Source organism: Enhydra lutris, unplaced genomic scaffold (assembly GCF_002288905.1).
Source record: "Enhydra lutris kenyoni isolate GAN:26980312 unplaced genomic scaffold, ASM228890v2 scaffoldscaffold21, whole genome shotgun sequence".
Lineage (NCBI taxonomy): Eukaryota > Metazoa > Chordata > Mammalia > Carnivora > Mustelidae > Enhydra > Enhydra lutris.
Window position 1 is genome coordinate 17,934,099 of NW_019154105.1, and position 72,089 is coordinate 18,006,187.

Here is a 72,089-nt window from a genome sequence, read left to right on the forward strand (position 1 = left end):
ATCTTTTAACCATATTGACCTTAATTCTATTTACTCAAACTTTCCAAACCTTTGTAGACCTTGGGACCTTTGCACTTTCTGAAATACTCTGATGCCAGATTTTCATGCAGTCTTCTTGTTATTATAAATGAGTCTCAAATATTACCTTTGCAAAGAGGTCTCAGTTTTCAGGTCATATCCTCCAGGTGGTTTTCCCTAAAGTATTCTACATACACCTTCATAAATACACACACACACACTCACACACTCACACACTTCAGTCTCCAGGCACTTTGCTCATTGTTGCATTTGTCAAAGTCTGAAGTGTATTTTCATTTATTTGTTCTCTGGTTTATCAACTGTTTTCTCTTTCACTAAAGAACAAGCTCTAGAAGAGCAGGAACCTTTTCTATTTTATTCACCATTTGTTTCTAGAGCCTGAAAGAACATCTGAGACACGGAGGAGGCATTTAGTGATTACTGAAAGAACAAATGAACCTTGCATTCAGCCCAAATTTTAGTGCATTAGGACATTTATCTCAATCTTCTAGGTAGATCCCATTTACACATGTAAGACCTATAGTGTAGTTCTGGTTCTTTGAAAATCCTCTGGGCCTCAATTTTGAGTTTAAACTAGTTTATGATGACCCTTCGACTTCTCAATTTCTATAATTCAGTGGCAAATGAACTATCAAATGTCATTTCTATTAGATACATTTAAAGTCTTAGCTATGCTGTAATGTTTGTGCAGTTCAATTTTCTACACTTAACTTTAAAGGAGAACGAAGTAATAGCAATGTATCTTATAGCCATGGCTAAAAAAAATTGTTGTTGCTGAGCAAAGCTTTTAAGCTCTACTGCTGACAGCCATATCCTAAGAAAAGAATAAAATGAGTCAAATGAATATTCTATAGCAAAGGCAGTTGTAACCATCCCTCAGAACAACGTACTGCTTAAAATATAACTTATGAGGAATTATACTGGTTACCAAGCATGCTTAGATATAGCCTTAAGAAAAACATGTACTGGCAACAGGCCTCTGGGGGAGAGGACGATATATGTCCTTGAAGCCCAGCAGCTGGGGATGCCCGGCCCGCTCAGGACTGAACACTGCCTGCTTCATTTTTCTGTTATCTCCTTTCCCAGGAGAGCACCTGCAGTGGGTCAGACAATCCTTTCATTTGGGCTTGCTCGCTATAGGTCATGGACTATATGATCAGACATGTTTTGACTTTCTTATGTATGTACAAGATTCATGATCAGTGTGTAATCTCCTCTGACTTTGTTGATTGTTACCCACTTTCTAACAAATATGAGACTGAGGAGTTGTTTGGGGCAACGGTCTTTTCTACTGTGACCCCCTGTGCCCTTTCTCTTGCAGCTGATTGTTTCTGTCTCACTCTTCTCCCATGCTCTGTCAGGAGGCAGCAGCAGCAGTACAGAATAGATGAAATAATAGTTAGTCCTAGTTAAACTTTCCAAATGCAGGTAAACTAGTTCTAGGCTTAGATGTCTATCCATATCAATTGGCTAGTTGAGCCAACCTCAAAGAAAGATGATGAAAATGTTTCTAGAAAAATCAGGAAAGCAGAAGTCAGACACACTTGTATTCAGTTCATAGTTTGGTCACTTTGGACAAATTACCTAACCTCCTCGCTTCCCATCTTTATCATATCAAAAATTAGGATAATATTTGTGTTGTAAGGGTTATAAATAATGTGGTTATTATACAAGAGCACAGCATTTGCAATGTAGGAGGCACTAAATAAACTATTTACTTCATTCAGATAGTGATTAATCATGATAATGGGAAAATCTCCTATTTATCTTTCTTCAATAATCAGGATTGTCCATGTTAGAAACATAAAATAATGAGGATGGAAATATCTTTTGATGGAAATAAAGTTCTGTGGAGTTTTCCTGGAAAGATAGTAAAATCTGTGTCATACAGTTGCTACCAATATCTGCACATATTAGACTTGCACATGAAGGCCAAAGCTCATGTAATTAGTAATCATTGATTAAAAAAAATATTTTTGCAAAATAGAGTGATTTTTTTCCGACAAGAAATGCTATAAATTTATAGATTAATGCAATAACAACAACATAATTTATTGAGTCCTTGCAATTCCACCAAGAACTCTCTAAGAGAGGATGTGTCAGCATGATTTAACAGATGAAGAACCTGGAGGTCTCATTCTGCAATATAACATATGCTGTCCAAACATAACTATAAAACTAATATAAAAAGATCACCAAACCAAAATAGCTTACATGGATTTTTCCCTGATAAATATAAAAAGCAAATAGATGCACACCTCTAATTATATGTGGGATTTCATAACTATTTCCAATTTATGAACAGTTTCAATATGGTACCTGAAATTGTGCTATTTAGTGAATTTTAAGTGATTTGTTTATGATAGAGTGTTTGTATTGAAAAGTAATTGGCAACACTTAATATGTAAGTTGGGCTGTGCTCTGTAATTTCTTGGGTTAATTTCAAGAGAGTAATCTATGGGACTCATTGACTTCTTCCTTGATTCTCTTTAAGAGATTATGTTCTAAATCTCTGATTATAACCCAGAAGTTCTAAATACTCAAGGACAAGAAGATCAGATGCCTGCTTGATTTAGAAATACAAGGACCCCAAGGAACTAACCTAAACTCTAAGTACCTAGACTAAGGAGATTTGAAAGCTTATCACATCCACAAAAAATATATCAAGAAAATATATGTGTCAGGAGTTAGGCAAAGAAAAAAATAGGTATTCTCATTCCTTCTGTGATTACAGGGTCCTTATAGCAAGAAATGCTATATCACTAAAGAGATGAATATCACTAAATAACCGTTAAAGGAAAAAAATTTGCAAATGAAATGTTAAGTATGAAAAATGTATATACATACCTGAGGGAACATTTCAGGTTCTAGAATATAAAATCATATACATCTTATGTATAAGCATATGATCTGCACTGTGACAAAATTTCTTTTTTTTTTAACAAAAATGTCTTCACTAAATATATCTTAATACTTCTCATATTGTAGATTACTAAAAGTAAAATAATATGAACTATAGAGTAAAGCCTTTTTATTTTTAATTAAAATATGTAACAAAGAAGTTCTTCGTTAGGGCATTAATGGATATCATTTTCCTTAAATTCCATAAATAATGAAGCAGATGTAATATTCTTCAAGGCAGAAACAAGCTTTTATAGGTTTTAGCATTTTTATGACATCATATGTGGTCTCAACTGTAAATAGAGGTGGAACCAAATGTTTCCCATTTAAAGCTGGCCACAGCAAAGATTTCAGCTTGATCCATGTCATATAAACATGCTATGGGCAAGAGCTCAACAAAAGCTTATAAAAGAGGCACCTGTGGTTTTCAAATTAAGCCCATTTGCTGTCATTAGCCAGCTTTATTTTTCATAAGTCAACTTTTTTCATTGTTTTTTAAACCATCCCTGTGGTGGTCATAAACACCATGCAGTTTTAATGGGGGAGGATTTTGTTTCTTAAAACCCCAGGCAACTTGAAATCAAATCAGTCCAACCACTACTAAAGGGGGGCAGGGGGAATAAAGAAATTGAGAGCTCTGGTTAACTCAGTTCTAGTTGTAGGCAATTCAGTCCAAATAAAATGACTGGCATTAGTTCCATTCCGTCTTGTACAGTCTCAGGAGATTTTACTTTCCCTTAGAGGTTAATTCCCAGCGTGGTTATTCTTTTTTTTTTTTTAAAGATTTTTATTTATTTATTTGACAGACCGATCACAAGTACGCAGAGAGGCAGGCAGAGAGAGAGAGGAGGAAGCAGGCTCCCCACTGAACAGAGAGCCCGACGTGGGGCTCGATCCCAGGACCCTGGGATCATGACCTGAGCCGAAGGCAGAGGCTTTAAACCACTGACCCACCCAGGTGCCCCCCAGCGTGGTTATTCTTGATTCACAACTTACTTTTCTGCATGGTTAACCCTTGAAAAATAACTGTTCATCCAAAAGGAAATATATTTTTAAATAAAATCTGAGGGAATGTCATAGAAAATGTATGTGGCTATAAAAAAAACTTTTAAAAGAGTAACCATTGCAGTTTTGATATATATATATTGGAGGACTTTTTTTTTTAAGAATTATTTAAACTTGCATTTTTTTCCAGGTATACTTGTTTTCACAACCCTAAAAGTTCACTTAAAAATGTTGTGATTATTTATATAAACATGTTTTACCTTTATTGCTTTGCTTAGCTGTAGGCATAAAAGCAGAACACTTGACTCTTCTTTACATTAGAACAGGATTCTTGGAAGTTTTAATATGATCCTTTTTTCTTGAATAAAAGATAGTCCCAGAAATCATGTCCATTTATAAAAGTGTTTTCAGACTAACATAATTTCAATGTCCTAAAGAAAAGAATTTGAGTAGAAAAAGCATTTCTACTATTCTGGGAAACTGGGAAACACCCCAGTTTATAAGAAATGGCTGATATACAAAAGAAAAAAATATATACATGGTATATACATGGTATATTTGATTTGATTCTGCCAAATCAATTTCTTCTCTGAAGTTATTGTATAATTGACAATGGCAGCACTATGCTTCATTAGATGGATGAGGAATACGGATACATATTAAGACCCACAAAACCGGTCAAACTCTTGATCAAAATAATATAAAATCTAAGAATTGATTATAGGGAAAAATAGAAATTTTGGCACAGTGTATAAATTGCAAAGAAATTCACTGCAGCATAATATGTAATCATAAATAAAGGGAAAAAAACAATATTCCCAGCTAAAGAAATAGAAACACAAAGGACAAAGTATCTATTAAAGTAAAAAGGTTTCAAAAACTACTAAGCATGATGTGGTTGGTCTAATTTATTTGAAAAATATTTTGCCATTCCTAATAAAGTAGAAAATAGGCATGCCCTATGTTATAGCAATTTGGCCCATATTATACACCCTAGAAAAACCCACACTGTTTTATCCAGGATATAGACATATAAGAATGATTAGAGCAGTTCGGTTTATGATAGCAAAGGACTGAAAATTCATGTTATCCATAATAGGATGAATAAAAACTTGTCACATAGTCAAATGATATTATACTATGTACCTGAAATTTCATTGATAATTACACTTATTATAATATCATTAAATAAAGAACAAAAAGCAAAATATACCATATTGTTTAGGCAAATGCATATAAGTGATAAAGTATACATAAAAATAAGAGAATATTTTTATAAAGGTATGCTACTGAATACTTCTTGGAGTAGAGAAATGATTATGACTGAGAAGGAATCTATAGTAGGCTTCTGAGGTGTGAATTTATTCCATAAAGATATGTTTTATAATTATTTATAAATTATATTCCACAATAGAAAGAATGCTTTTAAACATATGACTTCAAACTTAATTTTTGAAAGGAGAAAATAACTATGTTATATAGTATTAGAATAGCAGGATTTCCTTAGCATGTGTGTGGATGTGTATCTGTGTGTGGATTCACATACATAGTTGACCCTTGACCGATGAGAGTTTGGGGCAGCTATACCCTCTTCTGCCCCCACAGTTGAAAATTCACCTGTGAGTTGACTTCCTAAAAACTTAACCACTAATTGTCTACTGTTGACCAGAAGCTTTTGTGATAACATAAACAGTAAAGGAAACATATTTTGTATGTTATATGCATTATATACTATAGTCTAACAATAAAGTAAGCTAGAGAAAAGAAAATGTTATTAGGAAAATTATAAGAAAGTTAAAACGCATTAACAATTCTATATTTATTGACAAAAAAATTCCAATTATAAGTGGACCCACGCATTGCAAACCTGTTTTGTTCAAGGGTCAACTGTATACTTATATAATATTTCAATAGATGCATAAATATTCATGTGTATATTTTAATCTTTGCAATGTAAGGGTTTTAAAAGTCACTTACGCTAAAATGTGGATAATCTTTAATAACTAATGTGGCCTTCCTCCCAAGTATCTCCCCTTTCGGTAGCAGGAAAACTGCATTTACCGATTTCAACCTTAGTCAAAAAATTTTTTAAAAATATAATGAATCAATCTTTTTGGATAATGATTCGACTTCCTCTTATTTTTGTTTCTCATTAAATTACTGCTCCTCTTCAAGATGATGTCCAGATGAATGTGGGCAGAAAAGCTCATGTCACCTTGTTGAACAGAAGAAGCAGATCACTGCATTGTCAAGATCCTCAGTGGCTATGGTGGGCTCAACAGCAATTCCCCTTGTCTGCCTGACTCTTGTGTTGCTATGTGAAGCTGGTGTCAACAGACAACAAAACTCATGCCCTGTTTACCCCTTCAGCCTTTTCTCAGTAGTCCTTCCTGTTGACATGACTTCCACATAACCCTCACTGGTTAAAATCATTTTTGAAGATTTACTGTATTTTCCATTTAACTACTGACCCATTTGTAGCCTTTGCTATGAGTCCAGTCTCTACAATGGCATGGCCCTTTTGGTATACTGGCCCTCCTTTCAACACAGCCTCATACAGCAAGCAAATGAATCTTGCATATATACTACATACACACTCTTTCCTCCTCTCTGCTGAAGCTCACAGCTCTGTCTCCTGGAGCGACCATTTCATTTTAGTTCAATTCCTTTCTGCCTTCAGTGCTTTCTTGAACCTGATTTTTAAATCATTCCCCTCACCCTCCTCCCTACTCTCATCTATTTTGAGTTTAATTTGGATTAGATCCTTGGTTTGGATTAAATACAGGGAAGTAAGGGGATACAAATAGCTCTAGAACTTCTTTTTCCCTTATGTTTTCACATTTCCTTGGTCACATTTCAACATCTTCCCAATTCTAGCATCTTAAGTCTCAATGGAAGACAGGATATCTTCTTTAAATTATTAAAAACTCTGGGGGTCCCTGGGTGACTCATTCATTTAAGCATCTGCCTTTGCCTCAGGTCATGATCCTGGGTTCTTGGGATAGGCCTGCATTGGACTCTCTGCTTAGTGGGGAGTCTACTTCTCCTTATCCATCTAACACTAAGCCTGCTCAGTTTCTGTCTTTCTCTCTGTCTCTCTCTCTCTCAAATAAATAAATAAATCTTTAAAAAAAAAAAAAAAAAAAAAAAAAAAAACCTCTGACTGCCTGTTGATAGGTTAAATGTAAGCTAAAATAAATTTAGAAAAATTATTCTATTTTATGAAGACTGCGTTTGAAAACTTTCTGGACAATCTTATTTTGAATGTCAAAAGTTTATTCAAATTCTTTCATTTTATATATCTTATGGAATAATGTCCTCTAGGTAAAAGAATGCCTTCGCTCAAGTAAGTGGGAGATATTGTGATAAGAAAGGTATAAAAAATCATATTAATTTTCTTTCAAAATGTTATCCTATTACATATACATAAAACAAGTCTTAATAGTAATATTAACACTATTTTGATGGTGTAGTTATAGTTGATTTTTATTGCTTTCTTCATAAAATTTTCCCAAACTTCTTAGAATGATAATATATTATATTTAAATCATAAAATATTAAGAAATGCTTTATAAAAATGAAAAATCTAAATCATAACTATTTATTATATCTGTGTGGAGCAAGTGCTTGCTTTCTATTAGCCTGAACCACGGAGTCACATCAAGTGTTAGCTCCAGTTATCATGGGGAGATATTAAATAATTTTTCTTGAGAATAGAAAAATTGAACAGAAAAATAAATATATTTAAACTATTTTTTTTTCTAAACACTGATGTAATCAATGGTCTAGATTCTGGAATCAACATGAAATAAATCACACTTATTAAAACATGAGTGCTAGTCTCAAAAGAGATTAAAGAAACATAACCCAAATCATTAGAAATCAGCTCTATCAATATCTATAATTCTATTTTTACTTCAAGTTAATCATGTAGCACTTTAGATCCTACATTCCTCTTAGTGTCACTTCATTTTAGAAAATTGGTTGCACACAAAAAAGACATTTCTATTCAATATAGCTTTAGTGATTTCAATGACAACACCAAAATAACTAATCAACAAAAAGTATCTAGTTTAAGTTCAATCAAGGAAAGAAAATAAAGCCTCTGCCTTAAGCTCAGGAGGTTTGGTGGCCATTTTCCTAAATTTTTGATGAAAACTTGGCTGGGATAGTATAATTCTTTCAGATATACTTTGTATCTTTGATGTTGAAAAGTAACTATTCAAAAATTGTTAGTATCCTCATAAATACTAAAATCAATGGTTGAAAGGAAAAAAAAGGTGAAGTTTTTAACTTTGGTATTATCATTAATTAGCAGTTGTTTTTAATCCTCTCAAACAGATCCACATGAGGGCAATAGACCATGGTAAAACCTGGAATATGAAAAGTAACGCAAAGATACACCAAGAGGAAAATCATATTCAATTCTGGAATTCTTTCCTTTGTCAAAAGGCATAAACATTTTGGAAATTACAACTAATCCGAGTTACCGGTGGTATCTTTCTCATGACTAATCTTTTCTTTTTATATTCCAAATACTAGCAGGGAAAACTGTTTCCTCTCCCTTCCCTCCATATAAAAATCCATAAAGAATCTAATCTCATAGAACGTTCGATAAACAAAACCCTTATTCTAAAGTTTTCCCTTAAGTATTGACTCAGATAAAAACATCCCAATTAAGTAAAAACTTCTGCTGTGCAGAGAGGAAAAATCGAGAAGAGTATCTATTCAGTTTACTATTTTTAAAGTACTTTAAGGAGGGCACCTGTGTGTCTCAGATGGTTAAGCATCTGCCTTTAGCACAGGTCATGATCCCAGGGTCCTGGGGTTGAGTACCACATCGGGCTCCCCACTCAGTGGAAAGCCTCTTCTCCTTCTGCACCTCTCACTGTCTCTCATGAATAAATAAATAAAATCTTTTAAAAAAATAAATAAACACTTTATGTAATGATGATTTCTTTAGTTAAAAGTCTGGACAGAAAAATAGTAGAAATGGACAGTTTTTAATTCCAGGCCTGCTGAGTGATTTGAGAAAAAGGATTGGGGACAGTATGTATTTGTGTGTGTATATGTACATATAAACATACATGCACACATGTACATATCCCCATTATTATCAAGATTTGAAGTAAGGATCAAAAAAAATGATAGGAATTTTACATTACTTTCCCCTGCCTCCCTGTAGTCCAAATCTAATCTTCTGTACATCATCTGTATTGGTATTCCATTACTGCTACAACAGATTACAACAAAGTTTGGTGCATTATAACAATACACAATTATTTCACAGTTTCCACAAGTCAGAAACCTGAGAAAGGTCCCAGTGGATGAAAAGCAAGGGGTCAGCAGGGTTCGGTGCCTTACTGGAGGCTCTGGGAATAATCCAGCCTCAGCTCTTACACATCGTTGGCAGATCCAGTTTCATAAAGTCGTGGATCGGTTCCCCTCTTTCCTTGTTGTCATCCCGGGACACCTTCACTTCTCGAAGCCCTTCTCCAGAAGACTCACATGGGACTCTTACATCTCAGACCAAGATACACCAGACTGAGACCCCTCAGGCTTGGGATCACTCTGATTTCCTTTCTGTGGCATTTCAAAGGGCTTCTGCTATTGCTGTGTCTTCCGGATCTCAGCCAGAGAAAGTTTTCTGCCTCTAAGGGCTCACAGGAGAAGACTGGGCCCACCCAGATAATTAATTTTGAAATGTATATTCTAAATTCCATCTGCAATGCCCTTTTTACCATGTAGCATATATCCTATTGAAAAGTTCCAGGGATTAGGGTGTAGACAATTTTAGGGAATCACTATTAAGCCTGTCAATCATGTAATTACGAGAAGGTTGGAGGGAATACGAAAGTATGGAGACAGCAAAGAAGGAAAAGACAACAGAGGGATACAAAAGTAACTTTCTTCTGAGACTATTTTCATCCATGTCCTAATATCTCATATATTATAAGCTCACTCCTGCACTAGTGTCTATACTCATGATTTTTGCCCTGCCCAAATGCACACCCTCATTTATACACTGCCTGTCCAAAGCATAACTTGTACTCAGGTACATAACTTGTACAGTATACAACTTGTACTTGGACTTCTACTAGGAAGACCGGAAGACCTTTCTTACTGTTTTCTTTTGTAAGTAAACAACCAATATTTATTCAAAGCCTTATTGATTTTTTTAAATTTCTCAGAATCCCTAAGCATTTCAGAATTGACCTTTAACCCTTACTAATGATTACTTAAGTAAATCTCACCTCCTACAAGTAATATATAAGAGTTAGGAGCATGGGATCTATAGCTGAGTGCCTCAGTCATATCCCAGATCATATCTCAGATCTGCCATTCAGTAGCTGAGTCCCCTTACGCAAGTTAATAAACTTATCTGTGTCTCAGTTTCCTTTTGTATAAAATAGGAATAATAGTAATATGAGCTTAAATGAGTTAATGCATATAAAGTGCTGAGAACATTGGCAAACACATAGTATATACTCAATAAATGTGAACTTTGATTACTATTATTAATAACTATTTAAGTGACTTGAGATTATATCTTATTTTTAGGCTATATTCAATAAGATTCTAAATTTTTTAGTTGTTTATAATTCTCGGCTATTTGATTTACATATATATTGGTAAATACAGGTGAAAATTAAGAAAGAAGCTTTCTGTTTCTGAAAGGTATTTGCATAGGAAAGAAGACACTGATGTTCATTAATAGTCAATATTATACGCATTTAATTTTATGGCAATGAAACTGGCAGACTCCTTTAAAAAACTACAGATGAGCTAAAACTATCATAAAGGAAAATAGGAGAGTGATGATTTGTGGCTACAGGACCATGGTTACCTTGGTAAAGGAAGGCAGAGGGTTCCACATTCTCATGTGGTGACAGCTGGTGGGCAGCAACCTTCCCCTATGATAAAACACAGTCTCCCTCTTCCCTTTAAGCCCTACAACTTTGCAAGTTATATGTGTGCCTCAGACTGCCTCATGCAAGTACAAACACACACACACATTTCCTGTGTGTATTTCCTGTGTGCATTAACTGTAGTTTGTATCAGAAGCCATTCTTCCTTTAAAAATGAAGAAATTTTGTTTGATTATTCTAGATAGCTCTTTTCAAACAAAAGAAGTGAATATAGATAAATTTCATTTCGGCCTAAATTGTTAAAGCAAAAGATATGTAACTAATGTTGCAAAAACATGCTGAGGAGAAAATCCACAAGACAATAAACAGATGCATCTTCTGACGGCTCCTATGTTCATACTTTGTTTAAATTTCTCATAACTGGTACTTCTACAGTGAATTTTGTTCCACTCTTTTAAGAGATTCAAATGATCATGAACAGTAAAATGAATAAATAAGTTGTAGGGTTTTTATACAATCAGATACTACCCAGCAATAAAAAACAGCAAACTGGGATGCCTGGGTGGCTCAGTCATTTAACCACCCATCTTCTGCTCAGGTCGTGATCTCAGGATCCTGGGATGTAGTCCCGCATCCGGCTCCCTGCTGAGCAGGGAGCCTGCTTCTCCTTCTCCCTCTGCCACTCCCCATGCTTGTGCTCTCTTGAATGCTCTCTCTCTTTCAAATAAAAAAATAAAATCTTTTTTTAAAAAAGGTTTAAAAATAGGGAACATTAATCTATGGCCTCAGAAATCAAAATAGGAGTGACTTTTGTGGACAAGGAAAAAGAGAAATTGGACAGATTTCTTAGAAACCATAATTCATTAAAATTAATCCAAAAAAGATATAGAAAATTTATAGCCCTATAATTTTAACAGCTTTATGGAGGTATAACTGACAAATAAAATGTGTATATATATCTTTAAAAAAAGAGATAGAACTAAACTTCAGGTGAAATATATCCTTATTAGTACCAGTGAGCAAATATACTATTTGCTCATTCATTTAACTATTATTTATTGTGATTAGGGGTAGTACTTAGTAATAAATAATATCAATCACTGACTTTTTTTTATTATGTTCAGTTAGCCATCAAAGCCATCAATCTTTTAAGTGATACTAGAAGTACAGATCACTATATCCTCACTTTTCAGAGACTCTGAGAATGTAAATATTGTTCCAAAGACATAAAGTTTAGTATTTGTAATACCAGATTAGAACACCATTCTACTGTATTTCCAAGCCCTTGCGATTTCAGTACAAAGTGCTGCTGTTCATTAACTATCCTATTTCATTTAATAACCCCCACCCAGTATTTAGACATTTTTGTTTCACTTGTGGACCTTAAGAAACATGTATTGAACAAATGTATAAGTGAAATGTATCAATTATTAAACTTAAGCATTTGGGGATATTATTCCTTTCTTTCTTCACTTGGAATCTCCCAAAGAAAGAATGTGATAGAAAAACACATTTGAACCATAGCAGCAAACTTAAAATGATTTTGGTTTAACTAACAGCATACCTGCTATCAGGATCTTAAACATAGGGTTATATTAATAAATCTTGAATGATAAGAAATTCAGAGCCCAATTCAGCAGCTCACCCATATCAGGCTTTTCCATCACTTATGATTCTCCCAACTCCTCCATCATGATCATCTGAGGCTGCCGCAAGCCTCACAGTCTCATAAAACCCTGTTCAAAGGCAAAGGTGGGAAGGGAGGGTAGGGTGCACCCTTATGCACCTCTCCCTTTCAATCGCAGAGAAAACTTTTTCCCAAAGTCTCTCAGCAGAGTTACTGCCTTTTTTTTTTTTAAAGTCCAAATAGGGTCACATGATTAATCCTAAATCAGGTAAAAAGGTACAGTATTAGTATAATTAACTATATCAACCATTAGTCATGCTCCATGCAGAGTACAATTCTTCCCCCAAATGTGAATAAAATCAGAATTCTGTTTGCAAAACTGAATGCAGGAATGAATACTTGGTAGGGAACCAGCAGCATCAGGGATTATGTCCTTAGGACTCTCTCTGTGCCACATGGTGGGCAAAGCTTTGTATATCCTTCAAGCATCTTAGTGACAACACATTTTCAATACTGTAATTGCTTGTTAGACATCATGACACAAATACATACAAGAATAATAATTCACATAACCAATGCAATAAGTATTTTTATTTTTCCCATTAATCGATAACAAAAGTAAGACTTAGAGAACATAATTACCTTGCCCAGTATCACCAAATTGCAGCCATCTCAGCAAAGAAGCTGAGAAAATTTGTGACTCAAGCTCATGTATATTGGCTCCAAAGCCAGAATTTTTAATGACGAAGATACAGTCACTTGAGGACTACCATTTAGGGTAACTGAGATATCTTGTTCCATGTGTTTCCCTTCTTTACTGTGTAACAGTTCTAATAATCTATGGCTGTTCCTTTGGAATCAGAATTAATATCTATGAGAACATAAGGCTGTGCAAAGTATCACATATATTGTAAACATCAAAATCTAGTTTCTGCCTTCTCAGAGATAACAGGACACCTGAAAAACTGGCAGGGTGGGGCAGGAGACGTCTGTATTTTCAAACTCAAAAGGATCTTAGCAAAATTCCCTCCCCTCCCCACACACTCTTGAACTTGATCAACAGACAACCTTCATAAAAAAATTAAAAACATGGGGGGGGCGGATTATGGACATTGGGGAGGGTATGTGCTATGATGAGTGCTGTGAAGTGTGTAAACCTGGCGATTCACAGACCTGTACCCCTGGGGATAAAAATATATTATATGTTTATAAAAAATAAAAATTTAAAAAAAAAATTAAAAACAAGTAAATAAACAAATAAAAAGTCTCAACTATTATCTTAAAAATGAATAAAGACTTGCCTCTCTGGGCTACAACTTTGAATATACAAGTGTTGTTAATGACTTCAAATGCCTAGAAAATGTCTAATAAAATCAAGTATTTTTCAACCTATGATAGATTAATTGAATTTAATATGGTGGGATTGGAAAAGTCACACTAACTAATTACCTTTATAGGCTTATGAATGCCTCAAAGTGTGATGTATAGTATCACACTTGAATATTTTAGTTAAAGGTCTGGTTCTTAAATTACCCTGAAACATCATGTTGGAACTTATGGAGATCACTTACTATTTATCTGTATTCTAAGATGGAAGGTCACCTTTTAACATTTAGTTCTTATATTTTCAAATGTGCTTGTGGCTAATGATATCAACTTTAAAATAGTGCAATGATGTTATTTAATGAAATAATAGCAATCAATATGCTGCAAAATTGATTGAATACTTAAACTATATTTTATTACTCAGTAGCTAGTAAGCATAAGTTAATTACATGATGTGTGCTACCTATCATCTCTTCTCTGATTTCAAATTTAGCAGGCTCTGCTGCATTGTTCATTTTTTGGCAAAATGTCGCTGACATATACACTAGCTCTTTTGGTGGCATAAAAAAATCTGTCTGTCTTCTCAAAGATGTGTGACTTTCACAAAGAGTTAGTGTTTAGTATCATTCCCTTAAAAGCACTTATAATTGAAGAACCAGGAGTCTGTTGCACACATATGTGCACCTGTGTAATTCTCTTTATAAGAGTTCATTTTTGGGTCAATATCAAGCCAACTGATAAATTAATTAGGGCTTCACAAACATTTATTTCCCCAGAGGTGAAACAAGAGAGACAAAAAACAGAGGTAGAGAGCATACCTAATACATATCACGGACTGTCCTAACTCTGCCTAACAGTCTCTTAAAAGTGACACCATCTCAGGGCAGTAATGGGAATGGTAGCAATTTCTTCATGGTGTTGGACGTAAATAAGAATAATTACATTATGATAGGCACACCTAGGTGTCTCAGGTGGTTATGTGTCTGACTCTTGATTTGGGCTCAGGTCATGATCTCAAGTTCATGAGATTGAGCCCCGCATTAGGCTCAGTGCTGAGACTGGAGCCTGCTTGGGATTCTCTCTCTCCCTCTCTCTCTCCATCTTCCTTCCCCTCCTCTAAGTAAATAAATAATATCTTCTAAAAAATACTACTAAAATTATTAAGTGTCTATCATGTACCAAGCACAGGTACTCTACAAGTATGCTGTCATCTCAAAGCTTACAAAAACTATACAAATGTTATCGATATGAAAGTTTGTCTACTTTGGACCTTCCATGTTCTGAAAGCTAGTTACTTACATAGTATATTTTAAAACCCAATTTTGCTTTGGCTTTGTTACTTAAATCTCAATTGCCTAAGGGAGGAGCAAGATGGCAGAGGAGTGGGAGATCTAAATTTTGTCAGGTCCCAAGAATTCAGCTAGATAGTTATCAAAAACATTCTGAACACCTGTAAACTCAACAGGAGATCAAAGAAAAGAATAGCAACAATTCTAGGAACAGAAAAGCAATCACTTTCTGGAAGGTAGGATGTGCAGAGAAGTGAATCTGAAGTGATATATGGGAAGAGAGACCTCAGGGGAGGGGCTGGCTCCTGGCAAGTGGTAGAGCAGTGGAGCATAAAATCAGAACATTTAGAAGTCTCTTCCACTGAGGGACATTACTCCAGAGGCTAAGCAGGGGGTGGAGCCCTCACTAGGACAGTGTGGTATCAGGTCCCTCAGGGTCAGAGAAAGACCAGGGGTGTCTGAGTGTGGCAGAGCCCCTGAGTATCAGAGCAAAGAAGCCAGCTGGAATGACAGAGCCAAGGAGTAGGCTATCAGCTTGCAGTTGCCATAAACCATAATCCACAGCACAGCCAGGCCACTTCTCTTCAAGCAGGGACTCCACGAGGTGGCAGATCTGGGGAAACCCCCCCCCTTCTCCACTGGGAGGAGTGGTGTAGGAATGCACTGCAGGAATCTGCTGGGTTTGGAGACTCAAAATAGGGCCATGTGCCAGAGATAGAAATGCTCTGTCACAGGTTGGGTGAGCACTGAGCGCAGGCAGAGACCAGGGAGACAGGAGTGATTGACTACTTTTTCTCTGAGGGTACACTGAGGAGTGGGCCCTGAGCTCTTGGCTCCTCTGGGATGGAGACTGGGAGGCCATGATCTTCATTCTCCTCCTACAAAGCTATATGGAAAGCATTCAGGGAACAAAAGCTACTGAGGATAAAACTGAGCAGATTACTTAGCCTGACCCCTGGCAAGGGCAGTGCAATTCCGCCTTAGACAAAGACATTTGGGAATCACTACAACAGGCACTTCCCCCCAAATATCAGCAAAAACATCCAGCCAAGACCAAATTCACTGATCAATGAAAACAGCAGAACTCCAGAGTCAGGGGAATGCAGCACACATAATTCATAGCTTTTTTCCCAAGATTCTTTAGTTTTCCAAAGTTAATTTTTTTAATTTTATTTTTTCTTTTTCTATTTTTATAAATTTTTCCTCTTTCCTATTTTAACCTCTTTTAACTATTTTATCTTATCAATACTTCTTAAAATTTTTTTTAATTTTCACTGTTATAGTCATATTCTATCCCTTCATTGTATTTAAACTTTTTTTTTTTTTTTGTATACATACAAGTTCTTCTTTCTTTAAAATTTTGGGAGGCAGTTTCTTTGAACAGACCAAAATACATTCAAAGTCAAGGGTGTGGCTCTATTCTATTCACAAGTGTAAATATATATATATATATATATATATACACACACATACATACACACACATATAATATATATATATATATATATATATATATATATATACACTCTGTTTTTTTCTCCTTTCTTCTCCCCCCAGTTTTTGGATCTCTTCTGATTTTGTTAGTGTATTTTTTTCTGGGGTCATTGTTACCCTTTTAGTATTTTGTTCTTCCATTCACCCATTGCTTTCTGGATAAAATGAAAAGGTGAAAAAACTCACCTCAAAAAAAAAAAAAAAAAAAAAAAAACAGGCAGTGCAGATGGCTAGGGACATAATCAATACAGACATTAGTAAGATCTCAGAGTTCAGAATGGCATTTATCAAGATGCTAGCTGGCCTTGAAACAAGCATAGAAGATACTAGAGAATCCTTTTCTGGAGAAATAAATCCCTTTCTGGGGAAATAAAAGAACTAAAAACTAACCAAATTAAAATAAAAAATGCTATTAATGAAGTGCAATAAAAAATGGAGGCTCTTACTGCTAGGATAAATGAGTGACAAAGGAAAAATCATGAAAGCAGCTCAGGACAAGAGGTCTGTAACATACAATGGTAGAAATGTTAGATTGGCAGCAGACCTATCCACAAAGACCTGGCAGGCCAGAATGGACTGGCATGATACATTCAGAGCACTAAATGAGAAAAATATGCAGCCAAGAATACAATACCAGATAGGCTGTTATTGAAAATAGAATGAGTGATAAAAAGCTTCCAGGACCAAAAAAAAAAAAGAATTTGCAAACACCAAACCAACCCTATAGAAAATACTGAAAGCAGTCCTCTAAGCAAAGAGAGAGACTAAAATTAACAGACCACAAAGGAACAGAGACAATAGACAGTAACAGTGACTATACAGGCAGTACAATGGCACTAAATTCATATCTCTCAATAGTTACCCTGAATATAAATGGACTAAATGTCCAATCAAATGGAATCAGAATGGACAAAACAAACAAACAAACAAAACAAACAAACAACAACAACAACCACAAGGTCCATCAATGTGCTGTCTACAAGAAACTCATTTTAGACCCAAAGTCACCACCAGATTTAAAGTGAGGGGATGGAAAACCATTTACTATGCTAATGGACATCAAAACAAAGCTGGGGTGGCAATCCTTATATCAGATAAATTAGATTTTAAGCCAAAGATTATAATAAGAGATGAGGAAGGACACAATATCATACGTAAAGTTTCGTCCAACAAGAAGATCTAACAATTTTAAATATCTATGCCCCTAACATGGGAGAAGCCAATTATATAAACCAATTAATAACAAAATCAAAGAAACACATCAACAATAATACAATAATAGTAAGGGACTTTAGTATCCCCGCACTGAAATGGACAGATCATCTAAGCCAAAAATCAACAAGGAAATAAAGGCTTTAAATGACCCACTGGACCAGATGGACATCACAGATATATTCAAAGCATTCCACCCCAAAGCAACAGAATACACATTCTTCTCTAGTGCACATGGAACATGCTCCAGAATAGATCACATCCTGGATCATAAATCAGGTCTCAACCGTTATCAAAAGATTGGGATCATTCCCTGCATATTTTCAGACCACAATGCTCTGAAGCTAGAACTCAATCACAAGAGGAAAGTTGGAAAGAACTCAAATACATGGAGGCTAAAGAGCATCCTACTAGAGAATGAATGGGTCAACCAGGAAATTAAAGAAGAATTGAAAAAATTCATGGAAACAAATAAAAATTAAAATGCAATGGTTCAAAATCTTTGGGAAAGAGCAGAGGAGGTCCTGAGAGGAAAGTTTATAGTGATACAAGCCTTTCTCAAAAAACAAGAAAGGTCTCAAATACAACCTAACCCTACACCTAAAGGAGCTGGAGAAAGAACAGCAAACAAAACCTAAACCCAGCAGGAGAAGAGAAATCATAAAGATCAGAGCAGAAATCAATGAAATAGAAACCAAAAGAACAGTAGAGCAAATCAACGAGGGCACCTGGGTGGCTCAGTTGGTTGAGTGACTGCCTTCAGCTCAGGTCATGATCCCAGAGTCCTGGGATCAAGTCCCACATCAGGCTACCAACTCCATGGGGAATCTGCTTCTCTCTCTGACCTTCCCCCTTCTCATGCTCTAACTCTCATTTTCTCTCTCAAATAAATAAATAAAATCTTAAAAAAAAAAAAGAACAAATCAATGAAACTGGAAGCTGGTTCTTTGAAAGAATTAATAGATTGATAAACCCCTAGCCAGGGCTTATCAAAAAGAAAAGAGAAAGAACCCAAATTAATAAAATCATGAATGAAAGAGGAGAGATCACAACCAACATCAAAGAAATACAAACAATTATAAGAAATATAATTTCAATTTCAAAATTGCCAGCAAATTTGACAATCTGGAAGAAATGGATGCATTCCTAGAGACATGTGAACTACCACAACTGAACCAAAAAGAAATAGAAAACCTGAACAGACCCATAACCAGTAAGGAGATTGAAGCAGTCGTCAAAAGTCTCCCAAAAATCAAGAGTCCAGGGCCAGATGGCTTCGCAGGGGAATTTTACCAAACATTTAGAGAAAAATTAATTCTTATTCTCCTGAAACTGTTCCAAAAATTAGAAATGGAAGGAAAATTGCAAGCTCGTTTTATGAGGCCACCATCACCTTGATCCCAAAAACAGACAAAGACCCCATCAAAAAGGAGAATTACAGACCAATATCCTTGATGAATAGAGATGCAAAAATTTTCACAAAATACTAGCCAATAGGATCCAACAGTACATTAAAAGGATTATTCACTGCAACCAAGTGGGATTTATTCCTGGGCTGCAAGGATAGTTCAATATCCACAAATCAATCAATGTGATGTGATACATTAATAAAAAAAAAAGAAGGAAAGAAAAAGAATAATAACCATATGATACTCTCAATAGATGCTGAAAAAGCATTTTACAAAGTACAACATCATTTCTTGATCAAAACTCTTTAAAGTGTAAGGATAGAGGGCACTTACCTCAATACCATTAAAGCCATCTATGAAAAACCCACAGCAAATATCATTCTCAATGGGGAAAACTGAAAGCTTTTCCCCAAAGGTCACGAAGATGGCAGGGATGTCCACTATCACCTCTGCTATTCAACATATACTAGAAGTCGTAGCCTCAGCAATCAGACAACAAAAAGAAATTAAAGGCATCTGAATCAGCAAAGAAAAAGTCAACCTCTCGGTCTTTACAGATGATATGATACTTTATGTGGAAAACCCGAGAGGCTCCACTTCAAAACTGCAAGAACTCATACAGGAATTCAGTAAAGTGTCAGGATATAAAATCAATGCACAGAAGTCAGTTGCATTTCTATACACCAACAGCAAGACAGAGGAAAGAGAAATTAAGGAGTTGATCCTATTTACAATTGCATCCAAAACCATGAGATACCTAGGAATAAACCTAACCAAAGAAGAAACAACCTGTACTCAGAAAACTATAAAGTACTCATTAAAGATATTGAGGAAGACACAAAGAAATGGAAAAACATTCCATGTTCATGGATTGGAAGAACAAATGTTGTGAAAATGTCTATGCTACCTAAAGAAATCTGCACATTTAATGCAATCCCTATCAAAATACCATCATTTTTTTTCAAATAAATGGAACAAATAATCTTAAAATTTATATGGAACCAGAAAAGACCCCAAATAGCAAGAGGAATGTTGAAAAAGAAAACCAGAGTTGCCATCATCACAATTCCAGTCTTCAAACTCTAATACAAAGCTGTCATCATCAAGACAGTATGGTACTGGCACAAAAACAGACACATAGATCAATGGAACAGAATAGAGAGCCCAGAAATGGACCCTTCTATAGTCAACTAATCTTCAACAAAGCAGGAAAGATTGTCCAATGGAAAAAAGACAGTCTGTTAAACAAATGGTGTTGGGGAAATTGGGCAGCCGCATGCAGAAGAATGAAACTGGACCATTTCCTTACACCACACACAAAATAGACTCAAAATGGATGAAATACCTCAATGTGTGACATGAGTCCATCAAAATCCTTGAGGAGAACACAGGCAGCAACCTCTTCAACCTCAGCTGCAGCAACTTCTTCCTAGAAACATCACCAAAGTCAAGGGAATCAGGGGAAAAATGAACTGTTAGGACTTCATCAAGATCAAAATCTTTTGCACAGTGAAGGAAACAGTCAATAAAACCAAAAGACAAATGACAGAATGGGAGAAGATATTTGCAAATGCCATATCTGCTAAAGGGCTAGTATCCAAAATCTATAAAGAACTTATCAAACTCAACACCCAAAGGACAAATAATCCAATCAAGAAATGGAGGGAGACAAACCATAAGAGACTCTTAATCTCAGGAAGTAAACTGAGGGTTTCTGGAGGGGTGGAGGTGAGGCATAGCTTGGTTGGGTGATGGACATTGGGGAAGGTATATGCTATGGTGAGTGCTATGAACTGTGTAAGACTGGTGATTCACAAACCTGTATCCTTGAAACAAAGTACATTATATGTTAATAACAAAGAAAAACTGAATTGACTTATCAATTAGCAGAGAATTAAACTCAAACAAAAAGAAATTCACTCCCTCTTGAGTTTCTAATCATAATTACATTTGGAATATTTTCCAAATATTAAATTAATATTTAATTACATTTGGAATATTTAAACTATTGGAACATAGTTAGAATTTTCTTCTCAACCTTTCTTTCCTTACTTTTTTAGATGTTTTCAATGAAGAGTTCAATGCTGTGCTACACAAATTCTGTGTTTTTTAAATATATTATACAATTATATATTATATATTTTATATATTATATAAATGTATGTATTATAAAAATATATGTGTGTGTACTCAGAACTCAATCAATATCATTACAGTGTTTGGTACATAATAATGATTCTTTTGTTCTCCTGTTCCCTGAAACCCATAATTTTTATTTAACTGACACTGTCAATCAGAATGGAAATGATAAAAAAAGAGCAAACTTAAATATAGATCAACATCAAATATCTAATCTTAAGAAGAGAAAAAGACTTAAAAATGGGCAGAGCCTCAGCAAGCTGTAGAACATCAAAAAGTGTAAACATATGTGTGATTTGAAGATAAAATGGATGAACTTTCCCCAACTTTGCTGAAAGATATCATATTATAGATTCAAGCTCAGCAAAGCCAAACAAGAAAAGCCATTCAAAATTTTACATTTTCCCTCTCCTTTATGAGTCCCTCAAAGCAAGCGATGAAGATAGAAGTTTTTCTGAATAATCACGTGACACTTGGATGTTGTCTTACATCTTCATTGCTTCAACACCATGAAGACTTGGTTCCCTGATCCTCCTAGAAATTTTGTCAGGTAGCTCATGCTTTTAAATAAATCCCTACCTGTGATACTAGCTGCAAGGGATTCAGTGGTCTTCAGGAAAACACACTGACCAAGATAATAATTAAAAACCAAGTGCTTGAAGAAATTTGGATTATTTTTCTAACTGCTCTGAGTTTGAAGATAATTAGGGTCCAGTTGACCTTAGAAGATGGGGCTATTAACCAATGGCTTGTAAGAAAGAGTTATTTAACTTTATTAAGACTGTGTGCACATAGAAATAAATGATGTGAAGGAAATTTTGACAGACCAAGGGTCTGTTGTGATAGATGACTGGGAGAAACATGAAAATTTCAAAAACTTTGGAGAGGTAGCTTCTTTCAACTAGACTAATTTCAATATACAAGCTCAAAAAAGTAGGATTTTACCTTTCATTTGAATGGTTGGTTGATATTTTTAAGACTTGTTTTATTTTTTTAATAATTTTTTTAAGGATTTCATTTATTTATTTGACAGGGAGATCACAGGTAGACAGAGAGGCAGGCAGAAAGAGAGAGAGATGGGGAAGCAGACTCCCTACCGAGCAGAGAGCTTGATGTGGGGCTCGATTCCAGGACCGTGGGATCATGACCTGAGCCGAAGGGAGAGGCTTTAACCCACTGAGCCATCCAGGTGCCCCACTGAGATCTGTTTTAAATGAAATTGAGGTACCCAAAATTCACTGAAAGTTCCAAAGATTTAATGATATAGAGTTGATGGGATAGATTTATTATGAGCAACAAACCCAAATAGCTCTTAATCTTGGCTCTAGAAAGGCTGTGATATGGGTTGAATGTTTGTATTTCCCCAAATTCATATGTTGAAACGTTATGGCTTTGGGAACTTGCTGCTATCAACCAAGGTGTTTATACATTAAGGAAAGAGAAATGTCCAGATTTTTTCAAGATTTATTTGACATTGTCTCAGAATTAGTTCTCTATTGCTGCTATAACAAATACATGAATGTACAGTATACACTCACACACACAAAATTATGGTTCCAAAAGTCCTAAGTCCAAAATGGGTCTTTCTGGGCTAAAATGAAAATGTCAGCAAAACTTCCTTCCTTTCTGAAGGTTCTTGGGGAGAATCTATTTTTTTTTCCTTTTCCAGCTTCTAAAAGCTGTCCATGTTTCTTGTTCCTGGCCCACTTTGAAGACTTCTGTCTTCAAAGCCAATAATTACTGGTCAAGATTCTTTCATATCACACTTTGACACAATCATGTGCATCTCATCCATTATAAAGGGTTTTGTGAGTATATTGGGCCTACCTGAATAGCCCAGTATAATCCTCCCATCCCAAAGTTAGTTAATTAGTAATCTTTATTCCATCTACAACCCTCATTCTATAACACACCCACAGGTTCCAGAGAGTAAGATATACATACCTTTGGGGGAATCATTATTCTATCTACTACCAGGCTCTAAAGTAACAACTAAATTCTAACCACATAGGATAATATGGTGATTTAGCAATGAAATTGGGAACTTATGAGGGCCAAATAATAAGTAGAGTTTGACCTGAAGTGTTCTTATAGTGATCTTAGAGGGCAGGCAATATCATGACATTGGTTTCATAACCCATGAAGTAAAGGTTATTTTAAAAGAAAAAGCCAAGTGAAAGCTTCTAAAACCACATTTCTAGTCAAAGTAATAAAGAAAAAGCAATACTCCCTTTCTGGGAGAATTGGAAAGATTAGGGCCCACATCAGAACTTAAAGGTGTATAGGTGGAAATACCTCTGGTGTCCTGCATTTCATTTGCCTCTTGGGCCAAAGGGAGGAACAGAAGGCTCTTGCAATTGCTGTTCCAAATTCAGTCTCTTTACTGAAACAAAGTAATGCAACCTTTAGTTCATTTAAAACACTCACACTCATACCTATATTTTGATTACATTCATATGCATATAATCAGCACAAATCACAGTAATATGCAGAATATACTCATATTTTCTCTCTCTTTTTCTTCCTTTTTCTTGGTGGTAAAGTTAGAGTTGTGTCCAGAAGTTACTGGATGTTAAAACCAGATTATGAGGATGGGATTTCCACTTTTTTTTTTCTGTAGTTACCATCTATTTAAATTAGAAGTCTTAAATCCAAAGCAAAGCAAAATAATTCCTCAGAGATCCGAATACATTGTATATACTAGGTAGATTTAGTCCATTATGTCAGCAAAGATGAAGATGGCTTTACTCAGCTCTTTCAAATGCTGGTTCTGAATGACTCTTGGGATAGGGGTTGGGAAGAATTTCCATCCCTATTGGGAATATAAATACAAATTCTTAGTCATAGATTTTAATGCTCCTGCCATGTGAGGTTTATTAGACCAAACTATATTATAGCTAATAGAAACTTATCAATTGATTTCACAGCTTGGGCTAAGATGAACACCTCCTACTTAGATGGTAGGAGCATTTTCCCTGGAATGTTTAAAAACAACACCAGTGATGAAATTAGGAACATCTGCCAATGGTTTGCTTGAGAGTATTCTTCTTTGTATGCATAAAAATAGAAATAATAGTAAAACTGTAGGGCAGCCCACAATTTGATACAAAGAGCTTAATGTAATCACATTCTAGCAGCTATTAATATAACTTGGGGTATCATGTAACCAAAGACTAAATGCCAAAGAAAGGCAGATTGTTGTAAAAATATTTAATATCTTTCTGGAGCTAAAATAAATCAATGTTAGATTTAGGTTTATTGTTCCCCAAAACATCAACTGCTACAGGATGTTTACAAAGAAGTTTTCTTTCCCTGAATTATGAAGTTGCAGAACAAATCAACCTGCAGAATGACAGAGTAAGATTGTTTCTGGGATACAGTTACAAGAATGGAGTCTTCAGAGATTTCTTTGTAAAACTTATGAATGTATAAGATAAATATTGCCCTGTCCTCACCTTATATTGTTTTCTTTTCACATAAATGTTGTTAGAGATGATAGTGTGATTGAGATGTAAGCTTCAAAATAAATGTTTAATTTCATAGGGCTAAATCATGAAAACCATGCCTACTAACAATAATTTGTAATAATAAGTTATACAATAATTACAGACAGCCGAGAGTGGACTCCAGTATGTTATTATAACACCCTCCCTCCTTGAGACAACCATTGCAATTGCATCTAGAAATCTTAAAAAAAAAAAAAAAAAGTCTAAGTTTACACAGGCAAGCTTAAACTTTGCAAAATTATTTTGGTGGCACCAAGAATTATAATTACATTTCTTTAAATAAAATATATGAAACTAATAACACTTTAGTTTTGTTCACTATATTTACCTTCTGGCATGAAATCAACTTTCAGTAATGTAAGTATTATAGAGCCTAGAGATACACATATTATACTGTCAAGGAGAATTAAGATAGATGAGAACACATCCTAGCTCTTAAGGTCCACCATCACTTATAGTAGCCAGAGGGGTAAAAGATGGAAAGTTATTACCCAAGACTACTCTGATTTCTTCTATTGTTTGTTGATACTATCCCCTCACACCCACTGCCACTGTTGAGCCCTAAGTAAGGACGGTTCTCAATTGCATAAACAAACTAGAAATGTCTGCTTGTCTATAGTTGGATGCAGGGCCAAGAAAACTTCAATCTGGTATAGATGCAGGTGAAACAGTATTGAAGGTAAGTTTAGAAGAGTGACAAAATGCACAAAAATGAAACATATGGTCACAGATGAGATGGAAGTTTGGGCAATAAATAAGGAATACATTTATAGACCAATCCTAATTGTATGCACTTCTTTTTTTTTAAATTTTTTTATTTATTTTTATTTTTTTATAAACATATAATGTATTATTAGCCCCAGGGGTACAGGACTGTGAATTGCCAGGTTTACACACTTCACAGCACTCACCATAGAACATACCCTCCCCAATGTCCATAACCCCACCACCCTCTGCTTCCGCCCACCCAGCAACCCTCAGTTTGTTTTGTGACATTAAGAGTCTCTTATGGTTTGTCTCCTTCCTGAGTCCATCTTGTTTCATTTATTCTTTTTCTACCCCCCAAACTCCCCATGTTGCATCTCTACTTCCTCATATCAGGGAGATCATATGACCATTGTCTTTCTCTGATTGACTTATTTCACTAAGCATAATACCCTCTAGTTCCATCCACATCGTCACAAATGGCAAGATTTCATTTCTTCTGATGGCTGTATAATACCCCATTGTGTATATATACCACATCTTCTTTATCCATTCATCTGTTGATGGACATCTGGGTTCTTTCCATAGTTTGGCCATTGTAGACATTGCTGCTATAAACATTTGGGTGCATGTGCCCCTTTGGATCACCATGTTTGTATCTTAGGGTAAATATCCAGTAGTGCAATTGCTGGGTCGTAGGGTAGCTCTATTTTCAACTTTTTGAGGAACTTCCATGCTGTTTTCCAGAGTGGTTGCACCAGCTTGCATTCCCACCAAGAGTGTAGGAGTGTTCCCCTTTCTCCGCATCCTCACCAGCATCTGTCATTTCCTGACTTGTTAATTTTAGCCATTCTGACTGGTCTACCTGTATGCACTTCTAGTCATTTGTTTTATTAGCACTTTTGACTGAGCCTCTCTATTTTCCTCTATCTCCCATCACTACCAGATAACAGTAGAATAGTACTTTCACCACCCAAACACTGAATTTTTAGCCTGAGATAATAGTAAGGTTTCCTTAAGGATTGCTTTGGCCAGGTTGAGAAGTGAAACACTCCATTCTTAATTTGGACCTGAACAAGTCACTTAAACTTCTGAATTTCAGGATCCCCATTTGAACAGATGACATTTACATCTAAGGATTAAAATAGGGTGTACCATCTCTCTACCAGAGTCCCTAGTATATGAACATTTCATAGAGTAACTATTTGTATCACCCCCACATATACTTCATGAAAACAATGACAATCATGATATTAAGCCGTAACTTAGTGACCATTCACCTTAATCAAACTGATTATGACTTCATTCCTATACATGCTGTTCTCTAGCATTCCATCACAGAGCACAAATACTAAGCAGTGAAACTAAACTGCAAAAAATAAAATAAATTAAAATAAAAGACTTTAAAAAAAAGATCACCCTTCTAACTAAATGGTGTTACCCATACCCTATTCCAAAAATTCATCTTTCATGATATAAGAATCTAACGATTTGCTACCTTTCTCCTGACAGTGTTGTACTACTCAAGTGTCTAGATATTTTGGTCTGTGAAGAATACTTTCCTGGAGTATGAATTATTTGAAAGGAGAAAAGGAAGGAAAAAAGGAAGGAGAGAGAAAGGATGGAGGGAAGGAGGGAAAAAGGGAGGGATAGGTGGAGGAAGAAAGGAAAAGCAGGAAGGATTCCTTTTGTGAATAAGTAGAGAAGGAATATGAAACAACAGACAAATTTACTAGGAGATACCATTATAGTCTTAGGGGCTATTGACTCTGATCTTGATTCAATGGTTCAATGCTTTTCCTGTGATAGATTTCACTGGCCTATGGAAGCAGAAGTTAAGGACCTGGGTCCTTGCAAGGACACAAACTGTGTCTAAGATCCCTATATAACAATGAGTCCCTGTAATGCCTGATCACTTCACAAAAGGAAAAATTAAAATGTCCAAAATAATTCCACTTTCAATAATGAGCATCTAGGTAATTGTGACCAACCTTCCTGCTGAAAGCAACTTTACAAGTAAGACAAATTAAAAACAAAATTCTTAGTTTTACTAGATAAGAATAAGTTGGTAAGAATTAGCAGGTTGAGTAAAACCAGATGCTTTGGAATTCAGAGAAAGAAGTTAGACCTACACTCAAGCTGCCTTTGTTCCAAGGTCATTTTCCTTTCCAGAAGATGAAATCAGGAAGCAGGGCTAAAAATTTTACAGCCTCACAGGATTAGGAGATCAAAAACCTTGATCTACTTGGTCTCTAGTTGGGGAACTACTAAATCATTCCCACCACGGCTATCAACTACTGAAATGGTTTTACCCCAGAAGTAAGATTAACTGGAATTAAACTATCCCTACTATACCTAATATTCAAATCATCTGGTTCGACCAGAAAACCTTGAATCTGAATTTAGATGAAGGAAAAACTGACTTACTAGTGTCCTTATGTGTCTAGAATAATTCTTGAAGGAAGAAAACAATATCTTATCATCAAAAAATTTATTCTATATATATATATATATTTTTTTTTTTTCCCCAAATAAGCAGAGAGATTGAGGGAGGACACAGAGACAGAAGAACTATGAACACTGGAGTCACTTGTAACTAAATTGTAAAACAGCTATGCCTGCGATGTTTAAAAATAAAGAGGGGTGCACCTGGGTGGCTCAGTCAGTTAAGGGTCCAACTTTTGATTTCAACTCAGGTCAGGATCTCAGGGTCCTGAGATCAAGCCCCATATAGGGCTTTGTGCTCAGCAGGAAGTCAGTTGGAGGATTCTCTCCCTTTCCCTCTCTCCCTCCCTCCATTCATGTTTGCTGTCTCTCTTTCTATCTCTCTGTCAAATATATAAACAGATATTAAAGAAAAAAAAAAAAGTAAAGGGATGCCTGAATGGCTCAGTCAATTAAGCATCTGCCTTCGACTTGGGTCATGAACCCGGGATCCTGGGATCAAGTCCAGCATCAGGCTCCTTGCTCAGCAGGGAGCCTGCTTCTTGCTGTCTACAGCTTCCCCTGCTTGTGCTCTCTCTCTCTCTCTGACAAATAAATAAATAAAATCGTTTTAAAATAATAATAAGTAAATAAATAGGAGTGTCACACTTGAATATTTAAGCAAGAAGCTAAAAATTATATAAAATGATTGAATGGATCTGAAAAAAATCAAATAGAATTTCTAGAATAGTATGATAAATGCTACAGTCAATAGACTGAGACAACTGGAAAGAGTTAATTTAAGGGAAAAAATAAGAAATTAAACAAATGAAGCTACAAAGCATCAAAAAAGTAAGAAATAACAAAGAGAAAACACAGGATAAAGATAAAAGTTGTAACAAGGATTTAATTAGGATCTTGGAGAATACAATGTGGTATGAAATTTTTGGTGAAATTATGAATGAGAAGTCTATTGTATCTCCAGCAGGTAAATGAAAAGAAATCTACACATACCATACCACATAAAAACTACTGGGGTGGGGGGGAAGACAAAACAAAATGGTAGAAACAATTACTGGGGGAAAAAAAAAAAGATTACCTCCAAAAAAGGAGCAATTAGATGTTTAGCTGACTTCTCAAGAGCAAAAATAGAAATCAAATGTAATAAAGTTTTCTCTGAAGGGACTGAGAGAAAATAACTTACCAACCTAAAATTCAGTACCTGGGGAAAATACTTTCCAAGGATGAGGATAGACAAAGACAATTTGAGATTGGAAAACAAAAGCAAAAACAAACAAACAAACAACTGGGTGAATTTACCCCCAGCAGCCCTAACCTTAACAACATATCAAAGAAAGTTTTTCATGCAGAAAAACAATCTGTGAGAGAGAAAGAGTATAGTAAATGTAGTACAACCATGGCTGGTGGGGTTTAATGGAAGTTAAACTGCTCTATTGTCCTTATATTATCTGGGAAGAGTAAAACAATTTATCAGCCTAAGGCTCTGATAAGTCGTGGGAGCATATGGTAATATCTGTAATAACAACTAAAGAGAAATTGATTGTATAAATTTAAACTAATCCAGCAGGGGTAAAAAATGCAATGGTTTAAAAAAAAGGGGGGGGGAGAAGAGAAATAAGAAACAGAACAAATGAAAACATGTTATGATAAAAAACTATAAAGTCTAATATCAAAAATTACTTTAAATATAAAAAGTCAATATTCTATTTTTTAAAAATTATCAGTTGCCTTTTGTAAATCCTTACTGTTTATGGAAAATATTTAAACATTAATAATTTAGACATAAAGGATATAGATTTGTAAGTTAAATGCTAGAAAAAATAATTATACAAAGAGCAACAGATTGCTGGCTTGGATATATTAATATCAGTAGACATCAGAATTAAGGCAAAGGCATTATTAGAAATCAAGAGGATCACTTCATAATAATAAGAGTTCAATTCACCAGGACCACATAAACATTTTAATTTCTTAAATCTGATAACTATCCTTGAATATTGAAAAGCAAATATTGACATAAGTACAAGGATAAATGGAAAATCTATGATGACAGTGGAAGCTTTTAATATTTCTCTCTAGATATAAATGAAAGAACTGGGGGAAAGCAGAATATTTGTACAACCATGATAATTAAACAGCTGACTGCAGAATGCATCTACTGGCAAGCACATATGAAATCTTTTTTTATTTTTTAATCGACTGTAGGGGTGCCTGTGTGGCTCAGTCAGTTAAGTGTGGGGCTCTTAGTATCTGTGGGGTCATGAGGTCAGGGCTGTATGATGGAAGGGTGTTGGGTGCCAGGTCTCTGTGCTGAGTCTGCTTGAGATTCTCTCTCCCTCTCCCTCCCCCTCTGCCCCTCCTCCCACTCATGCCCTCTCTCTGAAATAAATAAATGAAAACTTCAAAAACAAAACAAAATTGACTGCGTACTGGTCTATAAATTAAGTCTCAAAATATTTCAAAGAATTGAAAAGTTTATTTTCTGCCCATAATCAACTTTTACTAGAAATCAATAACAAAAGTAACTAAAAATATCCAAATGTTTGGAAATCATAATGGAAAAAATTAAAACATATGTTGATATTATTGAAAATGAAAATATTAGATATCAGAATCAGAAGCTGAGTCCTGGAGTCCCAGCTGGTGTCTATTGCAGTACCTGAGTTGCCCACCTCCTTTTTCTTTTCAGCGTGACAGATGCCAGGGACCTTGAACTTCACCAAGGACTTCCTAGCAGGTAGAGTGGCCCTGCCCATCACCAAGTCCATGGTAGCATCCTTCCAGCGGGTCAAGCTGCTGCTACAGGTGTAGCATTCCCGCAAGCAAATCACTGCAGATAAGCAACACAAGAGCATTATGGATGGCATGGTTCACAACCCCAAGGAGCAGGAAGCCCTGTCCTTCTAGCATGGTAACCTGGTCAATGTCATTAGATACTTCTCCACCCAAGCTCTCAACTTTGCCTTCAAAGATAAATCAAGCAGATCTTCCTGGATGGTGTGGACAAGAGAACCAAGGTTTGGCGATAATTCACAGGAAATCTGACATCAGGTGGTGCTGCTGGGGCCACACACTTGTGTTTTGTGTATCCTCTTAATTTTGCCCGTACCAGTCTACCAGTTGATGTGGGCAAAGCTGGGGCTGAAAGGGATTCTCAGATGACTACCTGGTTGAGATCTGTAAATGTGATATGATTAAGGGCCTGCACTACGGCTTTAATGGCGTTATCTACCCAGCTGCCTCCTTGGGTATCTATGACACTGCAAAGGGATGCTTCCAGATCCCAAGAATACACATATCTTTATCAGCTGGATGATTGTAAAAATTTGTCACAGTGGTTGCTTGGTTGGAACACTGTTCATTGTCAAATGATGATGCAGCGAGGAGACAAAGGAACTGACGTGCTTGACTGCTGGAGGAAGATTGCTCATGATGAAGGAGCCAAAGCTTTTTTCAAAGGTGCAAGGTCCAACGTCCTCAGGGGCACAAGCGGTGCCTTTGTGTTCATCTTGTATGACGAAATTAAGAATTTCACATAAGTTATTTCCTAATGCCCCCCAACAGTCATGTCGTATTATATAATGTATCTTAAGCATTCCAGACAGACAGCTAGCTGTCTATTTATCAATAGTAACTATTTACTGCTTGAATATGGGAAGCAATAATATTCATCTAACCAGTTGTCCCTTAAAGCTATTTCCATTGAGATGTGACTCAATTATATTTTTTTATTTCAGTCACTCCTGATAAATTTGAAGAAAAAGAAATCTGAAATATTTTTTAAAAAGGAAATGAACTAAAATGTGTTCTTTTGAGCATGTGTTTCTTTTTTTTTTAAATATTTAATTATTTATTTATTTGAGAGAGAGTACACAAGAGTGGGGAGAGGCAGAGGGAGAAGCAGACTCCCTGTTGAGCTGGGATCCCCATGTGGGACTCAATCCTGGGACTCCAGGATCATGACCTGAGCCAAAGGCAGTTGCTTAACCAGCTGAGCCACCCAGGCACCACTTGAGCGTGTGTTTCTTCTGAAAACACTTAACAGGCATGCATATGTTAAGAAAGAGGAAAAAGTGAGTCAAGCATTCATCTAAAAATTGGAAAACAAAGAACAAAACAGACTGAAATACAGTAAAAAAATAAATAAATAATAGAACATAGCTAAAGTAGAATATATATATTATATAATAACTTATTATATATAATATTACATATCATAGGACCCACAAAGTCAAAAGTAGCTTATCTGGAAAAACCAAACAAAACAAACAAAAATCAACCACTAAACATAAAATCTACAAACCTCTAATGAAGTTGAAGGACAAGAAAAGGAGAGAAGCTACAAATACTCAGTTTGGGGCTTAGAAAAGTCCTCATGACAGATCCTATGTTACTAGGAAAATAATGAGGAACTTATAAACAATTTTATAACTAAATTGATTTCAAATGTATATATATTAAGTTCATGGTAATTTCATAATTTATAAAAAAATGACACAAAAGATATAGAAAATCTGAATTGTTATTTAACTATGAAAGACACTGGATTGATAAATTAAAACTGAATGAGAAAATCTGTGCCAAGAGAGATTCTCTGATAAATGTTACCAAACACTTAAGAAAAATTTAATACCAATACACGTTCTTTTTCAAAGATTAGAATAAAATTCACCTAATGAGATTGGCCAACTGTAAATTAAAAAAAAAAAAAAAAGGTGAGAAGAATAGTAAAAGGAGTAAGTTAAAGACCAATCACAACCCCAAGCAAAAATCCTAAACAAAGTATTAGCAAACTGAAAACAGTAATGTAAAAAATGGTAAAACATTAAAACCAAGTTCATTTAATTCCAAGACTGTGAGGTAGGCTCAAAAATGTATTTTTCTTCATTAATAAAGAGAAAATCATATATCTTAATACATACAAAAATATTTAATAAAATCCAAGTTATAGCAAACTGGAATAGAAGGGAAATTTCTTAATCTGATAGAATGTCTATAAAAATATACCACTACAGAGAATATCAAAGAAAATCATCTAAAAATTAGTATTCAATTATAAGAAAGGATGAATACCCAACTTTTGCATCAACATGGATGGGACTGGAGGAGATTATACTGAGTGAAATAAGTCAAGCAGAGAAAGTCAATTACCATATGGTTTCACTTACTTATGGAACATAAGAAATAACATGGAGGACATTAGAAGAAGGAAAGGAAAGGTGAAGGGGGGGGGAAATCAGAGGGAAAGATAAACCCTGAAAGGCTGTGGACTCTGAGAAACAAACTGGGGGATTTAGAGGGGAGGTGGGTAGGGTGATGGGTGAGTCTGTGATGGGTATTAAGGAAGGCATGTATTGCGTGGAGCACTCGGTGTTATACATAAACAATGAATTTTGGAACATTACACCAAAAACTATAATATGATGTATTGTATGATGACTAACATAATACAACAACAACAAAAATTAGTAGTCAAGTACCTAGGAATAAATGTAACATTAGATGTGCAAGGCCTCTATTAAGAAAATTGTGAACTTTCATTGACAGAAATAAAAGACCATAAGATAATAGGATATACCTTGTTCATATATTTATAGATTTAATTTTTTAAAGGTGCCCATTATCAACTAGTTTCCATAGATTCAACACATTCCCAATAATCTCAATAGAATGTGTGTGTGTGTACATGTGTGTGCGTGTGTGTGTGTGTGTGTGTGTGTGTATGATAGGACAAACTGAATCTGACATTTAAATAGAAAATTTACAGGCCAATAACAGCCAAAAGAACCCTTGAAGAAGACAATTAGTAAAACTTGCCTCCCCAGATTTTAAGACTTACAAAGCTGTATTACTATGTGTAACATTGGCATGATAATAGAAAAATAGAATAATATAACAGAATTGAAAAAAAAAATAAAGACCTGTGCATATTTAAAAGAAGACTTGATTTTTTTTAAGATTTTATTTATTTATCTGTCAGAGAGAGTGAGCACAGGCAGAGGCAGAGGGAGAAGCAGGCTCCCCGCTGAGCAAAGCCTGATGTGGGACTCAATCCCAGGACGCTGGGATCATGACCCCAGCCGAAGGCAGCCACTTAACCAACTGAGCCACCCAGGCGTCCCAGAAGACTTGATTTTTAAAAAAAACCTACACTGTAGGGGCACCTTGGTGGCTCAGTTGGTTAAGTGTCTGCCTTCGGTTCAGGTCATGATCTCAGGGTCCTGGGATCCAGTGCCATGATCCTGCTCAGCACGGAACTTGCTTCTCCCTCTCTCCTGCCTCTGCTCACACACTCTCTCACTTTCTCTCTCAAATGAAAGACTAATAATAAATAAATAAAATCTTTAAAAATAAATAAATAAAATAAATAATGAAGTGAGGATACTCTTCACTGTAGAGCAATGAAGAGAGGATACTCTTCTCAGTGTATGATGGTGGGAAATTGGATATTCTTAAAAGTTAAAAGAAAAATTAGATTTACATTCACAGCCTACAAAACAAAGTGTTTCATGGAGATTATGGACATAAATATAAAAGGGAAATAAAAAACTGGGAAAATAATATAAAAGAATATTTTCATAGTCTCATATAAAAATAGCTTTTTAATAAGTTACAGATAATACTATCAGGGAAAATGATAAAATTAAGAATATAAGTTCATCAAATTAGTTAATTTATTAATAAATTAAGGTAGTGAAATACCAAGTCAAAGAATACAAAGGTATATAGGCAACACATAATTTTAAAAGAACTCATATCTGGTATATATACAAAGTTCCTATAAATCAGTTTAATAACATAAGTAATAAACAATTACAATTACATGAGTGAATGAATGATCCAAGCAAGAAAGAGTCAAAAGAGAGCCAGAAAGGTGTGTGTTCTCCAAGGACTTCCTTCCTTCCTCTGAGATCTCTAGTTTCCCAGATTCCTTTGTTTCAGGCTTTCCAGAGTTTGGATTCTTCAACTATTCTCCCGTTCTAGGATTCCTATAGTGTGACCAAAGCAATCAGCGCTCAGTACTTCTTGGTTTATCCTCTGCTTTCCCCATCCTTTTTATAGATAAGTTGCAGTTATTTAACCTGTTCTGGTCAATGGACCATAAACAAAAGTAAGCAAAGATCCTTCCTGGCCAAAGCTGTTCACCACTGGTGTTCCTCTTCCTTGGCGCTGTGTCCTGAGTGCTATGCGTTCCACATGGTACAGCCTGAAGATAAAAAAGGCTGCTTGACTTGCATCTAACTTTACCTAAGAAAAAAAATAAGCCATTAGGTTTTTGCACTTCAGTTTTTACTTTGGTCAGGCACAGTGGGTTTCTGTCCTAATTTATATACCAAGAAAAAAAAAAAATAAGAAATTTATTGGGTCTAAATATTAGTATGTAATCTCTTACATAATCTATCAATGCTTCTTGCAAGGAACAGAAGAGTTCATTTAAATATACTGGAGGAAACAAAAATATAGCCTATTCTAAAGAGCAAAACAAAATATTAATTTTCAGTGAAAATATTTGTCAGAATCTCATTAGTTTCACAGATCAGTTCTAGTATTTGTTGCTGTGACGACTGATCTGAAAACACAAGTATCTTTATCTCCCATAAATTCATGCCTAATTCTCAGATAATAGAAATAATAAGTCCTTTGATTTAAGCTATGATAGGCAGTATAGTTGGTTGTCAACGACAATGCACATTTCAAAAGATAAACTGGAATGTAAGATCAAAGTGTGAATTATAATCTAAAAATGATTTAGAAGGCTTTTTTTTTTTAATGTGGAAGCAGATCTCATCTTCAAAGATAATGTATTTTAGGAACTAAAACTTTCATTATTAAACTTCTGTTCCCATATATTTTCCAGTATCATTATTACTCAGATTCTCAAAGAGCAGCACAACAAAAAGGATTCTTGGGTGACAATTATTATTACTTTTTAAAAAATACATGTTACTGAAGAATGGTGATTTTAAAATTCATATATTTCATAAAATTTTGGCAAAAATGCTAAGAGTAGGGCAGCTGGGTGATGCAATCAGTTAAGCATCTGACTCTTGGTTTCGGCTCAGGTCATGATCTCATGGTTGTGAGACAGAGCCCCAAGTCAGGCTTCACACTCATGTGGAGTCTGCTTGAGATTCTCTCTCTCCTTCTCCTTCTGTCCCTCTCATTCCTGCTCTCTCTCTCTCTAAAATAAATAAATAAATCTTTTTTTTTTTAAATACTAAGAGTACTAAGTACTAGTCCCAGTCCTAGTACTAAATACGAAGTAAAGAACAAAAATACCCATCTTTATTTTGTATTGTTATAAACAGAAAGAAGGAAACTATGGGAGTCATAATTTCTAATAGAATCATTCAAATCCTTAAATTTAAAAATTCGTAGCACTGACTAAATCTCTGAAATCTGATGCTTGATGGCTTTGCTATCTTGTTCTTCTGTAAAAAAGACACACTCTTTAGACTGTGACTATTGAAATATTGAAACCACATCAATGGAAAATATGAAATTGATTCTTTTTATCAGAATTCTAGCTCTAGTGTTAATCAAATGTCAACATAGTTTCTGAAAATAAAGCAACTGTAGGAGACCAGGACATCGAATTCACCTGCCAGGAAACCACTGGAAGTACTCCTTTCAACACATGGGGTCCGGTAATCTCAACATGCTTCCTGCTCTGAGGTTAGTATCATAAACATAAGCTGATTTAGTTGTTGCAACTCAATGTGTCCCCATATCTAACCGACCCCTCCCTTCCCATCCCATTGTGTGGCAGCCCCACCCTGTAACAAACAAATCTCTCTCCATGTCCTGATCCTTCTGACATTTTGTAACTTCAACTCTTCATGACAAATCCCTGCAATTTTCCTTTTTCAGAAATGCTTTTCTGTTAGTTTATCTTGGGAGAACTCTTTGCTGAGCTTTCATCTTTCTTTTTGTATCCTGAGACATCTCACTCCCTCTTAACAATTCTAGTTAATATCTAGATCTTAGTGATTCTCATCAAACTAACTGCAGCTCAAGAAACTCCTATGAACATCAGATTCTAAATGCACTAACTCCTGTCATAAAGATTTGACTTATACTTAATTTTTATGTTCTCAAATAATCTTCTGCTTCAACAATTTCTACTGCATTCAAGGGCACCTCTCTATTATAGTCCCACCCACCTACACAAACATTCAATGTGGAGCAGATGCTACTCTTCATTCCTTTTGCTCCCTCATCATTGGCCTCGTCCAATTAATCACCCAGGTCTATCAGCACTATCCCTGAAATCTGTCAAATCTTCTTAGTACTCCTGCCTGTCACTATCTTTGTCCAGACTCACCTGGACCACTGAAATCCCCACCTGCCTCCAGTTGTGTCTTCGCTTAATCATTTTCCCAAAAGAAATCTCTCTAAAACCCAAGCCTGATCATGCCTGGTCCTCAATATCTATTCAGAGTTTCTATAATAAAATTCAAATATCTACCATTGCATGATTTATCAGCTATGTCCCTAACTACTTTGAATTGCTGCTTCTCATAGGATTCCATCAAAGTAAACTTCTTTTAGTTATCTAAGCATATTATCCTTGTTACAGGTCTTTGTGTATGCTGTTAAATTTATCAGGAATCTTAATGCTGGCATCATCATTCTTTTAGCTTAACTCAAAACCTTTCTTTCAGTTCAGTTGGGTGTCTCTCTTTGGAAAGCATTTCCTGACCCTCAAGTCTGAGTTAAATAACTTTCTTTCATGCTCACATAGCATCCTGTATGCTTACCAGGGGGTACTTTAACTGGCAGTGGCTTCAACTGTCTTAACACTTCTATTATCTCTGGTGCTCCAAAAGACCCAGGCATTTGTAATATTTAATTAGTAGATTAATGGGGTCAAAACTTTTGTCAGTCCACAACTGAGAACTCTCTACATAATCAAGAAAAATGTGAAACCATCTCTGTTTTCTTCTAAAACACTTCTTTTTGACTGATTCTCATTAAAATCTCCTTTACCTTCAATAAAGAAGCTTTGATTCAATTTTTCCCCACCTATTCATTCTAGATGTTTAATAAAGGATAGGCATACTGATGTTAACAATATTCTAAGCATGGCCAGCAGCAATATTGTGAAATTCTATATGCTATTAGCATTAATTGGCAACATTGCCCCTGATGGACAAGCTATTATCTACCCTAGCCCTGGTTGTCTCATTTTGAATGCTTATCTTTATCCAATTGCTAGAGCCAAAATCTTTTCTATTGTTGTCTCCCTTAGAGGGTGATTTATTTGATAGCGTGGTTGCAAACACAATTTCTTCCCAAATTATCCTATCCATTCCATTATTCCCTTTCTATTATCTTGAGACTCCAAAAGACTAAAAGATGAGGTGCCAAATTCATTGTAACTTTTAGAAACAGAAAATGACATTATTAAATCTTTTGATGAAATTTTGAGAATGTGTCCCTGCCTTTCCAATTAACTCTGATTGATGCCTGATTGATGAAGGATGGTGGTGAGACTCTATCAATGAATTCTCATGTAAATACACATGTAAATATTTAAAATATATCACTTGGAATTTTCTGGCAGAGTCTCAAAGTTTGTCTTCTAAATTGTTTTCTACCATTAGTACCATTATAAGAAATGAATCCAAAATTCCCTTTAGGGCTCAAGGACAATTGTATAAACACTCACATACTCATAGCACACCAGATGAGTTGATTTTGGTTAAAGAAAGACAAAACAGTCAATGATTAAGGAAGTAAAATATAGGATACCATAATGATTTCAATAAGTTTAGTAAACTCTTTGAAATAAGATACCTTTCAGTGCATATCAGGAATCTGCAACTTACTTAGGTTTATAGTTTTATATTCTATTTTAATTATTTCTATTCTAAAAGCCCATTGTTGAGGCTTTCCCTAGCATCCTTTCTTTATTCACTATGTCAAGAGCATACGCTCTACATTTAGTCTCTGAACCAGTTAATGGTTTCCAAAATGTTTTGGGCCTTTTTTAAAATATAAATATGTATCAGTTCTTAATCATCTAAGTAGTCCTTAAATTTAATTTTTAGTATATTAAAAAATTCTGTTGATTGTGCATCTTGTGCTAACTACTGCACAATTTAATTGGCTCACTGTCATATGGGAATTGAAATAATAGGTATAAGTTCCATGGTCATCTCGCCCCTGAAAACGAATGTGAAATTAATATACTGAAATCATAATGGGAAATTATACTAGGTTATATTTTAAAAGAATTGAAAAATCCAACTGAAAAATTGACCTATTTAGGATGTCAGATGTCAGCTTGGGGTGAAATACCTGGGGTTTAGTGTGCATATTCAATACTGAATCTCTAGCCCATCAAACCAAGTTATTTTTTAAAAGCTTATTTGAGAGAGAGAAAGAGAGCACACATGTGCACACGAGTATAGGGAGGTGTACAAGGAGAGAATTCCCACTGAGCACAAAGCCCTCTTCCCCACCCTATCACCCCCCAACCCCTGGCCCAGGCTCTGTCTCAGAACCCATGAGATTATGACCTGAGCTGAAACCAAGAGTTGGATGCTCAACTGACTGAGCCACCTGGGCACCTCTAGATGCTTTAAATTTAAATAAGCATTGTAAATTAGTGTGGGATATGACAATAATCACATTTTCCAAGGCTGTTGGAATAATAGAATCATTTTGGGATCAACATATATTTCCAGTCCTAACCTCAAAGCATTGAGTTAATATACAAGAGACATGCTCAGATAGTCACATGTTTTAAAATGTCCCCATAATATTGTGGCTTTTGTTTGTTTTAGTAACTTTTCCATATACAGTACTAAACTATATGCAAATTACTATAATCTAACTCTTTAATATATACATAACCAAATTATAAATGCATGTACAATCAGGGCATATGCCAACAATTTAAGGTTATTTCTGGAGAAAGGGTGATAAGTTAGCAGAACTCGGGTAAGATATTCTTTAATTCTAACTGTAGTATTGTTTTTTCTTAAAAAAAACATTAAGGAAAATATAGTAAAATGTTTAACATTTGTCAAATTTTGGTTGTGGGCATATGGGTTACTGTTATTGTGTTTTACATTATTTTTATATATTTAAAGTATGCTATATTAAAAAAATACTGTCCCCACAGAATTCAGATCCTCATCCACATTTAGGAACTATTGGAATAATGACAAGGTAATGTAATTTATCATTCAAACTGGATGTTATTGAGAAGGGAGTACTATTAATAATTTCACTAGCATAAGAGACAAATTCCTAGGTCACCCTAGGAACAAACTATTTTAAGTCCCACTTAATGCATGAATTTCTTAATAGGAAAATTTATTTTCTATCATTTCCCCTAAGCTCCTTCTTTATAAGTTATCACAGATAGAGTTTATTGATCTAATTTGCCCAAGTTATTATACATTTTTTCACCTAAGCACTTTAGGGTAATATACAATTTTCCAAGAGTCCTAAAATAATGGAAATACAGGAAATTTTTGAAATTAAAATACCTCTAAGATGCAATAAGCAGAGTGTGTCAGTCAACAGCATTTATTGAACACTCAGTGATGTCAAGTTAAAACCCAAACAAATCGATACAGATTTGACTTCAAGAAATTTCTATTTTAACTAACTCTTCAGACACAATACATAAAACAAACCAAGAAAATACAGGTTCTATAACTGCATAAGAATAAAATGAAAAGTAACTACTATTAAAAGGCCAAAAGCTAATGGAGAGTAAAGTTAGGCATAGTAAGTAACGTGATCATTACCAGTTGTCAAGCCTGAAAGCTCTGTTTTTTCCACACATGTATGTATCCTTGCCATCTCCATAGACTTTGAACTCTTCCTCCTCCAGTTTGTGGATTATCTCACCAGCCCATACAAACTCTCTGTTTTGGACTATTTTGACCAAAACACAAGGCTCAGTCTGTTTCAGTTAAAAGTTTTATATAACTAATGCAAAAAAGCACTCCCAAGTATACTTAATGAAAAAAAAAAAGCAATTTATTGGCTCAAAGAGGTGAATAGTCCAGATGTAACTTAATCTAGGGCTCAAATGATATAATCAGGGTCCATTTTACTTTCTGTGCTTGTAGTTTCTTTTTCAGTCTTGGCTTCATTCTCAAGCCATCTTCCCTCTTAGCCCCTAAATTAATTCCAGCTACCACTAAGCTGTTACCCTGGAGATTTATATTCAGAAGACAAGATTAACAGAAATCCTGGAATTTCAAGCAGAAGTTTCAACTGTGACTAGCCTGACTTGAGTCAAATACATTTCCTTGAATTATTTGTGGCTGATGATAGAATGAATGTGTGGATTGGTTTACCCTAAATCCTATTCTCCACTGCATCATGTCATCCAAAGTAGACAGGCCATTAGTTCAAGAAGGTATAGATAATTCCCAGAAGCAAAATAGGCATATTATAGCCATAAGAAAGGAGAATGAATACTGGATGGGCAAAAGAGAAAGAAAGAAGGAGGAAGGAAAAAAGGAAAGAGGAAAGAAGGAAAATAGTCCACTGAGACAGTGGTGTGCTGGTCAATGTTTAAAACCAGCTCTTGAACAGCAAAACAAAGCAAAAAACCTGCCTTCTGTGTAGTGTTTGACAATTTCCATGCTGCAGATTTTCCCACCGTGATGATTTGAAGATATCAGGTCACTGAATGCAGAGTTGGGAAAAGACATACAATTGATAGATACAATTGACATCAATAATCTTTAAAGTAATGATAACAGAACAACGTGGTAGAATAGTTAAAAAGTGATATATGCTCATAATTTATTAACTTAGTTTTTGGTGTTATTTACTTGCTCATAAGCTTAGATATGTTAAATTTTAGCAATGCTTATATTTAACAATCATCTCACAAAATCCTTGAAATTTTAAAAATTGGGTCATCCATGCAGGTGTAGGTTAGGTCTAGCACGTCATTCACTGAGCATCTTTCTCAATTTCTTGGGAAATAAAAAAAAGCTCACACAAAGCAAACTATGTATGTGCAGTGGTCTCTGCTAAACCTTTGGTGGAGCAAAGGAGGTTTTGATTTAAAACCACACACACACACACACACACACACACATACCCACACACAACCTTCAAATCAACCGTTATAAATTCCTGTTCTTAGAAATTCTTCATCCTTGGCCCTACACTGACTCTCACAATTTTTCCCACTTCATTTCACTTCAGGAAATACTCCCATTTCTCAAATTCTTAGAGATTTTGCTCTTTTCCCCGTTATATCTCCGTAAATGCGTTTCTCGCAGCCTCTTCCCACTGGAAGCTTCTTCCTCTCTCGTGAAGAGTGATTTAACTGTATTGGGCCTCACACCCCACCACAAAGACAGGCCTCTCAATGTATTGCAACCCAAAATATGGTAGAGTTAAAAAAAAAAAAAAAGTGGCAGAGTTTATAAATGTACAGTCCGTGGTCACCTGCTCCAGAAACAGCCAGAGTTGTTTAAAATGCTGATTTCTGGGGCGCCTGGGTGGCTCAGTGGGTTAAAGCCTCTGCCTTCGGCTCAGGTCATGATCCCAGGGTCCTGGGATCGAGCCCCGCATCGGGCTCTCTGCTCAGCAGGGAGCCTGCTTCCTCCTCTCTCTCTGCCTGCCTCTCTGCCTACTTGTGATCTCTGTCTGTCTGTCAGATAAATAAATAAAATATTTAAAAAAAATTTTAAAAAAATAAAATGCTGATTTCTCAGTCTGGGATATGGATCTAATTAGACTCTTTGGGGAGAGGATTTAGATCACTCCTTGTTTATGAACTATTTCAGGTGTTTTTAATGGACACGAAGGTACAATACCATCAATAATGGGTTGGACAGAACTACAGGCTATCTGTGTAAAAGCCAATCCCTATGTGTTCATATAACTCTTTAGTCTATATCGTGTGTTACAATGTCATTCTCCCCAATATCTCCACAGCCACCTGATAGCCTACCCATCCTTGAAGAAAAAGACAGGTCTTAGCAGCCCTTTTGATCTACCCTCCTGACCTTCATTTAATTGTTTCTACTTAAATTTAGCTGTTTCCTCCCCTAGGCAATATAGCACTCAGCTCATCCCTTCAGTGCCTTAGGGATTATTTTTCCATCTACTTTCCATAACAGACCACAATTTCTTTGAAATTCAAGACTGCTTCCTTTGCATCTGTGAATCACCTGTACTTAGCATAAGGCCTGACAAATAATATGTATTTCGTAATCCCTGCTTACAGATGAAAGTAAATAAAGAAAGAGAAAGGGAGGAGTAAGAGAAAGGGAAGGTAGGAGAGGGGAAGGTATTAAAAAAAAAAAGTACAACAGAAACTGAGGGAAAAGAAGAATAAAATGGAGGTACTTGCTTTAAATTCACATTTGGGCTTGAACTCCTATTTCATTCAATACTACATTATTTTGCTCTCAGGAAATTCAGATCCCTAAACATAAAAGACCCTGAACTTGTATTAGACTAGAAATTTCTGTTACTTCAGGTGTCCATCAAAATCTCAGGTTTTAGCCTTATTTATAATTTATCAATTTAACAATGTCAACGCAACAAACCCATGTTTTACTTTTCCATATGTATTTCAGGAAATATTTTATGTCAAATGAGCACAAAGTTTACAAATCAGGTACAATAAAGTGCCAGGATTGGAAATGAAGAATCGAATTCCAGGCTGGCTGAGATTACATGTAGCCTCGTCCAACGATCAAAAGCTAGAGCAGCTCCAAGTCTTCTGTAGAGACTCTTCTCCATTATTTCTTTAATAAAAACAAGAGAAGCTATTTCTCTGGTTTTAAAGAGCCACCCCGAAGGCCTTCCTTATCAATTTGTTCACAGGTCCCTGTATGTTCCCAAGTATGCTTAGAAATCTGCCAAGTTCCCAATGGAAAGGATATCCATTACATTTGTGAGTTCTGTCAGACAATGTTAGTGCCCGTGTTTGCATTTATATTTATAATGAAGTTGCCTGCAGGCAGTTCTACTTTAGATGACACAGGCAAATAAATACAAGACAGAGCCCAACTTTACTTGTAAATACTATATTTTATGCCAAAGCCGAATGAACGCCAAATGCTACTAGGGAGGGCTACACTTACTATAATAGGAAAAAATGGTAGGAAATTTGAAGCCACAGAGGGCAACCAGCAGTTGGATCATGCCAAAAATCAAAGGAACCAGCAACAAAGCAATCAAAATCGTAGTCACAACGGGAACTGCAATTTAATTTCAGCAAAGCAATCTTACTTGTCATATTAAATTAATGTGCATTTAAATTTTATTGGTTTTTCAGAAATGCTTATTTTTCATGTGTAAATTTTATTTTAGTTTTCAAGTTGAATAAGATTAAAAAGGATGGAGAGTTTATTCCCTTTTTTGGGGTGAGATATATAAAAAACAATATAACAAAGTTATGAAAAATTATTTTCCCTTTACAAAGAAATACTTCAACTTCATTATAACAAAGTACAGTGGTTTGGGGGGGTTGTTTGTTTTTTAAGATTATTTATTTATTTATTTGACAAAGAGAGAGAGAGAATAAGGGAACACAAGTAGGGGGAGCAGCAGAGGGAGAGGGAGAAGCAGACTCCCTCTGAACAAGGAACCCCATCTGGGGCTTGATCCCAGGACTCTGGGATCATGACCTAAGCTGAAGGCAGATGCCCAACCCACTGAGTCACCCAGGTACACCAACGAAGTGCAGTATTAACAGGTCATCTGTGCACTCAGGACAAAGGCCAAACTTTGTTGTGTTACATGTGATTGTGGTAGGAGTTTGATAAAGGCTTGCTAACTACGAAGTGCCCTCCTTTTGCACTCTCACATTTATTTCCCTACTTAGCTTTACTTAACACACGTCATTACAAATGTTCCCTCATAAAGAAAAGTTAGTGGTGAAGAGCATGGTCCTGTAAGTCCGTCTAAGTTGACGACTTGGCTGGGCTACTCATTCACTGTGGCAGAGACTTGTCTGACGTTCACCGATCCATTTCCTCCCAGGAAGGCACGAGGCAACTACATTTTCCAGATTCCTTTATACTACATTGAAACGATGTGACTGAGATGTCTAATGGTATGAGGGAAATGATGTTCACCAATTCCAGGGCTGGTCATCATTCCCTTAAGCAATCCCCTTAGTCTCCCTCAACCTTCCATGATGGCATTGAGAACTAGGCGTCGTGGATGCTATGGCTGCAGTACGGTGGCTGCAGTATGGAAGCAACCCAGATCTCCGAGCCCCCGCTTTGAAGAGGACTTCCTGAACCTTGGGAAGGTAGGACGCAGGCGCAAGAAATAGACCCAATAGGGCACTCGGAGGGTCATTCAGTAAGCATCTGCCTTCGTGCAGGGGCCTGTGATTGAGCCACACAGCAGCCCGCTTCTCCCTCTCACTCCCCCTGCTTATGTTCGCTCTTGCTGTGTCTCTCTATGTCAAATAAATAAATAAATAAAATCTTAAAAAAAAAAAAAGAAAATAGATCTGATAGATCATTATTCTTTAAACCTTTATGATCCTGTTATTTCTTAAATAAAGCGGCACAGCCTCACCTCTCCTGGCTAGTAGAATCACCATGCAAACTTTGAACAAGCTAACAGTGCTCAGTGTCGCAATTTCCTCATCTGTAAGACTGGAGTAAAATATCTCTTGCAAAGAATAAGGGTGAGAATCAAATAGGTTGATTCACATTAAACTCTAAGAATAAAACCTGATGCCTGGTAAGCATTATTAGGGGTCTCTCTCGCCTAGTCTACTGTAGTTCCTTGAATGCAATGTCTTTGTCTCACTCATCTTTTGTTTCCAACACGTTCTTATAGTGTTTGGCACATAGCAGGTGCTAGATAAATGTTTGCTTCAGTGATAAATCTAATATCACCACAAAATTGAAAGTCCTATCAAATTCATCTCTGGATTTGTGTTCAATTTATATTGATGCTCAGGCTTATAACAATTATTAAGAATTCACGGCAGCAAACATACAATATCATATTTCTATAGCCCCTTATCCTTTCTCCTGGAACTTCTTATTCTCCATCGTTCTCTACCCTCAAGCATTTAAAATACTAAGCTACAGTTGAAAAGTCATTAAATAGAACTAATGTAATTTAAATTGAATACCTTAATTTAAATTAAGTAACTTTATTGTAGAAGAGGTCTTCCTGTGTGTGTCATCTATAGGATTATTCTCAAATTATGGGAGAAATGCAAATTTGAAACTCTATATAGTCATAAGTTAAATAATTCTAGTGCATTTCATCATTAATCAGTTAGTGTAGAGAAAGATGAGCTTATAAGAATTAACCTTTATCCTTTGCCTCATTCTCACAGACCTATAACGTGCTTCTCTGTCCTACAGCTAAAATGAGATGCAACCAGCTCTTCATCATGCTGGGATACAACTTCGTGTGAGCTGTCACTGCTGTTTTCTTTTGGGATCTGCTCTTTTGCTTATTTACATATTAGTACCTGCAGCAGGTGCTTAGGGCAAAATTCAAAGTTACTCTATTAGCATGTCTAGCAAAAACAGAATTATTGAATCAATATATTAATTCATTTATCTGTGGATTTCAAATATGCATACCACAATCCCAGTTTCCAGAGAAGGTTGAATTGAGAATGTCAGATAAATGATCTGACATGTGAAATGAGGGGCTATTCAAATTAATAGGATAGCAGGATTTGCTCAGGTGCTCAGAAAAGACTCACAAACACAGCAGCATGTTGCGTAGGAAGGAACTGCAGAGCATTCAGAAAAATCAAAATGCTGAGTTATTAGATTGCTGAATTTACCAATAAACCCACCTTACTCAGCTACCCTCGAACATCCACAAGAGGGCATTTCTTAGAGGCATCTTTTAATAAACAATTAACTCTACATTTCTTGATTATAATAAAAGCAAGTGAACTGATGAGTAAGAAGATTAAATAATTTCTACTTGTAATCATAATTAGACAATGATAGAAGTATATAGCAAAATAATTTCCTATATTCTGCAACATTTTTTTAAAGTAAACTAATATTAAACAAGTAAGTAGAAGAAAGGATGAGGAGTTTTGTAAGTGGTCAGATTATGTTCAATTTTATGTGTTCTCTTTAAAAGTCATTTCTTCTTATGATACTTTTTTCTTCAAACTATCTATAATTTTAACTTTAAAGTTCATTTAATGAAATTGTTAAAAATAGAACAGAACAATTTCTTTCTGTGTTTGGGAAGACTGCATTAATATGAATCTATTTACCAAAATGCATTTATCAGAGAAGCATTTAGATAATCAAAGATAATCTTTCTTCATATGTTTTTCTCATTAATAGTAATCTATCATACTGGACACTGGAAAAGGGTAGTATGGAAAGAAAATTGATATTCCAATCAGTAACTGTTGTCTCATTTAATAATATAGTCACTATGGATAACTCAGTCTTTTTTTTTTCCTAGATAAATATTTGATACTTGAGGTTCTCTTCATTCTTACCAGATGACATCTACAATAGATACAGAAAGTAGGACCATAAGTAACTTCCTATTTTGGGAGCACATGCATCAGATCTGCAGGAATGATACTCTGTACCTCCCTCTGGCTCCTCTCATTTCCATAATGATGCCTCTTGGCACCTGCACACTGATGTGATGCTGGCATCCAGTGCTGAAGTCTGAGGCTGGTTAACAAGTGGGATGAATCTCAGATTTATCTCAGGACAAGTGGTCATTGACACACACACACACAAACACACACACACACACAGCCCCCTCATTCAGTACTTGCTGGCAAAGAAAACTTAAATAATGGCTATAAATGGGAAATAAAACAAGAATGAACTATTGGGACTTCATCAAGGGAAAAAAAAAAAGGGTTCTTCACAGTGAAAGAAACAATCAATGAAACTGAAAGGCAACCTACAGGGGCACCTGGGTGACTCAGTTGTTAGGCATCTGCCTTCAGCTCAGGCCATGATCCTGGGCGTGGTCCTGGGATCGAGCCCCACATCAGGCTCCAAGAAGTTTGCAAATGATATATCTGATAAAGGGTTAGTATCCAAGATCTATAAAGAACTTACCAAACTCAACACCCAAAAAGAAAAATAATCCAATTAAATAGGCAGAACACATGAATAGACATTTTCCCAAAGACATACAGATGACTAAAATACACATGAAAAGATGATCAACACCACTTATAATGAAATACAAATCAAAACTACAGTAAGATATCATCTCGCATCTGGTAGAATGGCTAAAATTAACAACTCAGGAAACAACAGGTGTTGGTGAGGATATGGAGAAAGGGGAACCCTCTTGCACTCTTGGTGGGAATACAAATTGAGACAGCCATTCTGGAAAATGGAAGTATGGAAGTTCCTGAAAAAGTTAAAAATCAAACTACCTTATGATCCAGCAATTGCACTACTAGGTATTTACCCAAAGGATGCACAAGTACTCATTCCAAGGGATAAACGCACCCCCATGTTTATAGCAGCATTATCTGTAATAGCCAAATTATAGTAATAACCCAAGCGTCCACTGACTAATGAATGGATTAAAAAAGAAGTGGTATGTGTGTGTGTGTATGTATATATGTGCATATGTATATACACACACACACACAAAATAGAGTATTATTCAGCCATAAAAAATAATTAAATCTTCCCATTTGCACTGAGGTAGATAGAACTAGAGTGTATAATGCTAAGTGAAATAAGTCGTCAGAGAAAGGAAGATACCATATGATTTCACTCATATGTAGAATTTAAGAGACAAAACAGATGAACATATGGGAAGGAAAAAAGACGGAAGCAAACCACAAGAAACCATTAACTATAAAGAACACACTGAGGGTTGATGGAGAGAGGTGGGCAGGGGGATAGTTTAAGTAGGTGATGGGTATTAAGGAGGGTACTTGTAATTGAGCACTAGATGTTGTATGTAAGTGATGAATCACTAAATTCTACTCCTGAAATTAATATTACATGATAGGTTAACTAACTGCAATTTAAATAAAAACTCGAAGCTTTAAAAAAAATAGAGAGAGACATTCAATGACACTCAGAATGGTTTTTAAGACTAATGAAAGGGAGACCTCTGATACTTTTGTGATTTTAATGAAGACGTGTGGGTCAATAACAAACATCAAAAACTTTTAAAAAATAAAATTTTAAATATCTAAAAAAAAAAAAAATACTGGCTGTGACTTTCACTTTTTTCCAAAGCAAAACTGCTCTGCACTAAAGACCTCAACAGCAGAATTTCTCCTCCCTCTCAGTGGCTCCTTTTGGCTATCTACCTACTCTGACTCAGCAATTGCCTCATCCTTCCTTGGGGAGTGGAGTAATTTCTGAGTCCCTTCACACTAGGTGGGATCCTAGGGAGGCTTGGGAGCACTTAGCTGTGTGCTCACTGACCAATACACAGGTGCCCCAGGCTGTGTCAGGGAAATCTGAGAGCTGGTTTCTTCACAGAGCCCTATATGGCAAGTAAAATCTGGCCCAGAGCAGAAGGATCATGAAAAAATCATCTCACTGAAGGCTTCCTCTTGCTGCACCCAATTCTTCCCACAATTACTGGAAGGTCAAATGATGCTGGTTATGTGCTCCATTTCTCCCCTCCAGGCAAAATTTCTTCCAAGTCCTTATTCTTCCTTCTGGTGGTGGCACATACCTACACTTCTGTGGGGAGCATTATAGCCTGATATAAGTAGGACTGTTTTCCACTGTCCAATTCTCTAAGAAAAGTAAATGAAACACACTTCTAAATATTGAATTACTCATTTTATCATCCATAAATTAGATGTTTTTTCTCTAAAGACTGCTTGGGATCTGTTGTTATTCCCTTTTCAGCTCTCTTGCTTTTTCTCTCAAATATCAGGCCAAGACCATTGTTAAATATTGCGGTAAATGCACAAAAAAATAATAAAACATTTTATTAATAATAAAGCATTTTATTAATTAATAAAACCTTTTGCCTCATCTAATAACCTAGCACTCACCACTGTGCGAAGCTGAAATAAGAACATTAATTGAAATGCAATGTAATACAAGTCATGTTCAATGAAAATGCAACATCTCATAAGAACAAATCCTGTTCCATACCTTATCTCATTTGATCCTCAGAAAAATCACTCGACATCAGTGCTTCTTTTTCTCTGTTTTTACAGATGATGAAATAAGATCAAGTTTTACTTAAATAATAAAACCCATAAAGTGGTAGATGAAGAGCCACTGTACCATTTTATGATATTTTCTGCCACATAATTTGAGCGATATTAAGAAGACATTTATAAACATGTGGCAATTTACGAGCTTAACATTTAACTAATGATAAGAGCAAGTTAGAACTCTAGTAGCATTTCCACTTAGATGCTTGTTAGGCACACTCGTATTTCATCCTTCCAGTAACACAGTAGACTAATCCAGCTCTGGCAGTTTACAGAAATGGAGGGGGTGGGGGAAGTGGGGGGTGTGGCACCAGCAGCGGGCAGGGTTAAAATTAAGTAATTTCTATCAAGATACCAAAGAGAAGGAGATAAGATTTGTCTATGAAGGAAATTTCCATTCCTAGAATGTTAAGATTATGTGGCACTTTCAATAGGAAGATAAGAAACATGGAATTCAATGTTACCCCTACCTCCAAACCCACCCCCCCAAAAAAAACATTTTACTTATTAGAAGTTGAGAAGCAGAAAGAAGTGTTTCTTTAGAAATGCAGAGGATCCCAAAAGCCTATCCAGCACCAATACCTCTGATCCCACAGTTATTCCCAGGGATGTTCACCAAAATTATAGAGTTCATTTGGAGTCACTAAAACAACAGAAAGACCTCCCTTCAGTTTTAAATTGATTTATTTCATCTGCTTCCAGAGATTACTCATCAATGCCTATTCTGTATGAAAACACATAGTTAATCAAAGTTAATACTTTGATTAACTTTTTATGATTAAAAAGTTAATCAAAGTATTCTATGGACTGGATTATCCTATTGGCCAGCTGATTTGGAAAACCATAAATCTACTCTGCCTAAAAATTCTTAAATGTTGGACACTGTGTAAAAAATAGTGATGTCTGATTTTTTATCTTATTAACATGTTTCACATAGACTATACATGACTAATTAAACTATCACAAAAATGAAGACACAATGTAAAGTTTCTATAATACCCAAAAAAGTAAGTTACATGTAAAAATCATCTTAGTTTGAAGATTGCATATTATTTAAAAAAAAAATTCAACCATACAATAATTTCACTTTTATTTAAAGAAATGTTTTGGTTTCAATTCTTCATCCAATCAAATGTACTGAACACATACCATGTCCCAGGGGATTTAGTGGTAAATAAAACCGACTATTAACTACTCTTGAGCAGTTTATAATCTGATACAAGCCGCAGACCACAATAAGCAAACAATTTTAAATAGCAATAAATCATATGAAGAAAATAAAACTAGTTGATGAAGTAGAGAATCATAGAGTGGGCCCACAGTGGGACAGAGATAAAGTCTAATTTAAATGACGAGGTCAGAGAAATTCTAACCACAGAGGGAAGATTTGAGCTAAAGACCTGAGTGCCAGGATGTTGGGTGGCTGGTGATTTCAGCTCAGGTCGTAATCTCAGGGTCATGGGATTGAGCCCTATCACCTGGCTCTGTGCTCAGCAGGGAGTCTACATGAGATTCTCTCTCCCTCTGCCTCTGCCCCTCCTCACCACTCTTGTGTTCTCTCTCTCTCTCTCTCTCTCAAATAAATAAATAAATCTTAAAAAGAAAAATAAAAAGACTCGAGTGCTCAGAAAATAGCTGTGACATCTGGTACTAGAACATATGAGGTTGGAGACACAGTCCTCTCAGGCAAGAATGAGCCTGGAGTGTTCTAAGGATGAAAAGTAAGGCAATGTGTTTGAAGAACAGGGATTGGAGAGGTGAATAGAAGAAAAAGTGTCAGTGAATTGGGCAACAGCCAAAACACAGAGACCCTATGTGCTATGGTCAGTAGATTAAATTTTATTCTAAAGGCCTTAAAGGGCAATTGGAAGTTTGTAAGAAGGAGAGTATCATAATCTAATTTGAGATTTTAAAATATGGCTATTCTATGGAGAATAGATTGAAAATGAGACAAATTTCAGCCATAAATTTTAAAAGAATAATTAGGATAACAAAATTTCCTGTAACCGGAATGTTAGAATACCTGATTCATGATATGATCAACAAAGATTTATTTCTCCTTCTGACGCTTTCAGAGTTATCAGTGATGGGCACCTGGGTGGCTCAGTCTTTAAGCAGCTGCCTTCAGCTCAGGTCATGATCTCAGAGTCCTGGGATCGAGGCCCACATCGGGCTCTCTGCTTGGAGGGAAGCCTGTTTCTCCCTCTCCCGCTGCCCTTGCTTTTGTTCCCTCTCTCTCTGTCCCTTTCTGTCAAATAAATAAATAAAATCTTAAAAAAAAAAAAAAAAACCTTTAAAAAAATAAAAGTTACCCCATTATGGAGATAGTCTTTTCCTCCTGTGGATGCAAATGTAGTCAAATCCCATGACCTCTCTGTTTTATCTTGGTCAGCAGACATTTCTCCAGAGCAAAACAAGTCAGCTATTACTCAAATACTTTAATCTACTTAAAATCAGAACTTTTCAACACCTTCCAAGCTCAGATTTATAATAGATACTGCCTGCCTTTGGAGAAAAGGGTGAGATCAGCATCTACATGCTCTCTTGCTCTACCACTCTACCTCTTCTGAGCCAATACTATGAACTTTGGCTAAGGCTAAAGAAAGCATGGAAAGCTAGGTGGTAAGGAGGTTGTGTGGGGGCAGGAGATATTAAGAAAAGATAGAGAAAGGAAAAGGTAATTCATTATCCTCATCATTTTCCTTGGGCGAGTAGCTTTATGCTCTGCGGGCTTGGTGGGTATTCAAAGCTAATACCTTCTCTTGAAGGGTTTCTTAAGCCCTTCAGAGAATTTAGTGACTCTTGTCAATTCCTTGACCTGGATGCAGGTATCTCTATTCTAGATTAGATTTAAAATTCTGGATAATGGTGATGCCTTTCTAAGACCACTTCCAGCACCAAGTATTTCGGAGGATGTAAGTCATTCTCAAAACCACCATCTCTATCCCTCTATACAAGAGACTGGATCACTTGGCTGAGTCTTCTCCAGTTTCAGGTCTCTCCCACATGTCAGTCTGATCTTATTTGTGTCCCCTCTGTAGGTCTCAGAAAGATGATTGAGATGGGAGGCCAGGGGACCAGGAAAGCAAACTCTTTCCCCAAAGAAATAAATTCACCAAGTCTTCTTGCATTCCCTACAATCTGGACCTTTTATTCTATCCTTGATATGGCCCCAAAGGTCCAAAGATGTGGACCATTCCCTTTTGTAAATTCTGTTTATGGCCCTTTATCCCACATCACCTTGGAGTCTGATGTTTATTATTACTGATATCTCATTTAAGGTAAAGCAGACTCTGCAATTGTATTACGCACCTGACTTTTTCTAGGAACTTCACTTTTAATAACATTTGATTGTCATGAACACATTGTTTTGTTTCCGCTAGTTCATCAAGAAACATGAAGTTGTTCATATTTTGTGTTAAGGATACAGCATTGAAATAAATAAATAAATAAATAAAAGGTAAGTTATTTGTTCTAAACAAGTGTGCTTCCTAGTGGGGAAAACAGACTTTGCGTAAAGAAACAAACAAGCAAAACAACTTCAGATGATGGTAAAGAGTGCACTTGTGATAGAAAGCAGTGGACCACAGACGAGAAAGTGGGGAGGCCTGCTAGTGATGGGATGGTCGCTGGTGATGGGAAGCCTGCTAAGCAGGTAAAATAGGAGACTTTAAGAATGAGAAGTTAAAAATCCTGAAAGAAGAAGGAAAATAGTTTCCTAGGCTTAATGGAATAAGAAGTACAAAGGCCTTAAGAATGGAAGAGTATTTAAAGGATCGAGGAACTAGGAGGCCAGTGTGACCAAACCACAAACAGCAAGGAGGGAACTAGCTCAGGATGAGATTGGATTCTAGAAACTTCTGCCAGTACAAATTGTTTGAAAAGTACGTAACATTCCTTTATGAAATCTAGATTGACAGTGTGTCTCCTCCGATATTCACATTAATACATATAAAATACATTAATTTCAATAGGCGAGCTAATTAGTGTCTAGCATGATTTGTCAATGATCATTTAAACTAAGCCTTGAAAGAAATACAGCCACTTTCAGGGATATGATTCAATTCTTTGCTGAACAAAGAAACTCTAAAACCCTCAGGGTGTAGAATGTTTCCCTAATGCAGTATGCTGAAGAAAGACAGCCCACTGTGCTCAGAATGAATTTAGCTGCCAAATATCTGCAAAGAAAAACTTTGTGATTTGCTGAAGCAAATATTCTACTGTGAAAATTTCAGATAGAAGAACTGCATAGCTCACAGTCTAAAGCAGTTAAAAACAGCCTTCCAAAAACTCTGCACATTTAATCAAACAAATAGTCATACAATGCTTGTAAAATAACATCTATCTGGGGGAAGGAGATTTTTAAAGATAATGCCTCAAACTAAGAAAGATCCCAATGCATATTAGGTTTCACTATAAAATTGAATCCCAGCTTAAGTTTGCAAACATTTTGGAACTGAGCCAGGAGCAAGTTCCACATGAGCCCCCAGGTGGAGCTTCACATGTCTCTTTAAATTTCTCTCTGACTAGAGGAATTGCTCTTCTGGGCCAAATTTCTGGACAAGAGGTAAGCATCTTGAGCATCAATGCACCTTTTTTTTTTTATTCAGGCAAAATTATTCACTTCCTACTCTCAGCTCCCTTGATATTTTATTAAGTATCTGTTACTTTCCTTCTCCTCTTGCAATCTAGTTAGTTGACCTTGTGTCTGTCCCTCATCTCCCCTTCCCTAACTTTTGAATCTCTACCAATAAGGTTATATGCTCAACAGATTTTTAGGTATTTTTGTACTTGCAACTCAGTGTGATGGTTGAATTTATGTATGCCAGCTTGGCTTGGCTATGGTGCCCAGATGTTTGGTCAACAGCCAGTCCTGATATTGTTGTGAAGGTAATTTGTTTTGATGTGATTAATCCTTAAATCACTAGGCTCTGAATAAAGCAGATTACCTACCATAATGTGGGTGAGCCTCATCCAATCAGTTGAAGGCCTTAAGTGAAAAAATGAGATTCTTCAAACATGAAGTTGGCCTCCACATTATCTTCAGACTTGAGCTGAAATATCAGTTTTCCTCTAGGTCCCCAGCCTGGCAGGATGCTGTAAAGATTTTCAGATTTGCTAGCCCCCACAACTACATGAGATAATTCCTTAAAGTCTCTTCCTCTATTTCCCCATCGTGTGTGTGTGTGTGTGTGTGTGTGTGTGTGTGTGTGTGTGTGTATCCCATTGGTTCTGTTTCTCTGGAGAACTCTAACACATTCAGTAAATTTCAAAATAATGAATGAATAAGTCAGTAAGTCAGTCATTGATCTAATAAGATGGAGAATGTGAATTGAAGAACAGTTAATAAAGGCAGATACTTCATGTAAAACATTTGCAATTTCAGATTTCCCCAACTCCAAAATTAAAGAAAGTTATTATATGCTGGACCTAAAAATTAAACTGATTTTTCTGCTTTGTCTTACCTGAGCTCCACGGAGCCCCAGATTCCTTTGTGATATTTGGGTTGGGGAGAAGTGAGAGTGGATTTAGGACAGTCAGGTCTCACCGATAGAGGAACTAAGGCAGAGACAGGTCTCAGAAGTGCATGTGCAATGAATTGGTTTGGAAAAAGGAGGAACAAATAGCACGGTTCTCTGACAGCCTCCAGGTTTTACTTTACACACTTTCTCTACCTTTATAGTTTTAATAACTTTCCTGTCAACATGTTTTCTTCTAAAAGTGTTGATATGTGGCATTTTAGGGAAAGGTGCTCAGGAGAACAACAGACCATATCCGCTTTTGTCTGTCATTCAGACTGCATGTGACTGGGATAAACTTTTGTCATATGAATCTATGTTTTCTATATTTCCCCTGCCCGTTTAGCATCTTGGCACTTAGTGAGGGTAGAGGAGCAGGTGGTAGTAGTGGGAGAAGCCGAAATATCTCTAGCTGGTATTCTGAACTGAACCAAGCTCAGACCCGCCTAAGCAGGACTATACTAATGATATCCATGGGAAGGAAAGATTCCATTTGTTTTAAATTTTTTTTAATTCTCTTTGATTAAAAAATCAGTAATGTCCAGACAGAATTATTTTTATTCTAGAAAATTGTAAGATTCACTTAAACTCATCCTATTAAGAAGGAAACGTAGCTCAACATGATAATCTTTATCCAATGAATGCAAAATACTTGATTTTAAAATTATAAAATTTTAATACTATTATATTTACTATCAACATTAAACAGAAAAAGTATTAAACTGATTTAAATTTTTTTTAAAAATCATCTATTTTGACTCTGAAACTAAATCCAACTTAAAGTTATAATGGTAGATTACAAATTAGAATTTAATACTCCGTATTTGAAAAATAACATATGTTGCATAATTTACTGGCAAAGAGTAAGTACATTTGGAATGTTAAGCTACTCCTTATGCTTGTGTAAGTCTGAATTATTGGTAAGTAAGCTACAAATAGAGTATTATGTTTAAAGCTGTTTTGGAAATCAGAGCAAATTGAAATGAAAATAGATAAAATCTTCCCATCACTCAGTGTTAAGGAAAATACCACCCATTATCAGCCTTTTCTTTCCATAGCTGCATTACATAGCAGGAAAACACTCCTTCTTTTGAATTATCCTTTTTTTAGAGAGGCTTATTAACTCCTCCCTATCATAGATATTTCTGAACCCCATGTTTGTCCACGATTTCTTATGTATGCTTTCTTTTTTTTGCACTTGTTTTTGTTTCTTTTAGGACTTTAAGATGTCTCAACTTACTTCACTCTCTGCTATCTCTGATCTAACCTCAGACATTATTCAGCTTTTATGGGAGAAAAATTTTGAAAACAACTAGGCTCATTACATCACCACCACTTTCTTGTTTAATGAAGAGAAAATTGTGGAAGTTAAGAAAATGATAGCTGTTGTGTAATTTTGAAGTGAAAAAACTTCCTAAACCTAATATCCTGAAATCATAAATAAAAAACAGTAAGAAATTTAAATACATAAAAATTAAGAACATATGTTAAAGACAGATATATAAAGTATAAGTCAAAAATAAATGACAATTTAGGGGCCCCTGGGTGGCCCAGTCATTAAGCGTCTCCCTTAGGCTTGGGTCATGATCCTAGAGTCCCGGGATCAAGCCCCACATCGGCCTCCCTGCTCAGCAGGAAGCCCTCTTCTCCCTCTCCCACACACCCTTGTTCTGTTCCCTTTCTCACAGTCTCTCTCTGTCAAATAAATAAATAAAATCTTAAAAAAAAAAAATGACAATTTGTACGATTCACACTACATATGAGAATGAATAAACTTATTTAATATAAAAGAAGTCTTTTCAAATAAACTTTTAAAAATTTTTAAAAAACACATTATAGGACATAAATATGAAATTTATGGATTGAGAACAGTAAGTGTATGATACTTTGTTCAGCCCCATGAAAATAAAATAAAAAAATAATCAACTATTCAGACATCATCTTAAAAAAATCTTTTTCTATGTTATTGTTGTGAGTATAGATTAGTGAAAATTTTAGACTGCTCCTTGGAAATATATATAAAAAATTTTTTTAAGATTTTATTTATTTGTTTGAGTGAGAGAGAGAGAGCATCAGCAGAGAGGAGGGGCAGAGGGAGAAGAAGAAGCAGGCTCCCCACTGAGCAGGGAGCCTGAAGTGGCCTTGATCCCAGGACCCTGAGATCATGACCTGAACCAAAGGCAGGCTTAACCAACTGAGCTGCCCAGTAACCCCCATTAAAATTTTAAATGTGTGAATATATTTGGCTGAGCAATTTCAATTTTAGAAATTTAGCCTACAAATAAAAAACAGATATGCAAAAATATAGTTACAACTAATGTCTATTACAAAATTATTGTAAATAACTAAATCTAGAAATAACCTAATTATCCTGTGTCAGGCTAAATAATGATTTATTGAGGTTTTTAAAGGAACCTAGTAATTAGGTTACTCTCTTCCTCACCATATTCCTGAACAGATTGATATTTGAGTACAATAATGTTATCGATAACATCAATACAGGGTAAGTTAGGGCACATAGCTCAATTTGAGAGTGAAATATTTCAACCCAACAGTGAATGCCAGCATTAAACTGACACAATTAATCAACCATTGGATAACAGGTCTTAGACAAACTTCCCCATGAGGACTTAACAGATGACCTAGGAAGACTTAGAGCATAAAAAGTAGAAGCTAACTCAGGGTGCCTGGGAATCTGGTGAGGTTTTTTCCTCTGTTGCTCTTCCCTTGGGAAGAACTGAGCAGGTGTGGGAGGAAGGCAGAAGGAGAAAGACTGAAAAGGAGTCAGATGAAAAAAAAAAAAAAAAGGAGTCAGATGATTTGGGGGAAAATCTCAACAAAATCAAAATTGTGGAACTGGTATCATCCAGAATATTAAGCTTTTCCCTTTTGTTTTAAGCCTCGTATTTAATAATAGTAAATATAATTTGTAAAAACATTTAAAAAATTTACTTGGTAGAATGGCACGTTTTTGTGCCATTAAAAATAGTAAACAAAATGTAAAAGTTTATGCACATAATGAGTTTATTTATGCATAAACATATTCAGAAAGATACAATGCAAAAATGTCACTGAGGTTGTTTGTAGGGAGACAACCATGCAGGAGGTCAATATGGTTAAGAGAAAATGGTCTATGGTTAAAATGGGAGAAACATCTAGGAGAAAATAAAATAATAAAAGTGAAATTAAAAATAAACTTCAAGTAGTTGGAATAGATGTTATATAGTACTGAATAGATAAATGAAAATTAGTATGTTGAGTTTTTCTTTTTCTATTCTTTTACCCTCTGTCCTTGACAAAATGGAGGGGAAAAATGAAATGACTATTTTATTATAGTCCATAGTTATAATTGATTCATATTTAGATTTAATAGACAAAGTCTCTTTAGATCACATTAACTATTAGATTCTTAAATATAGGGTGAATTTTTAGGAATATTTGTGGCCAAGACCAGGATCTTACAATTTCCCATATACTTAAATAATAGCTATTTTCAGTGGTTATGGCTTTGTATTTTTTTCTTTTTTTTAAAGATTTTTATTTATTATATGAGATAGAATGAGAGCGAGAGAGAGCACAAGAAGGGAGAGCAGCAGGCAGAGGGACTTCCCACTGAGCGGGGAGCCCAATGCCGGGCTCCATCTGAGCCGAAGGCAGATGCTTAACCTATCGAGCCACTCAGGTGCCCCTGTGGCTTTGTATTTTTCATCGAACGTAATTTGTTTTAATTTTTGGTCTGTCCTTTAGTTAATTTAAAATATTATGTGTGTTTTATGATAACCTCAAAGGATCAGATTGTTAAGTCCATCTCACTCACATGACTCAGGGTTCTGGCCCAATAATAAAGCTTCACTAATAGTTTTGATGTTATAAATGATCTCAATGTACAGGGCAGTAACAGAGAACCAGGATAATGTATGCAACTGCATACTTTACAGAATGGAGAGTTGTCTGGATCGTAAAACATCTGCACCTTCTATTCAGTTAGTTACATAGCTTATGGGACCATGAATACACAGGTTTATATTTTTTTAGCATGATCTACTATAGACAACCTGGTCCAGCCTGCCCATTAGATATAGAGAGCAGATATAGAGAGATTAGATATAGAGAGCAGCCCATTAATATAGACTTTTCCACTAACAAGTATCATTCATTTGCCATTCTTAGGGTGTTCAAAAGATTAGACTGGGTCAGTTTAAAAAAACAAAAAAAACAAAAAAAACACTGGGTCTACTTCTTTTTCCAAGGGAATTTCCCCCTAAAGGAAAGAACAGATTGACAGATTGAGAGAGAGACAGAGAGACAGAAAGAGAGACCTACTGCTTAACCATTTATATGCCAGATCCTTAGATGGATCGCATAAAAGATTCCTTTGCAGAAAGACAGATATGCAAATATCACCTACTCAGGAATAGGTATACACAAATTACTCATTCGGGATATAAAGAACAAAGTGTTATACATTTGTTATCCAAATTGCCAGTGATTAAGGTTGTACTTCTTTTGACTCATGTTCCTGTTTGGCCTAGGATTAATAAACTCTGCTAAACAACAGACTCTCATGCCTGACTAAAATAATCATTAAAAATGGTATAGTCAGACCAAAGTATATAAATATTAGTTGTTATCATTAATGTGGTAAGGGTAGTAAAGTGTTAATGTAATTAAGCATTTGATTGTGATTTTATTGGCTATGGTCTTTTTATAAATGTATGTTTTATCATGCTAAGATTTTATGGTTTTTGATATATCTCTAAAAGGATAGTAAGAAAATATCTGGCAGTAGAACTGTTTACAAAATATTTATAAGTATTACAAAAGTCAAAAATAAATCAATTTCTTTGAACAATTTTTCAATGTCCTGATGTCAAAACCCAGTGAGATTTTAAAAGCTGTACTTTCATTTAGAAGCCTCTGGCACAGCCAATGCATCCTCAGCTACTATCATACTGGAAGTATGTCACTCAGTACTTGCCAGGTAAAAGAACCACACTCCTAAAAGGTGTTCTTTAAGTATTTTTAGTATATTTTCAGTTCTGCTTGTTTTTTTTTTTAATTTAATTTTATTTATTTATTTATTTATTTATTTATTTTAAACATATAATATCTTTTTATCCCCAGGGGTACAGGTCTGTGAATCGCCAGGTTTACACACTTCACAGCACTCACCATAGCACATAAGGGGCACGTGCACCCGAATGTTTATAGCAGCAATGTCTACAATAGCCAAACTATGGAAAGAACCTAGATGTCCATCAACAGACGAATGGATAAAGAAGATGTGGTATATATACACAATGGAATACTATGCAGCCATCAAAAGAAATGAAATCTTGCCATTTGCGACGACGTGGATGGAACTAGAGGGTATCATGCTTAGCGAAATAAGTCAATCGGAGAAAGAAAACTATCATATGATCTCCCTGATATGAGGGAGAGGAGATGCAACATGGGGGGTTAAGGGGGTAGGAGAAGAGTAAATGAAACAAGATGGGATTGGGAGGGAGACAAACCATAAGTGACTCTTAATCTCACAAAACAGTTCTGCTTGTTTTTATTAGAGGACTTAGATCATCTGTCTTCAAAAACATGCTTCTATGTCTTCAAAAGCATTATTCATCTCAAACTTGGATGAAATTAGATAATTCTGAATTAAATTAACCCTTGTTTAATATATTTCCTTACATTTCACACAGAATTGTCATGCGATTCTTACGAACTTGACATATTAAATTTAACTATAAGCTAGTGATTATTATGCAAATTAGTAAAATATATATAGGCTTTAAAAATGGCCTGAATCATCTTAATTCACATGTAATCCATTAAGTGAAAACTGCTATTTTAGTTAGTGATAATGTAACAAATTAAGATATATAAAATTTGATTGTACTTTGAAATTTAATCTAATTGGTAATTGCTAATCTAATTAGTAAATGCAATAAACTTAGTGAAGTGTTTCATCTGGGAAAAGAGAAAAATGCAATAATGCCAAAAAAGGAAAGAATAATAAAGAATTTAAATTGTATCCACCTTACCATCTAAGATTTGAGCTTATAAAAAGTAAACTCCTTCTAAGAGATAATTTAAAATGTACTGACTCCAAATCTGTGTTGCATCTCATGAACTATCATGGGAGTCAACATTTTATTATTCAGAGAACATACCAGATGTACATATCTGTGTCTGATGGTAATAATAAATGTGTAAGTTTGTTAATAAAGAAAAAAATGACAGAACATATTGGATCACAGCCATTCCCTGGTAGAAAATAGTTGTTGGAAAACCCTCTAGAAAATTATTTATACAGGCCTTAAAAATCCTGGCACTACCATTCTCACGAAACATATGGCATTAATAATCAGTGTCTATTTTGTTAAACAAAATATAATAACTTATATATGCTCTTTCCAAGAGATACCTTGCATAACTGCAATGAAGATGGGGAAAAAAATGCAACATCTACAAATTCTTCGTTTAAAGTTCTGTTATTTAAGAATTAGGCTTGAATTAAAGACAATATGGTATCGATTACTTGTTCTTTGATCTAAAAAGTAATCTCGATTTATCAGAGAGTAAATTATCTGAGCCTCAGTGGTCCCAGAATTGAAAAAATAAGGTTTCCACAGTAACAAAACATTTAGTCATGCATTTATTTATTGACTGTCTACTATCAACAAGACAGTGTTAAATTTTCTGGGGATGTAACACCAAGCAAGACAGACAAGGTGCCTTGTTTCAATGACCTTACATAGTAGCGAGGAAGGATTACAATAAAGCAGTAACCAGTGGAGGTATATGATGCCAAAGGTTACAAATGGTAGGAGAAAAATAAAGCAGAGTGAAACGACTGCTACTTTTTTTTTTTTTTTTAGATAGATTTATTTATTTATTTATTTATTAGAGAAAGAGAGAGAGAGAGAGAAAGACAGCATGTGTGCACACACAGAGGGAGAGGGAAAGGAAGAAGCAGGGATCCCAATGCAGGACTTAATCCTAGGACCCTGGGATCATGACCTGAGCCAAAGGCAGACATTTAACCAGCCGAGTCCTAAAACTGTTACTTCAGATTGGATAGTAATGGTAAGCTTATTTGTGGAGCAGAAACCTTAGTCATATGAGAAAGAGAACCTTATGATGGGAACAGGTTTAATTTGTTAACTGAGCAGTACGGACACTGATGTGCTGTAATGGAGCAAAGAGGGAGATGAAAGCTAGAAAAGTAGATAAAAGATAATCACATGGGTTATTGTAAATCTTGCTAAGGATTTGTCGGGTTTTCTTCTAGGCATGGGGAAATACAGGAGGAAATTTTGAGTGGGAGAATTATGATTATAAATTTAAGTAGCCACCTTCGTGTTGTGAGACGAGACCACTAGGGCTGGAGACTAGATTATAAACAGTAGACTTGTTTGGAGTTTATTGCTATGATCAAAGTAAGAGATCTTGTTGATTTCTCTCCAGAAAGGTAACACTGGAGGGAATCAGAAGTGGTAAAATTTGGAAAATATTTTTGAAGTAGAGCCATCAAATCTCATGGCTTGATGGGATTCAAGATTGAGAGCAAAAGTAATAAGATTTGTTTATCAGTGTGATGTGGCTGTGCAAGAAGGAAGACAAGGATTTCTCCATGATTTTAGCCTGAGCAACAGAACAGATTGTCATTTACTAAAATAGGATTAACTTGGGGAAAATAAATTCTTTTTTGGGGGAACGGAAGTGGAAGATTATCAAGAGTTGATTTTGTACATGTTAATTTTGATTTACCACTTAGTCAAGAGCAATAATATGTTAAGTAAAGGATCAGATATATTAGCTCAAAAGTTGGGGGAAAAATCAAGGCTGAAGAAACCTATTTGAACATGATATATATTTGAACAAAGCTGAGCCATAGGAGTTTATGGATTACATTAGCAGTGCATACAAATAACAAAGAGAGGGGTGTTCATGTTCTACCTGACAGTCTATAGGTACGAAAATACCTCTTGTTGAAGCCCACTAAATTATATATGGAAAATAAACCTTTTTTTTTTAAAGATTTCTTTTTTAATTTATTTGACCGAGAGAAATCACAAGTAGGCAGAGAGGCAGGCAGAGAGAGAGGAGGAAGCAGGCTCCCCGCGGAGCAGAGAGCCCGATGCGGGGCTCGATCCCAGGACCCTGAGATCACGACCCGAGCCGAAGGCAGAGGCTTTAACCCACTGAGCCACCCAGGCGCCCCTGAAAATAAACCTTTTTAAGTGATTTAACCTCTTTGCTAAAATTACATTACCACAGGAATATCCTCTCTTCTATAAGTGTATTTGTGTATGTGTGTGTGCAAGCGTGTGTACTTAATCCAGTTTGGATAATGTATCAGATAACATGCAACAAGGATGCTCTTGTGTTACCTACCCCTGGTGTTCTTTTTCTAAGACATTTGCATGGCTCATCTCATTTAAAAAAATATTTCCCACTGTTCTTCCAGTTAAAATGAAATGACTGAAATTAGACCTGCCGTCTTGAGGTAAAGAACAAAAAGCTGAACAAAGTTCATGAGTCAACGGTTTTTAAGCATTAGGTAAAAGACAATATAATACTGTGACCTTTAAGTGAAGAAAAACATATGAGGTAAGCCCTACATTCACATCAGATTTCTGTCTGAGGGCACTTCCCACACCACAGTGCAGAGAGCTGGAGTCTAAGCAGAGAAAAGGATTCTCACTGAGTTAAGAAGTTATGACAGCAGAACAAGCTGGAATTTGCAGGGAAGGGTATTAGAAGGAAAATAGATACGTGACATGAAGGGTATGGTGGATAGAATTCTAAAATGGCCCCAAGACCCCGGGTCCCGAGATATACATGCCTTCACAAAATACCAGGACTGTGAATAGAGGGATTTTACTCCCATGATTAGATTATATTGTATGATACATTTGACCTTGTTTCCAATTGATTTGTATGATCCCAGAGGTTATCTGGCATAAGTCTAACCTGACTAGGTGAGTCTTTTAGTTTTCTCTAGCTGGTCACTGAGGAAACAGTCAGGGGCAATCCTTCCAGGTAAAAAGAAAAGCAAGAGCCACATTGTAAATTGTGGATTGTGGCCACATGGTAAGGAACTTCTAGGAGCTAAATGACCCCTGGCTAACAGTGAGCAGGGAAACAGGGACTTCAGTCACAAGACACTGAGTTCTTCCAGTAACTTGAGCCACCTGGGAAGTGGTTCCTTTCCCAGAACTTCTAGAAAGGAACGTAACCCTGCCAAAACCTTGATGTCAGCTTTAAAAGACCCTGAGGAGAGAACCCTGCCCCTCTGTGCCTGGTCTTCTGACCTGCAGAACTGTGAAGTAATGAATGAGTGTTGTTTAAAGCTGCTGCTAACTATGTGGTAATTAGTTGCACAGCAATAAAAATGTAACACAGGGGCAGACATCAAAAATCTGCGTAAGGGTTTCCTGCAATTCTTTGGACAAGAGCTTAGCTGCTTATCAGCAGGGTAAAATTCTGTGAGGACTAAGTCAGAGCAGCTGGATGGATTGAGAGCTGATCTCAGATACTGAAGGCTGGCAGTCCTGTGAGGTACTGAAGCTGTGGCCCAGTCAGGGTAGAGAGAATTCCCTGGGAATCTACTCTGGGCTGAAACTCCAGGATGGTCACACATCAGGACTAAGAAATATTTCTACACTAAAGGGCACACTTTAGGACTAAGTACACAAATGAAACTATGATTCACAAAGAATAAGATTCAAGTCTGATGATACCGAAAGGTCCTCCTTAATTTAGCTGATACCAGAACAAAGTTCAATGCCCTTAAGAGAAAATAAGCAAGATTTCTTTCAACATGACACTGGCAATACTAGCCATATAATAAAAATTCACTAAAGAACATAGAAGCATGAAAATATGGTATATGATCAGGAGGGCAGTGGGATGAAGTAACCAAAAAGAGACATAGCAGAAGACTGAGATATTAAAACTGGTAGACAAGAACTTTGTATAGCAATTATAATTATGTGTAAGAAATTGAAGGAAAATAACATACAGGTAATAGGGAATCTCAGCAAAAACATGGAAAATATTAAAAAAAAGAAGAACTTAGTGGAAATCTCAAAGACAAAAAGTACATTTTCTGAAATGAAAAACTACATCAGATTGGTTTAACAGCATACTGAAAATAATAAAATGAATGGTCGGTTAACATGAGGATAGAATCATAGAAATGATTCTATCTAAAAGAGAGGGGAGAAAAGATAAGAAAAAATAAACAGGTTCTTAGTTACTTATAAGACAATCTGAAGTGACCTAACATGCATATAATTTGCACTTCTGAAATAGACGAGTGAAAAAATTGGGCAGAAAAACAACTGGAAGAAGTAGTTGTCAAGTTTTTGAAAATTCGTTTAAAAATTTTAAACTACAGCTACTAAAATCTAGGCAAATAAATAAAAAGAAAACTGAACCTCTGTGAATCATAGGCAAGTTGCTGAAAATTTATGACAAAGCTGCCAGAAAATAAAACAGGGGAAAAAGACAATTATGTAAACATTTGACTGACTCCTCATCAGAAATAATGGAAACACATTTTTTAAGTGTGTTAACATAGGATTTTATAAATGATACAAATGATGTTAAAATTAATACATGTTGAGATAAACAAAAACGGAAAAAAATAGGTTGCCAAAAGACCTAAACTAAATGACTACAAATGCTAAATGAAGTTTTATCAGATGAAACAAAAAACACAGGGAATATAAGTATGTAAATGGGTATACTTTTGTTTTTATAACTCATTTAAAAAACTAATACAAAAATGATATTATCATGTATGGTTATAATGCACTTAGGAGTAAAACTTTTGATAAAAATAACCAAAAGGTTAAAAACTGTAAGTGGAATTATACTTTTATAGGGGTCCAACATTCCACATGAAGTAGTACAATATTAACTCTAAGTAGATTGTAGTATAGTAACAATTCATGTAATATCTAGAGTAACTACTAGCAAAAAGAAATTGAAGAATAGCAGTAATAAAGCCTTCAGAAGAGTTCAAATAGAAACCAAAAAAATTTCTGTTGTTAACTTAAAATAATAAACACCAAAAGGAAGGGAGTAAATATAATAAAAATTTTGAAAGATGGAACAAATAGAAAATAAATACCAAAATGATTATCTAAATACAATCATATCAAGAACTGCATTTAGGAAAAAAAAATACAAGACTCAACTGCATTCTGTTATCAATAAGTGCATTCAAAATATGAGATAAAGAAACATAGAAATAAAAGTATGGGAAAAAATACAATCTAAACAGTTTGTTTAGCTAAGTTAATACCAAATATACTTTAAGACAAAGGAGTATTTTTAGAGATAAGTACATATATTCAAGCTAGAAAAGGAAACTTATCATAAAAACCTAACCATCTTTTTAGCATATGGACCTATGTAGTAGAACTTCAAAAATACTTGAAGGAAAAGCTGACAGAACCAGAAGGAAATAATTACAAAATCCTAATCAGAGGCATTAACATGATTTCCTAATAATTGGTAGGGTCACAGACCAAATAAAATTCAGTAAGAATACCAAAAGACAACTGACAGAATGGGAGAAGATATTTGCAAATGACATATCAGATAAAGGGCTAGTATCCAAAATCTATAAAGAGCTTAGCAAACTCAACACCCAAAGAACAAATAATTCATCAAGAAATGGGCAGAAGACATGAACAGACATTTCTGCAAAGAAGACATTGAGATGGCCAACAGACACATGAAAAAGTGCTCCATATCACTCGGCATCAGGGAAATACATATCAAAACCACAATGAGATATCACCTCACACCAGTCAGAATGGCTAAAATTAACAAGTCAGGAAATGACAGATGCTGGCAAGGATGCAGAGAAAGGGGAACCCTCCTACACTGCTGGTGGGAACACAAGCTGGTGCAACCACTCTGGAAAACAGCATGGAGGTTCCTCAAAAAGTTGAAAATAGAGCTACCCTATGACCCAGCAATTGCACTACTAGGTATTTACCCTAAAGATACAAACATAGTGATCCAAAGGGGCACGTGTACCCAAATATTTATAGCAGCAATGTCCACAATAGCCAAACTATAGAAAGAACCTAGATGTCCATCAACAGATGAATGGATAAAGAAGTGGTATGTGTATGTGTATGTATGTAAGTATGTGTGTGTATATATATATATATATATATATATATATATATATATATATATATATAGGAATACTATGCAGCCATCAAAAGAAATGAAATCTTGCCATTTGCAATGATGTGGATGGAACTAGAAGGTATTATGCTTAGCAAAATAAGTCAATCGGAGAAAGACAACTATCATATGATCTCCCTGATATGAGGAAGTGGTGATGCAACGTGGGGGGTTTGGAGGGTAGGAAAAGAATAAATGAAACAAGATGGGATTGGGAGGGAGACAAACCATAAGAGACTCTTAATGTCACAAAACAAACTGAGGGTGGCCGGGGGGAGGGGCGTAGGGAGAGGGTGGTGGGGTAATGGACATTGGGGAGGGTATGTGTTATGGTGAGTGCTGTGAAGTTTGTAAACCTGGCAATTCACAGTCCTGTACCCCTGGGGCTAATAATACATTATATGTTTATAAAAAAATTTTAAAAAATATTTAAAAATTCAGTAAGAATAGAGAAGATTTGAATTATCAATCAAAATGAATTAATTGATATTTATACCATTTTGATATTTATACCATATCAGTTGATACCAATTGATATTTCTATGATACCCTATAATTATGAAATACACATTTACACAGTTTTTACCTTCACAAAGACAGACAATATACTGAGCCATAAAATAGGTCTCAATATCTTAAAAAGACTAAAATTGTACACAGTATGTTTTGTGACCATAATTAAGATACATTAAAATCAATAGTAATCCGGTATCATTTTTAAATCTCCATATTTTGAAAATAAGCAACCCACTACTAAATGACCCATGAGTCAAAGAATTCATGAGCAAAATTTTTCAAAGTGAATGATAATGAAAACACAGCATTTCAAAGGTGCAGTTAAAGAAGTACCAAATGGAGATTTACCTTGAACTTTGTTTTAAAATGCATCTATTGGGAAAATAAGGCATAAAATCAATATCCTAAGCTTCCAGCTTAAAAAAATCTAGAAAAATAGGAGAAAATTAAAGAGAAACTAAGTAGAATCATGGAATAAAAAAGGTAAGAGCAGAAATCAATGACACAGAAAAGAAGGAGAATTTTTTTTAAAAAAAAGAATGAAAAGGAAATCCTCTGAAATGGGGAAAATCATTGATAACACATACATCTAACATACACTTACTCAATGTATATAGCTGAAAATACATATATCTGACAAAAGATTTATACCAAGAATGTAAAAGACATCTAGAAGTAACTAATAACAGTAAAGCAACCCTAAAAGGCTAAAAACATTGACAAAGTACTTGAACAGGTTCTTTATGAGATAAAAATGTGTTTTTATTAATAAGCATATGAAAATGTCCAAAATTATTAGTCTTCAGGAAAATGCAAATTGAAGCCATGATGAGGTATTAGTTTATACCCTGTGGACTGGTTAAAATTAAAAAGAATAGTAACAAGGAATATTGGGGAGGATTTGGAGAAAGCAGAACTCTCATATACTGTTAATGCTACGGGAGTGTAAAATGATGACTACTTTGGAAAAAAGACTGATAGTTTCTTATAAACTTAAACATACACTTAATAGATGACCAGCAATTCAAATTCTAAGTATTTACCCAAAAGAATGGAAAATATATCTCTGCAAAAAGGATTATATAAGAATGCTAGAGCAGTTTAACTCATTAGAGTCCCAAACTGGAAACAACCCAAATTCCCATCAAAACAAGAATGGATAAACAAGCTTTTAAATATTCATCAATGGATGACTATTCAACCATAAAAAAGAATGAAATATTAATATCTTCAATTTGCATAAATCTCAATAACATTATATGGATTGGGAGAAGCAGACATAAGAGTATGACTTCATTTATATGAAATCCAAGCAGAGGCAAAACTAAACCTATGGAGATGAAAATCAGATCATCTTTGCTTTGGTGGGAAAAGATTACAAAGGCACAGGTGGGAATGTTTTCTGGTGATTATAATAATATCTTTTGGGGGATGTTAGGTATGCAGGATAAACATTTGTAAAACTCAAAATATAAATTTTACTCTATGTAATTTAACTTCAATTTAAAAAATACTACATATGTATGTATACACATATAAAATATATTTTAAATAGATTGCAAAATAAGTAAAAATGTGGTTTTTTTACATATCTTACAACTTAGTTTACCTATGTAAAATCGTCACTACCTTCAACATACTATACACTCTTACTTTGTTTTCTTTATTTTTTTTAAAGGTTTTATTTATTTATTTGACTGACAGAGATCATAAGCAGGCAGAGAAGCAGGCAGAGAGAGAGGAAGGGAAGTAGGCTCTCTGCTGAGCAGAGAGCCCGACTCGGAGCTCGATCCCAGGATCCCGAGATCATGACCTGAGCCGAAGGCAGAGGCTTTAACCCACTGAACCACCCAGGTGCCCCTTGTTTTCTTTATTAATAACATATTGTTCTTAACGTAATGTTATACACCCATTTGTTTATTTAGTAACAGTCTGACTGTCTCACCAGAATGTAAATTTTATGAGAGGAGAAATTTTGTCTTCTTCAACATTCAATCCACAATACCTAGAACATTGCCTAGAATATGGTAACTTATTAAATATGTGTTAACAAACGTGAATTGCTTCATAGCACTCAATGTGCTGGTCCCACGACATTTCCTTTTGCCAAAACAAAGAAGATCTATGTACCAGCCCTCCACTTACTAGTCATTATTAAGTTTTTTTCCCCTCCCAGTGATCCAGAACTGTGTGATTTTCACAGTTCAGAAAATAAATGTCAGTTGTAGCTTCTTTTCATTAATCCCTCCTTGTTGCTATTGATGCTACTTATGTCCACATGGTAAATTTAGAAGAAATTAGTTCTACGAAGAGAAAATACTCCCTTCCAACCATCGCCTCCCAAATTGGTCAAAACCTGGTTTCTAGAGCCGTAGTGGTTAGTGCACCACCCTACTTAGCACTCCACAGCCTTCCTTGTTCTGAACAATTTCTTTTCCTTCATGATTGATTATAAACTTGAGTATGGCTGTTCTCTTCTCCAGACTCAAAAATGGTGTAGTCATTTTTTTCTTTTATTCACTCTTCAGCTCTTTAAGAGTGGTACAGTAACACATCAAATAGAAATAGCCACATGCTCCATCAAGTCACTAGGGAAGAGAAGCAGTCCTGCCAAAAAAAGGCACCTCAATCCTAACTCAGAAAAAGTGGAAGGAACCATGAAGAAAGGAACAAAGAATATTGGAATTTCACAATATATGACTATGACTATAGACCACTTAGCTCCTACTTAACATTATTCCTGAAACTGTGACACCATCCCAGGGAGAGCTAAGCAAACTTCGTGAAGAACTGAATAAGTTTTTTATCAACTTGTTAGCAGGGGAGCTCAAAATTATAATTTAAATTATATGTGGGTATGTGTGCCTATATGTGCATGCATGTATATGTATATATCAGGAATAATTTAACATTTATGTACACACAGATATACACGTACACACACATATATACACACATATATGTAGATATCATACTTGCTACAAAAGAAGACAATAAACAGTCTCCCAATCCCTAAGAATAGATCATTTGTTTCTTCTAAAACAGTTTTTTTTTAAGATTTTATTTATTTATTTGAGAGAGAGAGACAGTGAGAGAGAGCATGAGCAAGGAGAAGGTCAGAGGGAGACGCAGACTCCCCATGGAGCTGGGAGCCCGATGCGGGACTCGATCCCGGGACTCCGGAATCATGACCTGAGCCGAAGGCAGTTGTCCAACCAACTGAGCCACCCAGGCATCCCCATTTGTTTCTTCTAAAGCAAATAATAATAATAATAATAATAATATAATACATTTTTAAGACCCTCTTACATTGAATTTTCTATAACTTATGGCACACTAAAGTTTAAGTCTCTGAATATATATTTTCCCATGTCTATATGTTACAACACCAAAGCATACCATAAAACTAATTTAGTAGAGAGACACTTTTAAATTAAAAAAGAAAATATAGAAGAAACTTCTAATTCATTACTGGCCCATTTGGATGTTCAGTTATGGTTTTTGATTAAATCCAGACATTGGAAAACATTGGCAATATGTTATTAGAAATCTTGACATCATTTGGGAAAAGAGAGTATTAAATACTAAAAAATATTTTTAAAATATTAAAGAAAGAGGTTATATAAGATTTAAGACCATCTAAGAATTAAAAAGACTATTCCAAATACTGGATTTTTTAAAAAATTCTGAGATGGGCAGACTAGCATATAATGAATCACAGTTTTTAAAAGGAATTA

At 35.5% G+C, this 72,089-nt stretch overlaps 1 pseudogene; it reads left to right on the forward strand.

Moving 5' to 3' along the window:
- Nucleotides 1–30,663: 30,663 nt before the first annotated feature.
- Nucleotides 30,664–31,505, forward strand: LOC111148838 (annotated as a pseudogene).
- The last annotated feature ends 40,584 nt before the right edge of the window (nucleotides 31,506–72,089 follow it).